Source organism: Silene latifolia, chromosome Y (assembly GCF_048544455.1).
Source record: "Silene latifolia isolate original U9 population chromosome Y, ASM4854445v1, whole genome shotgun sequence".
Taxonomy (NCBI): Eukaryota; Viridiplantae; Streptophyta; class Magnoliopsida; order Caryophyllales; family Caryophyllaceae; genus Silene; species Silene latifolia.
The window spans coordinates 139,166,204-139,238,292 of record NC_133538.1 but is presented as its reverse complement, the minus strand read 5'-3'; the positions used below and the strand labels follow the sequence as shown (position 1 = coordinate 139,238,292).

At 35.5% G+C, this 72,089-nt stretch overlaps 3 protein-coding genes and 1 long non-coding RNA gene across 6 annotated transcripts; 2 read left to right on the top strand and 2 right to left on the bottom strand.

Annotated features, from left to right (window-relative positions):
- Nucleotides 1–16,365: 16,365 nt before the first annotated feature.
- LOC141629044 (uncharacterized) lies at nucleotides 16,366–17,175 on the bottom strand. The gene is made up of 2 exons (XM_074442117.1): nucleotides 17,006–17,175; nucleotides 16,366–16,897 (listed from the first exon to the last, which is right to left on the bottom strand). Exons 1-2 carry the CDS (start codon nucleotides 17,173–17,175, stop codon nucleotides 16,366–16,368), a joined length of 702 nt encoding a protein of 233 aa, XP_074298218.1.
- A 3,631-nt stretch (nucleotides 17,176–20,806) lies between these two features.
- Nucleotides 20,807–21,526, top strand: LOC141629043 (uncharacterized). Its single transcript, XM_074442116.1, has 2 exons — nucleotides 20,807–21,024; nucleotides 21,109–21,526. Exons 1-2 carry the CDS (start codon nucleotides 20,807–20,809, stop codon nucleotides 21,524–21,526), a joined length of 636 nt encoding a protein of 211 aa, XP_074298217.1.
- Nucleotides 21,527–35,704: 14,178 nt separating this feature from the next.
- LOC141634432 (uncharacterized) lies at nucleotides 35,705–37,763 on the bottom strand. The gene is made up of 3 exons (XR_012539154.1): nucleotides 37,645–37,763; nucleotides 37,437–37,546; nucleotides 35,705–35,914 (listed from the first exon to the last, which is right to left on the bottom strand). It is a non-coding gene; the product is annotated as an uncharacterized LOC141634432 (long non-coding RNA).
- Nucleotides 37,764–42,764: 5,001 nt separating this feature from the next.
- Nucleotides 42,765–67,315, top strand: LOC141626767 (uncharacterized). 3 transcript variants are annotated; one of them, XR_012536349.1, is made up of 17 exons: nucleotides 42,765–43,001; nucleotides 44,037–44,164; nucleotides 44,277–44,362; nucleotides 44,451–44,605; nucleotides 45,370–45,434; nucleotides 45,559–45,756; nucleotides 45,841–45,895; nucleotides 46,385–46,624; nucleotides 46,909–47,042; nucleotides 48,353–48,545; nucleotides 48,702–48,761; nucleotides 48,873–49,115; nucleotides 49,315–49,573; nucleotides 49,657–49,862; nucleotides 50,147–50,197; nucleotides 51,527–51,946; nucleotides 66,982–67,315. XR_012536349.1 is itself a non-coding variant. In XM_074440421.1 (16 exons), the coding sequence occupies exons 2-16, from the start codon at nucleotides 44,094–44,096 to the stop codon at nucleotides 51,815–51,817; spliced, it is 2,295 nt and encodes a 764-aa protein (XP_074296522.1). In that variant the 5' UTR covers nucleotides 42,843–43,001; nucleotides 44,037–44,093; the 3' UTR covers nucleotides 51,818–52,092. The 3 variants fall into 3 exon arrangements, 2 of the variants coding, with proteins under 2 accessions (XP_074296522.1, XP_074296521.1); XM_074440421.1 differs by lacking the exon at nucleotides 66,982–67,315 and having other exon boundaries at nucleotides 42,843–43,001; nucleotides 45,853–45,895; nucleotides 51,527–52,092; XM_074440420.1 differs by lacking the exon at nucleotides 66,982–67,315 and having other exon boundaries at nucleotides 42,924–43,001; nucleotides 51,527–52,092.
- Nucleotides 67,316–72,089: the final 4,774 nt, after the last annotated feature.

The following is a 72,089-nucleotide window of genomic DNA, read 5'->3' as shown; positions in this document are numbered from 1 at the left end:
CAAGTTTTTTGGGAACTTGGAACCGTTCAAGTCAACTTTACACCTTTCATCGAAAATCATAAAGCCAATCGACTACGAGTGATTAAAGATAAAGACTTGTACCCTATATCACTCGATTTGAATGACTCTCGTAATCCAATGGTATTTAGACGGATCCACAAACCATAGATCTTGAGTAAGGGGTGAGGGTACGTGTTAGGAAGCCCATAAGGACACCTAACCCCGCCCGTCAATAACGGCCTCTACTAAGTCAAGTGTCGGATTTCAAACAAGGTCATAGCTACTACAATATATGATATGCAAACATCGTTTTCAAAACCCTAACATGTGAAGTTTCTATGTCGATTTAGATGCAACTAAACTAACTTTGTCAAAGTTGTAATTTAGCATGTGGGTTGATTGATCTAACAACATATAAACGAAACAAACAAGGCTTGATGGGAATGGGGGAGCCGTTGGGATCTACCCTATTACAACCCAGGCATTTCATGCCGACGCAACGAGAAATTAAAGATACAACTCGATCTAGAATACAACGCTACACACACGACGCAATATACGGCCATTCGGCCTAGAAAACCGTGCACAAAGGGGTGGCCCACGGCTTACATGACTCACGGCCTTGGGTCACTCCTCGTAATGTGTGCTTTCACTTAATCTTATCGAATCAGACATAGGGTCACACACCAAATCATGCATTAGCATAAACCGGGCCATGTTGCTTTAAACAACATGCGATTTACTACGCTCTTACATGCATTGGGACACAACCATCTAACCAAACAAGACTAAGGTTTTTTGAAAGAGGTTTTGACTCGATAAAAGAAAACTAACTTGAAAATTACAAACAAACTACCAAACACGACTCGATAAATAAAGTAATTACAAGATACAAAATAACGAGATAAAGATGAGAAATAACGAGAAAAAGGACTACAAGGACACGGCCAAACACGGCCTATACGATTTAGCATACCCTAATTCTTAGGTTAGATTCATTAGGTTAGATAGATGATTGCGAAACGGGTTAGGAAACAAGTTAGAAAACAAGTTAGAAACAATGTTGATCGATTGGAAGGATGCCTTGCAAACGCGCATTCTACACGGCCTAAAGGGGTCAAATTAGGTCAAATTCGCTAATTAATTTAACTCATCGAGTGTTAAAAAGGAGGTGCTAATCACGCACTCTTATACTAGCGAGAAATTAGGTGAAAGAGAGAGATGCATTCATTAAGTTACAGAATTGTCGATTGATTTTAAAAGCTATGTCGAAGCACCCTAACATGTCTAATTAGGTTATTTAAATGATCGAATGTCGCCTAAATAAGTCATATGTTAACAATCAGAGGTCATACTAACATGCAAATGGTCCTAGGGTGTGTCGAATTGGCCGAAACAAACAAAGGGTCAAAAACGAGGAGCGAAGTTAGAAGTTCGTTTTATTTATGTCCTACCTTGAACACGAGGATATATAAATGAGACGGGGGTGTACGACCGACTGATGTAGCGGTTTCTTTCCCATCTCAAGTCAACGCGGGTGTTCATGGTGGTACTTTAACTCATACTCGGACTAAACTAGTTTCATAGTTAATAAGAACAATCGATAAACAAAAACGATAAACAAACAAAAACGAACTATAAAAAACAAACATAAAAAAACGAAATAAAAGGGAGAAAGAGGAGGATTTGATGCACCCTCAACCTACATGTATCGTTGACACCGTCTTGGATCGTAATCGATGGTAGATTTTATCTCGAGAGGCCGTCGTCGACGAAGGAACAAAGCAACAACACGTTTTTTTGCAAATCTGGACAGCAACTTTCAAACAGCGATTTCTCTCTCGTTTCACGGTGAAAATTCGATTTAAAAGATGTTTTGAAAACTAGAAAGAGAGGAGAACAGAGATCTTAAAGCAACCCCTGCTCGTTTTGAGTTATTGGGCACGAAAAATGAGCACAAACAGAACTGGACAGACAGGAAAAAGCCGCGAAAACAGAGTGTATAACACTCTGTTTTTCGAGGGAATTCGTGTACTCTCAAGGGCAATTTGGCTCGTAAATCTTTGTCTAATGTGTAGATGGATGTTGTATGGTTAATTTGGAACCTAGAAACTCGAGTTTTGATGGAGGTTTGAAGGAGGAACGAATTGTTTTTCGAAGAGGACACACAAACTGTTCCAGTTTGGATGTCGGTTTTGTGGAGGGTTTTTGTGAGGCAATTAGGGTTTGTTTCTGGGGTTTAAAGCTTGTGAGTGACGGTAGGATGTATGTAGAACTTAGAGGAATGAATGTATGGTGAAGGGTGGGTATTTATAAGGAGTTAAAGTAGGTTAAAAGGGAGGAGAAGCAGACGGGCTCGGCTGAGCATAGCTGCTGTCCAGCAGCTTTTGGGGGGTTTTCTAGGGTTCGTATGGGGGGTTTTCTTGGTGGTTAAGGTAAGGTAATATGGGTAGGATATTAGGGTATGGGTTAGGGTTAATGGGTACGGGTTTTTGTGGTGTTTGGAGCGGGTTTTGGGCTCGGGATTGAGCTGCAAAACAGGGGGGGCTGCTTCGTGTTTTTGCGGGCTGGTTGGGGGTGATTTGGGACGAGAATTTGGGCCGTGGATAGGGGGTTCGAACCGGGGTGGATGGGTAGAGGTCTAGGTTGGTTAGTGTACTCGATATTCGTGCCAACTCGTAAAGAAAACGGGCTCAAAAACCGAGCTAAAATCGCGCTCCAAAACGCGTGGTTGAAACGAGTTTTTCTCGATTTTTAAATCGATTTTTCAAATCAATTAACACATTAAAATAAATGATTTTTCAAATCAAATATACTCATAAAATGATTTTTCAAATCAAATATTTATTTTATTTTCAATAAAATAAACTCAAGAAAATAAATTCAAAACAAAATAAAATAAATTGAAATCACCTTAAAAAAGGCTTTAATTTAAATATCATTTAAATTAAAATACTCCGTCGACAATGCTCATTCTACATCGTAAAACGAACCCAAATAATGACAATGACAACTAAATAAATACATGTGTCCTATCATCATCGGGTGTTTGTCGGGTTCTCTATAAATTCCATTATCGACGGATACGGGTATCTACAGAGCCCCCACTTTGACTGAGGCTTGGACAAGGCGAAAGTCAAAGTATACCCCAGTCCCTCTCGACCGAGGATTCTCGGGTCGTTTATAGTCCATTAGACTTGCGTATATAAGCTCGCTTGACCATAAGAAGAGATCATACCTGAAACTTCGTTGGGGATTGACTCTTGCTTCTGTTGTGTCAAATTATCATCGTTGGTCGTCGACCCATAAAATTGCATATATGGTGGATTGAGCCTTATCCTTAGGCGCCTACGTATCCGTTTCGACGGAATCAAACTGCGTCGTAGTTCGGAATCAGCTGCGACACTTGCCCAAACTTTATCATCTGCTGGCGTTTGTCCAAGATTCATCATCCGTTGACACCGCCCAAAGCTTATCATCTCTAGCAGTGCCCAAATGGGACGGGACTTTCCAAGGAGGTTGCCGCCGCTTTCATCATTTGCTTTCGGCTACGGAATTCTTCCATTTCATACTCTTGTATTGAATTGAATTCCGAGTGGATGTCATCCTTTTCATCTTGATAATGGTCTCTCAAGTCAACGGCTTGAGCCCCCATTTGCAATGGCTCTAAAGTCGAAGACTTTAGAGCCCCCGAGTGAAGCATATCCTGCTACATTTGAAACACAAAAACGTACTAGCAATAATCATCACATAAGCACATTTGGATCATCGATCCTAAAATTAGATCATTTGAAAGATTGGGTCATCGACCCGAAAATTGAATTTGAAAATTTTGAATAATTGGGTCATCGACCCGAATTTTGAATTTGACATCACTTGGAATGTTGGGTCATCGACCCGAAATTTGAGTTTGAAAGACTGGGTCATCGACCCGAAATTTGAACATGTTGAAAATTTTGAATAATTGGGCTATCGACCCAAATTTTGAATTTGAAATGAATCACTTGGATGTTGGGTCGTCGACCCAAAATTTGATTTTGAACTTTGAGATTTGAACCTTGACTTGGATCATCTATCCATAATGCGCAAAAAGTTTTTGAAATTTTGAAATTTTGAAATATCTGGCATTTTGAAATCGAACCTTGATGGGTGAGCATGAAATACGACTTAGACACTCTGTATGACTCGTAAACCACGTGGGCGTAGCCCGCTACCGTAAAATAAAAAGGAAAATAAAACCCTAAGTGTGCATGGGTTTTAATTCAATTATTAACTTGTTGGGGGTAGAAATGTAAATAGGCCATTCTGGCGCCCAAAAAACGGCAAATGGGAATCACAAGGCCATCGGACTTGAGACAGAGATATCGTATGGTATGGGCGTGCTCCCAAGGGCACATGGGAATCAAGATCACTTGGCATTGACAAGGTGGATTAAACTCACGGAGCAACAACGTTGGCTTCGCCCAGACACTAAACACAAACTGATTTTATGAGAACAGTTGGACATCACACATCACTCTTGTTGGGAACATTCTGCCACTCTTCTCCTCGCCTCCTTTCTTTTCAGCGAGTATTCATCATTTCTTGCCACCGCCTTCTTTCTTTTCAGCGGGCTTTTACTATTTTTCTTCCACGCCTTCTTTCTTTTCAGCGGGTGTTTCATATTTTCTGTTCCCAACACAAACTCACATCTATATGACTCAGCATCTTTGCCTAAACCGTTAGATAAAGCTCATTCCGAGACTTGACACTACTCATCTGAACCTATATCCTTATCCTAGCCTACATCGAGTGCTAAGACCGACTCAAACAAAGGTGGCTTCATTTGGACTTGGTTAAGACCCGTAAGAAACCGACAAGATGACAACTTGGTTGATGAGTGGATTGAATCCCTTATCCTGAAGGACTGCCTACGTATTCGCATGGAGCGAAATCAAATCCGACGTAGTTCGATCATGGTGCATAAACTTGGCATATTGATTGTGTGTACACACTCGAAGGTTTCACCTAAGGTATCATGTCGTATCCCATTCTAGCCTGTAAGGTACCGTTAAATCCCGTGTCTAGGGTTGGTACAAAAGGTTGTGGTTCTTTGGGATGTGGAGTTTGGCAACAAAAGGCTTGAATAGTGGACCGTCATTCTGAAGGTTTATTTTCTGGTGCTAAGGCCAATGGGTTATGGCTTACATCGTGGTTGGAAAGGTGTCTCGGGTTTGATGAAACCCGAGTGCAAATGGGTTGGAAAACAATGTGGGTTCAAATTTCCATATCTGGACCCTAAAGGCTGGGTGTAACAGCACAAGCGGAATGATTCTCAAAATTCCTGACTATCCCCTTGTAACTGTCTCAGGGAGGACTTAGAGGGTAAAGAGGTCACTACTTACGCTTTGGGCTTCGCCCATTGAACTTCAACTATGGGTACTTGACTTGACTTCTGGCTTCCGTAACTTCGACATTCAACCAAAAGCGTTCTGCAATGACTTCAACATCTTTTTTCTTTTTTTTTTTCTTTCATCTTTTTTCATTTTTCTTTTTTCTTTCTTCATTTTTTTCATTTTTCCAATTTTTGAAAATGATCTTCTATTCATTCTCTTAGTCACAAATGGATACACCTTGAAAACATGGCTTCGCCAACTAATTTGGGTAGGAACTAACAATTCCTAGTTAGAACGGGTTGATATCCTCTCTCTTCGAGATGGGATGATTTTGTTGGGGAAAAGGCTTGCCTTCCATCATCGATAGGGGAAACAAGGAGCTAGTCCGGGTTTGTCATAGAGTCATCTAAAAGCTTGTCACAAACATTGGTTCAGATGGAGGTTTTCTACCACCAGACATGGAATAGGTAAAGGAATCAAACACGGGATCCTAGTGTACCTTACATTTTGAAACGGGACATATTTCTATTCCCGGGATGCCTTTGAGTGTGTTGTGCATTTCATCATGCTTTCAGAATGATTGAGGATTGAAAACAAGACAAATTTGGAAACGAAACTGCAACTTTTATTAGAAAGGCAATTGCTTAACAGACTTAAAGGAACGATTCCTAGGACACACCCTAGGTCATCGCGGGACAAACGACTCAACTTCAAGAAAAGAAAGTCCTAGACTCGACTCGACTAAGAAAAGAAAACAGATCCCGACTCATAATTTTTCAAATCTGGTCTTGAGCTTTCCCTTGTTCAGCTGTCAGCTTAGATGCTCGGCTCTGGTCCTTGATCCCTTTGATGGTCTGCCTCCATCCCGAGGTAGTCCTTTGAGGATCTACGCCAGTGATGAAGGTTGGTGAATCGAATTGTCTTTTATTAACTTCGTTAATGAGAGGAGTACATTCTAGAGCAAGACTCCCGACTTGAATTTCATTCTTCGGGTTTGGCAAGAATTCAAAGCAATCCACAAATATTTTCCCGATAAACACCCCTTTCAAGTGACATGGGCGGATAAGATGGGAATAATCGACATTGACTTCGACAGAAACAAAGTTGGAGTGATCGCCAAATGGATTGGTGATGTTATTAGGTTTAACAGTTGGGATCGGGAGTGTTCCATTCTCGATCATATCTTGGATTTCGTGCTTCAGTCGATAGCACCTTTCAAGATCATGGCCTTTCCCTTGATGAAAGGCACATGAGGCATTTGGTTTATACCATTTACCTTGTTGATCAGCGGGAGGGTCCGGAGTTGGACCAATAGGCTTCAGCTTTCCTTGGGCTATGAGCCTTTGGAGAGCGTATGTATAAGTGCATCCAATATCGGTGAATGCCCTCGGAGCTTGGCACTGCGGCTTCTTCGATTGCCCTTCTAAGAGATTGATGGCTTCATCAATATGGGTCGTTGCTGGGGCCTTCGCCTTAGACGATGAGGCCCCTTGGTACCCTTTCGGCTTTTCACCGCCTCTTATGACATCATCTTCTACCTTAATCCCGATTCTTATCAATTCTTTGAAAGAGCCAAAATTCTGGTATTTCCGAGCATTGCGGTAAATAGGTCGTAGATTCTTTACGAACTTATCTACCATTTCAACTTCGTCAGGCTTCTTGGCTAATTTCACGCTTTCAGGGCGCCATCTTGCAAGGAATTCAGTAAAGCCTTCTTTGTCTTTCTGTGTCATCACCTCCAATGTTCTTATGTTAGTTTGAATCTCGACATTATCAGCATAGTGCTTGCAGAACTCCACCGTAATATCTTCGAAAGTGGGGAAGTTCTTAAGGTCAAGATTGTAGAACCACGCCTTCGGGTGTTCATCCAGAGATTGAGCGAAAATTTCGAGAGAGCATGTCAAAGAGGTACTCCCTTCAATGCTAAGTACCCCTTATAGGCCTTAACATGGTGGACTGGATCTTCTGTGCCCTTAAACTTTGGGATATCAGTGAGTACCATGTTTGTGGGCAACTTATCCTGAACTGGGGCATAGGCCCTAGCATTTTCGTAGTGGATGTTCTTCCCCTGGGAGAGTTTCAAACGGTCTTCGATGAACTTGAACCGTTTCTCCAGATCAGTCAGAGGTGGAGGGGAATCTTCACCCAGCTTAGATTCGATTGCATCCATTCAGGTCATCATGAGGTTCACGGCCTCAGTGAGCTTGTTAACAGCATCTTCCTAGAAGAGCGTCCCCACCATCAAGAACCACGCGAGGTGAAGTGGAAGTGAGCAATGTGCAGCTTCCTAGCATAGTGGGACGTCGCCCCCCACGCATCACAAAGAAACGCTGGGACGGCCCGGGAAAATCCTTAAGGGTTTATGCATGAATCGTAGCACTATGAGTAATGTTTTACTTTCCAACACTTTCTTTTCAAGTTTCACCTCGGAGGAAAAGACCCTAGAAACAAAGTGTAACTAGTCCTCTTTTCCCAAATGAGTCGCCAAATGTGGACAAGGCCCTCGGGAACTGCGTCCGCGGGATCCACACTAGGCATAATCGACTCGAGGTTCTTTCGAATCGAATTAAGACAAAGTAGAGTCGCCACCAAGTTTTTTGGGAACTTGGAACCGTTCAAGTCAACTTTACACCTTTCATCGAAAAGCATAAAGCCAATCGACTATGAGTGATTAAAGATAAAGACTTGTACCCTATATCACTCGATTTGAATGACTCTCGTAATCCAATGGTATTTAGACGGATCCACAAACCATAGATCTTGAGTAAGGGGTGAGGGTACGTGTTAGGAAGCCCATAAGGACACCTAACCCCGCCCGTCAATAACGGCCTCTACTAAGTCAAGTGTCGGATTTCAAACAAGGTCATAGCTACTACGATATATGATATGCAAACATCGTTTTCAAAACCCTAACATGTGAAGTTTCTATGTCGATTTAGATGCAACTAAACTAACTTTGTCAAAGTTGTAATTTAGCATGTGGGTTGATTGATCTAACAACATATAAACGAAACAAACAAGGCTTGATGGGAATGGGGGAGCCGTTGGGATCTACCCTATTACAACCAAGGCATTTCATGCCGACGCAACGAGAAATTAAAGATACAACTCGATCTAGAATACAACGCTACACACACGACGCAATATACGGCCATTCGGCCTAGAAAACCGTGCACAAAGGGGTGGCCCACGGCTTACATGACTCACGGCCTTGGGTCACTCCTCGTAATGTGTGCTTTTACTTAATCTTATCGAATCAGACATAGGGTCACACACCAAAGCATGCATTAGCATAAACCGGGCCATGTTGCTTTAAACAACATGCGATTTACTACGCTCTTACATGCAATGGGACACAACCATCTAACGAAACAAGACTAAGGTTTTTTGAAAGAGGTTTTGACTCGATAAAAGAAAACTAACTTGAAAATTACAAACAAACTACCAAACACGACTTGATAAATAAAGTAATTACAAGATACAAAATAACGAGATAAAGATGAGAAATAACGAGAAAAGGGACTACAAGGACACGGCCAAACACGGCCTATACGATTTAGCATACTCTAGTTCTTAGGTTAGATTCATTAGGTTAGATAGATGATTGCGAAACGGGTTAGGAAACAAGTTAGAAAACAAGTTAGAAACAATGTTGATCGATTGGAAGGATGCCTTGCAAACGCGCATTCTACACGGCCTAAAGGGGTCAAATTAGGTCAAATTCGCTAATTAATTTAACTCATCGAGTGTTAATAAGGAGGTGCTAATCACGCACTCTTATACTAGCGAGAAATTAGGTGAAAGAGAGAGATGCATTCATTAAGTTACAGAATTGTCGATTGATTTTAAAAGCTATGTCGAAGCACCCTAACATGTCTAATTAGGTTATTTAAATGATCGAATGTCGCCTAAATAAGTCATATGTTAACAATCAGAGGTCATACTAACATGCAAATGGTCCTAGGGTGTGTCGAATTGGCCGAAACAAACAAAGGGTCAAAAACGAGGAGCGAAGTTAGAAGTTCGTTTTATTTATGTCCTACCTTGAACACGAGGGTATGTAAATGAGACGGGGGTGTACGACCGACTGATATAGCGGTTTCTTTCCCATCTCAAGTCAACGCGGGTGTTCATGGTGGTACTTTAACTCATACTCGGACTAAACTAGTTTCATAGTTAATAAGAACAATCGATAAACAAAAACGATAAACAAACAAAAACGAACTATAAAAAACAAACATAAAAAAACGAAATAAATAGGAGAAAGAGGAGGATTTGATGCACCCTCAACCTATATGTATCGTTGACACCGTCTTGGGTCGTAATCGATGGTAGATTTTATCTCGAGAGGCCGTTGTCGACGAAGGAACAAAGCAACAACACGTTTTTTTGCAAATCTGGACAGCAACTTTTAAAAAGCGATTTTTCTCTCGTTTCACGGTGAAAATTCGATTTAAAAGATGTTTTGAAAACTAGAAAGAGAGGAGAACAGAGATCTTAAAGCAACCCCTGCTCGTTTTGAGTTATTGGGCACGAAAAACGAGCACAAACAGAACTAGACAGACAGAAAAAAGGCGCGAAAACATAGTGTATAACACTCTGTTTTTCGAGGGAATTCGTGTACTCTCAAGGGCAATTTGGCTCGTAAATCTTTGTCTAATGTGTAGATGGATGTTGTATGGTTAATTTGGAACAAGAAACTCGAGTTTTGATGGAGGTTTGAAGGAGGAACGAATTGTTTTTCGAAGAGGACACACAAACTGTTCCAGTTAGGATGTCGGTTTTGTGGAGGGTTTTTGAGAGGCAATTAGGGTTTGTTTCTGGGGTTTAAAGCTTGTGAGTGACGGTAGGATGTATGTAGAACTTAGAGGAATGAATGTATGGTGAAGGGTGGGTATTTATAAGGAGTTAAAGTAGGTTAAAAGGGAGGAGAGGCAGACGGGCTCGGCTGAGCATAGCTGTTGTCCAGCAGCTTTTGGGGGGTTTTCTAGGGTTCGTATGGGGGGTTTTCTTGGTGGTTAAGGTAAGGTAATATGGGTAGGATATTAGGGTATGGGTTAGGGTTAATGGGTACGGGTTTTGGTGGTGTTTGGAGCGGGTTTTGGGCTCGGGATTGAGCCGCAAAACAGGGGGCGTGTGTTTTTGCGGGCTGGTTGGGGGTGATTTGGGACGAGAATTTGGGCCGTGGATAGGGGGTTCGAACCGGGGTGGATGGGTAGAGGTCTAGGTTGGTTAGTGTACTCGATATTCGTGCCAACTCGTAAAGAAAACGGGCTCAAAAACCGAGCTAAAATCGCGCTCCAAAACGCGTGGTTGAAACGAGTTTTTCTCGATTTTTAAATCGATTTTTCAAATCAATTAACACATTAAAATAAATGATTTTTCAAATCAAATATACTCATAAAATGATTTTTCAAATCAAATATTTATTTTATTTTCAATAAAATAAACTCAAGAAAATAAATTCAAAACAAAATAAAATAAATTGAAATCACCTTAAAAAAGGCTTTAATTTAAATATCATTTAAATTAAAATACTCCGTCGACAATGCTCATTCTACATCGTAAAACGAACCCAAATAATGACAATGACAACTAAATAAATACATGTGTCCTATTATCATCGGGTGTTTGTCGGGTTCTCTATAAATTCCAATATCGACGGATACGGGTATCTACAATGAGTATGTGGATTTTTAATATGTTAAAAATACATTACAATTTCACATGTCAAGTAACATGTCACATATGTCACAATTGACAAAATAAAATGGACCTCCCATTTTATATATGTGCCGAAAAGAGGAGGGAGTATAAGGTTTATATTGTGTTTTTATTTTAATTGAAAACATGATGATTAAACCTATTATCTAGCCATGCATACCTATTATTTCTTGGGTAGAAAAATAAGCTCATGCATTGGCCCCTTTCTTCCCCTCCCCACCGGTTTTTCAAGCTAGAAATGCCAATGGTTTTTCCATCATTATTCACTACTTCAACTTATATTTTCTAGTGTAAGAAAATATTATTCTCTCTACAATTGTGAAAACTTAGAGAAATAAAAAAAAACCTCACAAATCATTCCTCTCTTGGCCGAAAAACACAAGAGAACAAAATTTTGTTTTTGTGTCAAATTTTAAGTAAGACTAATATCATTACTAGTTCATAATAATATTAGTTATTAAAAGTATTCCTTGGGTATATGCTTTTGGGAGAGGTTCTAATTTGAACCTTGTTCATGCATTATTGGAAAGCTCAAGAACTAACAAGAAGGAAATCTTGTTGGTGCCCAAAAATCTGAAACCTCAATGTAAGAAGTGACGGTTTCTTCTCTATTTTGTTTTATGTTTGCATGCATAAGATCTTATATTTATTTTATGACTAAATAAATTAATTCATATATGAATATCTAATCTAATTTGATTATTGAATCCTAACAATATTCTACAACTTTCTCAAACAATTCTGATATTATTCTACCCATATATAACACCTATGGTTAGCATGATTTAAAATTCAATTTGAGCGTAAAGATTTATTTATATTCGCTACATCCAAGACAAATATTTTTTCTTATTGTAGAGTTAACGATAATTTTTTGTTCTGTTCTTCATGATTTTGGAGTATATATGTACCTTGTGTTACAATGCCTAATTGTTAATATTTATTCTGTACCAATAGCTATAAAGGAACTTGAGATCAACTCTTAACAATAGGTAACATTGGCAGAAAAAAAAAAAACAAGAACTAATTAATTAGATATGAGGAAAGTCAGGAGATTATGAAAAATCTCATATTTAGGCTTTGTTTCAAAGAAATAAGATTTTGACCAAAATTTCATTTATCTTAATTTTTTTTTTTTTTGGTATACTTGATAGATAAATTATTTGCCAAAATAAGAGTAGCAGTGAGAAATAAGTTACTTGTGTTTTTTATTCCTCCAATTTAAAATATTAAATATAAAGAACTTATTATGTACTTTTGGAGTATCATTTTACCAAAAAAAAAACAACTATTTTTCGTTAGTTTGCCAAACATTTTTTACTTAATCAATTAAATTATCATTCTTTAATTTTCAGTTACCTTTTAAGCTATTTTTTTAGGTTTAAGTTAACTTATCAGTTAGTATGATTAATGAAATTTAAGATATAGTATAAGAATAATGTTTATGTTATTAATATAACATATAATTAGTTACATTGTGTATTTTGAGTATCACCTACTTATATTGGGATAATTTTATTAAAATATTAAGAAATCCACTTTTATTAGGATAGTTGAAAAGCCCGTGCGATGCACGGAACTCCCATTAGGATCATCTGTATAAATATATTCTATAGTTGATAAAAGAAGTTCAATAATGTTTAAATCATTGATAAACAAAAGTTCATGGTTGGTGTAGTTGATCATCAATGAACTATTAGTGCTTTTAGCATAGAAGTTTTGTCATTTAGTAGTTATAATTTCAGTTGTGAAACAACAAGTAACATAGTAAGAGTATGTAATTAGTTTTCCCGTTATTGTTATAGGTATTACTGGTTTTAGTTAAATATAATAGTTATCTCCATAAACATAGTACAACTCACTTAATGAGTCGCCCTTAATAATTGAGACACACCTTAATGAGTTATCAAATACTTCCTCTATTCAACTCCAATCTACCATATTTCTATTTCCATCCATTCAACTCCAATCTACCACTTTCCTAAAAAAGCAAAACAAATGACAATTCTATCCTAATTGCTTTATCTTATTTACAGAAAATGCCACTGGTTGGCCCACACTTAATTACACTCAAATCCTTCCCTTTTTCTAATCTGGTCCAATTAACAACCATAACCCAATCCACACTCACTAATCCTTCCCTCCAAATTTTACTAACCCAACCCACATATACCCCTTAAATCGTTCAAAAAAAAAATACCCAAACCAACCCACCTCATTCATTCCTCCATCAGCCCAACTACTCCTTCATAACTCTCTAGAATCTTCATTACTCCCTCATTCAATCCCCAGAAACCCTAAAGCCATCCTCTCTTTCTATCTCCCTTATTCTACCTCCTTCAATCCCTCAGAAACCCTAGATCTCCCTCATTCCGTTTTCATTTCTCTTCTTTAATCTCCCTCATTTCCTAATTTTTCTTCAACTATCTCCCTAATTAACATCGTGAAACCTCCTCATCCAAACTGTGGTAATGATTGTATATATTGTGTCTTTTATCGTTATCGTGTTGGGTTAGTAGACGATGAAGGCGATGATGATTTTGATGAATCTGCTCCTGAATCGCCTCCTCCAACCTATATCATTCCTTATTCGCTAGATCCTGATGATTTGGGGACTGTAGTTGAAGAGACGGAGTTCGATGATGGTAGTGTTTGCATGCCAAAGTCCCCTGAGAACGTCGCTCCTTCAAAGTTTCCTGAAACGCCTGAGAAAACCACTTTAATCGAAGTGGGTGGTGGATCTGGTGAGTCTGAGAGTCCTTGCACAAAGTATGCAAATCGGTATTTGAAGAGGATGGCTGATAGGCATCCTATAAACGTTGCTCCTTCAAAGTCGCCTAAAACGCCTGAGAAAACGGCTTTAATCGAAGTGGGTGGTGGATCTGGTGAGTCTGAGAGTCCTTGCACAAAGTATGTAAATCGGTATTTGAAGAGGATGGGTGATAGGCATCCTAAAAACACCTGATTTTATTTAAGCAGTAATTACTTCAAGGTTTTGGTATATTTCCTCACCCCTTCACTTTTTGTGTATTTTTATTTTATTTATTCGTATATTACTGCTGGGTTAACTGCTGTTAGGAGAATTTTTGTATGATTTTTTGTATGATTTTTTGTATGCTTTTTTGTATGCTTTTTTCTATGAATTTTTCTGATAATGATTTTTGTATGCTGTTAACTGCTGTTAGGAGAATTTTTGTATGCTTTTTCTATGAATATTACTGCTGGGTTAACTGCTTTGGTTTGTCTGATAATGATTTGGTTTCTCTGATAATTTTTCTGATAATGATTCAATGCTCTGGTTTTTCTATGACCCTTTTCGTCTGTCTGAAACTGAAATGAAGAACTTGAACTGAAACTGAACTGTTTGGTCTGTCTGGTTTGTCTGCACTGCTAATGAAACTGAACTGTTAATGTTTGCCTGAACTTTTATGGTCTGTCTGAAACTGAAATGAAAAACTTGAACTGAAAAACTTGAATAAAAAATGAATGAAACTAAACTTAAAGTTTTTCAGCAATTAAAATTGTTTGGTCTGTCTGGTAATTAAAATTGAACTTTTAATGAAACTGACCTGTTAATGTTTGCCTAAATTGTTATCCTCTGAACTTTTATGGTCTGTCTGAAACTGAAATGAAAAACTTGAACTAAAAAACTTGAATAAAACTTGAAAAACTGAAATGAAAAACTGCTGTCTGGTTTGTCTGCACTGTTAATGAAACTGAACTGTCTGGTTTGTCTGCACTGTTAATGAGACTTGAACTTAAAAACTTGAATGAAACTGAACTGGTTTAGTTTGTCTGCTCAATGATGAAAATCCTTAATGGTTTGAGAGCTTTTAGGTTATTGCTAGAGTTAAATGTTAAGTGGCCACTATGTTTAAGTAAACAAGCCACCACATGGTCTACCAATGAATGAGTGTGTGTGCCTTTCCATTTCAAATACAGTTATTGATTCTCTATGATGACTATTCCTTAATGGTTTGAGAGCTAAGTTTCTTGTTGCCTTAATCAATTCTGTTTTGTATAGAAAGCATGGTCTATCTTCATTGTGTGTGTGTGTAGGAGGCTTTTTTACTTTACAAAACTCAATGATGAGGCCATTTAGAGCCTGAGAGTTTTGTGCTCAATGATGATGCTTTGAGAGCAAGTGCTTGTATGGTGTAGTTGAATGGAGGAAGTATATGTATAGGTATCTGGCCATTAAATTAAAGTATTTAAGCCACCACATGGTATACAAATGAATGGGTGTGTGTGTTCATCTATTTCAATTACAGTTTGAGAACTCTGTGATGACTGTTCCATAATGGTTTGAGAGCTTTATTTATTGTTGCCTTTCTCATTACTGTGTTTGTTTGATGATCATGGTCTACCTTCATTATTTAATGCATGTAGGAGGCTTGAATACTTGACACAACTCAGTGATGAGGCCACACTATGCCTGAGAGTTGATGGTCTATCTTCATTGCATTTTCCTGATTTGTGTTGCTAATGTTTCAATTGAACATTAAACTGAACTTGAAATTGCATTCTGAACTGAACTTCAAATTTAACATTGCATTTGTCATTTCATTTCAAACAAAACATTACATTCAAAAGTAAATTGAAGTTTAATGTTCATATGAAACATCAGTTTCAAATGAACATTAAACTAAACATTACATATCTTCAATTGACAATGCATACCACTCTATAATCCTAAAAACTTAACCTTCAACATTGCACCCTAGTGCCTCTATTAGGTTTTCAAGTCCTTCTGTCTTCCCTAATGACTACATATATTCAATGCATTCTCTTACCAACTCTTCATTGACTACTAAATTCCTTGGTAACATTCTAATAGCAGCTAGATGACCCTTCCCCATGTGTGGGAGTGCAAAATCATTATGCCCCTTACGCATCATAATTTCAATCATGACTGCTTGTAATGATAAGAATATGTTGTTGAGTTTGGTAGGACTGTAATCTACGAATGCTTGCATAACTTCATTAACTAGTTCATCAACTGTTTTGTATGCACTAGATGATTACAATGACTTAATGCCTTGAAATATCCAAGATCATTACAGTTTAAATCTGGAGAGTTTGGGGGTTGGAAAACTAATTCAATGTGAAAACCATCTGAGTTTGCAGCAGCCATAAAGTCAGGGTCGTTATTCTTGATATGTGGCCTTGCATTGTCTTGTTGAATGTAAATATGCTTGCTTAAACAGTCTGGCCACACACTCTTAATTGTTGGTATAACTTGATTAATTAGATAATCTTTGACAACCTATTTTGTGATTGAGTCAATGGGCTTAGTTTCCATTGTCCCCCTTGGCCTGTTTATGCTGTTCCTTGCTGCTGGTACTTCATGTTTAAATGGAAACATGCCAATTTTACCATCAAATATTAACTCCCCATCTGCTCCATATATTGGCCTACTAACTGCACACATGAACATGACCTTTGTAAGAAACCTTTTTGACTGGCAGCTCCTATATGGAGGCTCCTCCCCTTCCACAATATACACCTTTTCATTGTCTGAGGTTATGAAAAACCACTTCTCATCCATGTGGATAGTGTTTCTCATCTCATAAAATATTATTTCAGTGAATGGGATTGAATTTAGATCAAGAAATTCTTGCACTTGTGCTCTAACCACCAATGACTTTAGTGAATGCAGTAGCCTTTGTTCTTTGTGTAAGTCACTGAGTTTGGGATGTAATGGACTTGAATGATGCTTAAGTAAACCTTCATTAACCCATGATTGGACTGTTCCAACTGAAACTCCACAGTTTTTAGAAACCCTCTCTATGGTGTTTCTTTAAGAACTGTGCAGTGACTTGATATGCTCAATGTCTGGTAGTATCCTTTTCCTATTTTTATTGCCTATTCTTCCACTTTTGACATCAAGTTTATCTCCTACTAACCTGGGTTTTTTTGCAAGTTTCCACATGTTTGAGATGCTTTTATCACTCAACCCAAACTTTTCTGCTGCCTCTCTGATAGCACCAAATGGCTGCTTCCCATCATTACTTTTTTGAAGAAGGTAGATGGCAACTTCAGCCCTCAAATCCTCCGTCATACACTTGTGCACCATGGCTGTGAAGATGTAGTTTTCTGAAGATGGTTGTGTAATTTGTAGAACTAAAGCCGTGTAATTTTTTTTATAACTTCAGCACTGTTTTTTTTTTTTTGGATTCTTGTAATTTATGGACTTGTAAAGTTTATTTTTGTTTCTTTGTTATTGAATGAGCAGCTTAAGTAAGTTGAGAACCAACATGGAATGTGTTATCCAGCTAATTTGAGCTGACATTTTTTGGGGGGAAAATTAAGTCCCACTTGTTTTGGTGGGGTTTTTAAAGTATTGAAATATTTGGTGAAATTTTTGGTGGGAAATTTAGAGCCTAATTAGTGAACTAAAGCAGATTACTTTATGGACAAATTTTTCTTTCATCCCATTTCACATTGTACTTTTAACATTTCTTTATAAATTCCTTAAAACTTATGCAAAGTGTACTATGGTAGTTTGGAGTTGAATGGAGGAAGTAAGTAGCATTTTAGTCGTATTTTACCCTGCATTTATACCTAATCCCGACTCGATTTTGTGTGCTTATATGATTAAATAGCTCATTTAATTAACTAATTTATAATAATTAGTCGTATTAGTTATATTTATTAATTAGTCGGATCTTCATACAATATTAATATTATTATTATTTTATTAATATAATGTGTAGGTGAGACAAAATAATGAGACGGAAGCACGAGCCAAGTTGAGTTGAAACGGGATTGAGACGGGTCAAAGAGCTAGCATGTGAATCAAATGCAAAACCAAAGCAATGGTCAAAGCCGACCATTTGACTTTACCAAAGTCAAACCCAGTTCCCTGGGTCTCATTCATCAACAACAATCATCCTTTATCTTCATCATTTTCACTCACCTACCACCATCCTCCATTAATCAACCTTCATCATCAATCCAACAATTCACCATCACCATTAATCAACCTCGCATCACCAGACCTACACTAATCCCAAACCATTGCACCTGTACACGAACAACCATCGTCCTCTACGACAAACCGCAAATTCAGGCATTCACCAATTCGTCACCATTGATACATACCATCATCATCATTCGTCTACATCATCAACCCAACTTCCATAATTCACATTCTCATCACCATTATCAAAGGTTGACCATTACGCCAACCACCATTTCACCATTAATCATCATCCCCTGCTTCTCCTCTGAATCCAAACCTCCACAATAACAACAAGCAGCAGCAGCAGCTCCACCTGCATCACCATTTTTGCCCACCTTCAACAACAATGGCAGCAACCGCCTCCATCTTTATCAATTTGCGTCATCATCGTCAATTCACCATAATTCATTTCACCATCTCCACCATCGACATTCACCCACTTCACCACCATTATTCATCGTCGCCACAACAAGCAGCCATCAACCGCCAGTCACGACTCCCCTGCTCATCACATTCATCACCAGCACCATTTTTCGCACTGCAATCAATCAATCGAATTAAAGACAAGAATGAAGAAACGCAAGAAGATGAGTCGGGTTCAAGGTTGACCCACTCAAATCAACAAAACCCGAGCTGATTTGAAGTTTAGGGTCCTGTGCCGGTTCACCGGCAGCCGACTCAACCCACTGGTAGCACACACACCCATTTTTCCTCCTTTTTTGTGAAGGTCTCGCTACCGGCATAAGCACCTAGCCGACACACCGCACGCAGCTCCTTTCAACATCTCGCATCGCTCTTGCTTTTCTCTCTGGGTGCCCGGCAATCGATCGACCCGTGAACACACACCCCACTTGATTTCTGCTCTTTCTCAATGGCGTCGCTACCGGTGACACGGTCGGCGGCCGGTGGACCGGCAAAGAACCCCTGATCGTCCTTTTTCCTTATTTTGTCCTTTTTTGTCTACTTTTTGTTCAAGTTTTTGGGGAATGCGAGGATTAATTTTGGCTGGGGAGTGTATTATTATTATTATTATTATTATTATTATTATTATTATTATTATTATTATTATTATTATTATATTAGTGGTATTAGTGGAATTATTAGTAAAGTGGTATGAAAAGACCACATTAGAATAGAATTAGGGACTTACACCACCTTAGAATTAGACTACTAATTAGACTAGCTTAGATTATTCTCTCTGAATATTGTAAAACCCTCATATTTCCTCTCTGATTTTCCATTCAATAAAAAAGTTGTTATCTTTCTTTAATTATTAGTTTAATTCTTCTTTTGTTCATTCAAGTTCTTCTCTTTTCATTAGTTTACAATTAGTAATTTTGGGTTGTATTTGGAGAATTGAAGAATCCTTCCATATTTCAATCCAAGTTCCTTTCTTTGCTATTCAGCTGGTATAATTTCTCTTCCTAATTTCATTTGTTTACATTTGATTTTCTTTCAAGTTTTATCTTAATTGTTTATGTTAGAATTCCTACCTTTGTTGTTAGATTGTTGTTATTTTCTCTCTTGTTCATCTTTTCTCTACTCACCATTGTTGTTTACAAGATTGAATCTTTGAATTGCTCATGTTAAAGATTGAGTCTTTGAGTTTATTGAGTTAAAGTTTGTGCCTTTAGTTTAATCTTCATTGTCTCTTGAATTAAATTATCTTTCCTTATAATTTAAGTTGGATTGTTGCATGATTAGTAATAGAATTTGTACTTCCGTCATGATTATGCATAAAGATACCATCTTTGTTGTTTCTATTGCTCTTAGCACCATGATTAGTGAGTAGTCTTCTACTAGGGCTCGGTTTGACCCGACATGAGTAATTTCACTAATTGATTCCCATAAAGGCTAATTGTTTGGAGAAGTTGGTGAGGGTAGTTTAGAGGAATTTCATGGTTTAAGGATCGATTTTGGGTAGTGTCGACTTGTAACCCTTGTCCACCAACGAGAGTTGGTTAGGTTGTAAATTGGATACCCGGAATTTGATCTTGTCACCAACCAAGGTTGAGACCGAAAGGGAGAACCGAGGGAGGGTGCCTCTAGACTAGCGTTTGAAATCGACCCTCGAGAGAGGGAGTGGGATGACCCGGAATACGATGGGGGCTTAATGACCTTGACCAAGTCCTTGACCATCTTGGGAATGTGCACGTTTTCGGGGTTGTTGGGTGTTGAGTCAAGGATTCCGACCTTCGAACCCGAGAGGGGGTTGGTGGGTAGTGCTAGTGTCCTACTTCGAACCCGAGAGGGGGGTCTTAGACGAATTAGAGCCATCTCCTCCTTACTCGTTTACCTAAGTGATTAGCCTTGGGAATCAATATGTGGAGTTATGAATTGTTGTGAGAGAACCGAGTTCTAGGCCTTTTAATCATTTGATTTACAACTTTATTCCTCTCTTACTCATTTATCATCTTTTGTTAATTTGCATTCTATTTTATTTAGTTTAGTTGTTTAGTTTAAAACCTCATCCAAATATTGTCAACTTAGCTAAACAAAGATCTAAAACGATTAATACTCTCCCTAGTTCCTCGTGGGATCGACCCTCAATAGTGTGCTACTTACAATCTTCATCATCTTCATCTCACCTATCATGAAGGAATTACAATTCCTTCATGGTATCAGAGCAAGGTTGTTCTAATCTTGTTTCTGTTCGTTTTTTTAGTTCTTCCGCTGCTCAATATACAATAAAATCTTCTATTCTTTTTTATAGTCAATCAAGATTTCATTCACATAAATCATCATGCCTGCAAACGAATCAGTCAATACCATTAGTATTGATGACCCACACTACATTCATCCGTCAGATATTCCTGGTGTTAAACTGGTAGGAAATGTGTTTGAAGGTTCTGGTTATGGGAATTGGCGAAGATCCATGCTCATAGCATTATCAGCAAAGAACAAAACTGGGTTTATTGACGGTACAATTCCAAAGCCAGCAGCAACATCTGCAACTGCTAAGTATTGGCAACGCTGCAACGATATAGTGTTTTCTTGGATTCTCAACTCACTTTCTTCATAAATAAGTGACTCAATTCTTTACAGCAGTACAGCTGAAGTGGCATGGAAGGAATTGGAAGAAAGGTTTGGCCAGTCAAATGGTGCTCAGCTCTATGGTGTTCAAAAGAAGCTAAATGACTTTGCTCAAGGAAATGACAACATTGCAACCTATTTCACGAAGATCAAATCTGTATGGGATGAAATAGAAGGCATGGGAATGAATCCCAGATGTTCGTGCAGCTGTAACTGTGGAGCAACAGAAAAGCAACAGAAATTTGAAGAAGACAAGAGGGTGGTACAGTTCTTGATGGGTCTAAATAACTCATATACTGCCATAAGAGGCACGATATTGATTCAGAATCCGCTTCCTAAGATAGCAATGGTTTACAACATATTGCTTCAAGAAGAAAGACAAGAGAGTTACATAATTCATCCCAAATTCAAGTTGAAGCTGCAGCAATGATGGCAAAGAACATGAGCTACAAGAACAACTCATCTAATAGAGGTTTTCAAGGGAATTCACAATATTATAATAACAAGCCACAGAATGCAAACTTCAAACAAGCATTCAAGGGCAACAATCAGAATTATTCTCAGAATCAAGGAAATGGCAACTATTCTCAGAATCAGGGAAATAATAATTCTTTTGATGGTGCTTCTAACAATTTTAAAGGGAAGAATCAGTTTCAGTCTTTTAGGGAAAAACCTGCTATAAATTTCTGCAACTACTGCAAGAAGGGTGGACACAATGTGGACAACTGACGGCATCTTCAGAACAGGAATAGAGGTTTTGCAGGAAATGTGTTCTTTGATCAAGAATCTAATCAGGGTAATCAAGCTGCTGGATCTGGTGGTATGCAATTTCTCAATAATCAGACTGGCATGATTAATGGTGGTATACAGTATGGGAATCATGGAGAAGCTTCTACTTCTAATGTTAATGATGAGGTTGCTATTGCTTCTGCAAATTTTGCAGGTAATACCCTTATCACTACTAAGTTTAATGTCTATTTCAATTCTTGGATCTTGGATACTGGAGCCAGTGATCATTTTTGTGCAAATAAAGCTCTATTTTCTGAGTTCCATGATATTGACAAGCCATATTCTGTTTCCTTACCAAATGGTCATGTAGTCAAAATAGGCATTATAGGTATTGTGCGTTTATCTGATGTTTTCTGCTTGCGTGATGTGTTATATGTTCCTTCTTTTAGGTTTAATTTGTTGTCAATTAGCAAACTAGCCAAACAACTAGGATCTGTAGTGAGTTTTACTCCTACACTTTGTTATGTGCAGGACTCTTCCAAGAAGATATTGGTCCTTGGTAAAAATTTTAATGATCTTTACCTGCTTCACCCAGAAATTGAAAAGAAGAAAGCTATGAGTGCTGTCAATAATAAAAATTGTATTTCAATTCTACATCAAGTTGTATAGATACAAATTGTATTTCCCATTCTGCAAATTCTGTTGTTTCTAGTCAAGTTTGGCATAAAAGATTAGGACATTTACCATTTTATAAACTGAAAAATATGGGCATTTGTACTTCTGATTCCAGTAAAGATAATGAATTGCTTTCCTGTTATATTTGTGCACAAGCAAGGCAACACAGGTTGTCTTTTCCTATTAGTACTAGCATATCTTTTCATCCTTTTGAGCTCATACACATTGATTTATGGGGTCCTTATCATATATCCACATATAATGGTTACAAGTATTTTTTGACTATTGTTGATGACTTTACCAGATGCACCTGGACTCATCTACTGACTTCCAAAAGTAATGCATTTCCATTTATTAAAACTTTCTTACAGATGGTAAATACACAGTTTGATAAGAAGGTTAAGATTATTAGATCAGATAATGCATTTGAATTAGGTACTAGTGGAACCACTGCTGCTTTTCTTCGAGATAATGGTATTATACATCAGACTTCATGCTTTCACACACCTCAACAAAATGGCATAGTAGAGAGAAAACACAAACATCTTTTGGAAACCACTAGAGCTTTAAAATTTCAGTCTAAATTGCCGGATAAGTATTGGGGTGAGTGTGTGCTTACAGATACTTTTATTATCAATAAAATTCCATCTAAAATTCTTAACAATTTATCACCTTATCAGTTGTTGTTTGGCAAAGCTTCTGATTTGTTGCACATAAAAGCTTATGGCTGTTTAGTTTATGCATCTACTCCAAAGCCTGGGAGAGACAAGTTATCTCCTAGAGCCTCTGCTTGTGTTTTTCTAGGTTATCCTTTTGGAAAGAAGGCTTACAAATTTCTTGATTTGGCCACAAAGTCTATCATAGTCTCTAGGGATGTTGTTTTTCATGAAAATATTTTCCCATATGTTGATAATAAAGTTCATCACTTTATTCATATTGTTGCTAGTGATCAAGTTGGTACTGCTCCAATTGATATTGTTACCCCTAATACGTCTGCAACTGTTGACACTTTAAATGTCACTGCCAGTACCAACCATGAAGGAATTGTAATTCCTTCATGATAGGTGAGATGAAGATGATGAAGATTGTAAGTATGAGTATGAGTTGTATAGAAAGATAAGCAGAGAGAACTTAGAGAAAGTAATAAGTTGTATTTTAATCTGATGAATGTTACAAGTGATCATCTATCTTTATATATGAGAAGATAAACCAACTTACAACTAATTGTAACAAACTTTTGACAGCTGTAACAACCTTAACTGTGGTTGTTATTTAACCAATTCTGACAAACTAAACTAACTATGCTTATCTCCAACATCCCCCCTCAAGTTGGAGGATGGCTTAGACATGCCCAACTTGTGCTGCAATGCAAAATATTGAGGACCATTCAAGGATTTGGTAAAAAGATCTGTTGGCTGCTGTAATGTAGGTATGTAGGATAAACTAATTAGTCCTTCCATTAGTTTTTCCCTGACAAAATGGCAATCGAGATCGATATGCTTTGTGCGCTCATGGAATACGGGGTTTTTGGCTATGTGGATTGCAGCCTGACTGTCACTTTTAACAGGTATTGGAATAATGTCAGGTACACCAATCTCAGCTAATAGTCTACTGAGCCAGGCAAGTTCTACAGTGATTCTTCTTAAGGATCTATATTATGCCTCAGCAGACGACAAGGAAATGGTTTGTTGCTTCTTGGATTTCCAGGAAATAAGGCTTCCTACTAGAAAAATTACAAAACCACTCACTGACTTCCTGGTGTTGGGACAGGCTGCCCAGTCAGCATCGCAGAACCCTTCTAAATGGAATTGTGCATCATTATTCAGTAAAATACCAAGGGCTGGATCCTTGGAGATGTATCTTAGGACATGTATAGCTGCATCCCAGTGTTGTGTTCTTGGGAATGCCATGTATTGACTGAGTAGCTGGACAGAAAAGGCAATATCAGGCCTTGTGTTGGTGAGGAAATTTAACTTTCCCACAAGCTTTCTATAGGCCGCAGGATTATCCATTAAGTTTGTTGACTCTGAATGTAATTTCATTGTATTATCCAGAGGACATGTAACAGACCTAGCATCAGCTTGGCCAAACTCTGTAATTAATTCTTTGGCAAATTTCCTTTGTGTAATGACCATGCCATTTGGCATGTTAATAAATTCCAAACCCAAGAAATAACTTAGACTACCCAAGTCTTTTATTCTGAATGTTGAGTCTAAGAATTGCTTAAGTGCTTGTATTTCTGTTGTATTGTCCCCAACCAAAAGAATATCATCAACATAAACAGCTAAGTATACCACCTTGCCATTTGTTTTCTTAATGAACAATGAGTAATCATTCAAGGATTGCCTATATCCTATAGATTTCAGAGCTGCACATAGCTTAGCATTCCATTGTCTGGATGCTTGTTTTAATCCATAGAGAGATTTTTGTAATTTGCAAACCATATTAGTCCCTTGCACATCCAGTCCAGGAGGAATCTTCATATATACTTCCTCATCAAGCTCTCCATGTAGGAAAGCATTATTGACATCGAGTTGTGTCATTTGCCATCCTTGCTTGACAGCAACAGCAACTAAACTCTTTATAGTTGTCATTTTCACAACAGGTGAAAATGTCTCAGTATAGTCTATTCCTTCTCTTTGTGTATAGCCTTTGACCACTAGTCGAGGTTTATAACGTTTAATGCTTCCATCAGACCGATGTTTGATTTTGAAAACCCATTTACACGAGATGGACTTCTTGCCAGGGGCAGAGGAACCACATCCCAAGTATTATTCATAGTAAGCGCTGTAAATTCAGCTTGTATAGCCGCTTGCCATTCAGGAAACTGAGAAGCTTCCTCATAATTGCTTGGTTCTTTTAATGGACCAGAGAAACTTATGCTAGAAACAGGATTAGTGGCAACAGAAACAAATGAAAAAGATTGACTATCACACAAAGATGTGAGTGTATGACTGCAAACTTCAGGTATAATACCAGTACAACTTTTATTTGTTAAAGGACATTCATAATTTTGCAAATATGAGGGTGGCCTAGATAGCCTAGTTGATTGTCTAACAGGAGCTTTATTTTTGAGTGAATTAACGGTCAAACTTTTCAAAGTTTGACCTCCAAAAAAACAAATTAGGAGTTTTGTGTGGATTGGAGGGAGTAGGACGATATTAGGATACTACTCTTAAACTGGATTAGTTTTAGATTAATTCTATTAAAATTATAACTCATTTTTATTTATTTGAAATGTTATCTATTAACAAAATCAAGTCTCATTATCTGACATTTTTATTCTACTCTTTATTTATAATAACAAAATGAACAAATTTTCAGAAAAGAGTTTCAATTTTAAGAAAATGGCTTCAAATTACTAAATATATATGTACAATCGTTTCACTTCTTAACCAATATATATGAGTTTGACCTAATTTATTACACTAAGGAGTACTTTACAATTCAACAAAACCCATATGGAATATCTCATAGTTAACCATTAACAAAAAAAAAAGACTATTTCCACTTTGCTGCCCTGAGATTTGGCCTAATTTCACTTTAGTGCCCTGACGTTTGCATAATTCCACTTTGGTGCCTTGAGGTTTGACTACTTCCCACTTTAGTGGCCTATACATAACATTTTTTGTATTTTATGCTTCCTCCATTCATCTTTTATCTTCCCACTTATCTAATATATGTGAGGAATATTTTATTGAAATAGGAATATAAAAGATGAATGAAGGGAGTACTAAAAAAATATTTTGAACATAAAGCCATTTTTTTTTTTGCAATATTTTGTTGATTATACTATTTTGTATGCAGTTTAATATCCAATTTTGCACTTTATTTTACTTAAAATGTAATTAAGATAAACGTTGACTATTAAAGGTTTTAGTTCAACAAAATGAAATTTTATTCAAAACTTAGGTTACCAAAATGGGAAGTAGTCGAAACCTCAAGACACCAAAGTGCAATTATGCAAAACTCAGGGCATCAAAGTGGAAATAACCCAAACCTCAGAGACCAAAATGGAAATTTTCCAAAAAAAAAAAAATCATGAAAAACTATTATAAAAACTATTGCACTTTTAAATATACAATCAGTACATGACAAAGTAATAAGTCTAATAACCAGTCATACGCAAACCGCTGTAAATAATTAAGTGAATAAAAACATATAGATGATGAATTGGAATTTAGAAAGTAAAAATGGATGTAACCGCATAATTTTTGTATATTTGGCAGTTCAATACATGGTTAACGTCTATTATGGATTTGATATAAATTTGAAACCAGTTTGAAGAAAAAATTCGGTGATATAATAATAGAGTATAAATAATTCTCACAATTTTTCTAAATATTTATCGTACACTGATTTATTCATAGTTAGCTGGTTCTTGGATTATTAGTCCCACATAAAATCGTAATTATTGACTTTGTTCATTTGTATTTAATTTTTTGGCTCATTTGACAAAATCAATACGATACTCATTTAATATTTTTAAAATGGTAGCTCAAATTTTTTTAATCTTATGTGAATATTAATGGTAATCTAATCATACACATTTGATAGGTTATAGAAAGTCAGAGTTAAAACTATTTCATGCCATTGTTGAAGAAGTTGTTTATTTCTAATATTGTCACTGTAAACATTTTTCTCTGCCAAATGTTAAGTAAATGTTAATCTTTACTTCTATTTCCTATTATGACATCTTACTTTTTCCTGAAATATTTTTTTAAAAATAAAAATTAGTTTTTTTCCTAAGGTTTTTGTAAGACAATTACGGGTTTGGTTATAATGAACAACTCGAATCTTTTGTAAATCTTTTAAATATTCAAAAAAAAAAAATTAAATAAAATTATCTTTGTTACTACACGAGTTTCACTAAGTAGTTAAAATCGAACAACTTAAAATTTTGACAATATTTAATATTTGTAAGAAATTAGGATCTCTTTTTTTTTATCACAAAGATTAATTGTATGTTTATAAAATATACAATTTGCACATTTTTATACGTTTATTATATGACTAGTTGAAAAGCCCATGCGATGCACGAGGCTCTCATTAGGATCATCTGTATAAATATATTCTATAGTTGATAAAAGAGGTTCAATTATGTTTAAATCATTGATAAACAAAAGTTCGTGGTTGGTGTAGCCGTTTAGTTGATCATCAATGAACTATTAGTGCTTCGAGCATAGAAGTTTTGTCATTTAGTAGTTATCATTTTCGTTGTGAAACATCAAGTAACATGGTAAAAGTATGTAATTAGTTTTTTCATTATTGTTATAGGTATCACTGGTTTTAATTAAATACAATAGTTATCTCCATAAACATAGTACAGCTCACCAAATGAACCGCTCTTAATAACTGAGACAGCCCTTTATGAATTTTGCAAATTATTTTAATCTATAACAACTACGTAAAACTAAATGGTGTTACGTAAAGCAACAAGTATCATAATTATAAATATTTAGTGTGTTTAGAGAAAATGTTAGATCTCCTATAGCATAAGTTTACCTTGACTATCTACAATTAAGAAAGTGTTTTGCTCTTTATATACTTCTCGTAAAATCAAATCCATACTGAATTCCAATAAATTTAATAGTCTCTAAACAACAGTACACAAATATATGTGATTCTATTACATAGAATGCATAAGGCTCTCATTAGGATCATCCTTAACAATATGCATGTTGAATGTTCTAAGAATTCAAACGTTGGTTTACATTGCCATGGTTTGGTAGTAGAAGTCAACTAAGTTGATAAAAAAAAAGTCCAACTATGTTGAAATCGGAACACAAAAAACTTTAGGGTTGATTTAGTTGATTGTTGATGGATCATCAGTCCCTTTAACATAAAAGCTACTTTTTTTGGTATTAATTATAACAGTTGTATAGCATCCGAAGAGACATCAGTTGAATTATGTAATTAATTATTTTTATTGTTGTACGCACCACCGATTTTAGTTAATTTAAAGCGTCATTTCCCAAAAATGTGGTTTAATTCTATAAAATGAACACGTGATAACTGAGACTGGTTTTATAAGATTCACAAATTAGATTAACTTACAATATTCCATTTTGTAAGTATGCGATAGTGTAAATGTTGAATGGTGCTACGCAAAACAACGTGTATCTCAATTATATATGTAGCCTGTTTGGTGGATTTTTGTTAGATCTCTAAACAATAAAAATTTGTTTTTGACTATCTACCATTAAGACTGGTTGTTCCCTATGAACTTCATAAGAAATATATAAAATACGAAATCTATTTTTTTAGATGTGAGATATATTTTTGAGTGAATTAACGGTCAAAATTTTCAAAGTATGACCTCCAAAAAAATAAATCAGGAGTTTTGTGTGGATTGGAGAGAGTAGGATATTAGGATACTACTCTTAAACTCGATTATTTTTAGATTAATTCTATTAAAATTATAACCCATTTTTGTTTATTTGAAATGAAATATATTAACAAAATTAAGTCTCATTATCTTACATTTTTATTTACTGTTCACAAATTCTCATTTATGATGGACATATCCGTTGCAAGCTTGAGACATGTCAAGTACTACTCATATGAGTAGATAAGACAAAAGCAGAATGCCTAGGGAGTATCAATCTGTTTTGTCTTATCTACCCACATGAGTAGTACTTGATCCGTCGCAAACTTGTGACGGATCGATATACCCGTCACAAGGAAGACTTGGTGTCTACTCTTTATTTATAATAACAAAATGAACAAATTTTTAAAAAAGAGTTTCAATTTTAAGAAATGGCTTCAAATTACTAAATATATATGTACAATCGTTTCACTTCTTAACCCATATATATGAGTTTGACCTAATTTATTACGCTAAGGAGTACTTTATATTCAACTAAACCCATATGGGATACTATACCTCATAGTTAACCATTAAAAAAAAGGACTATTTCCACTTTGCTGCCCTGGAGTTTAGCCTAATTTCACTTTAGTCCCCTCAGGTTTGCATAATTTCACTTTGGTGCCTTGAGGTTTTGACTACTTCCCACTTTAGTGACCTATACATAACAATCTTAGTATTTTATACTCTCTCCATTCATCTTTTATCTTCTCACTTATCTAATATATGTGGGGAGTATTTTATTGAAATGGAATGGAGGGAGTACTAAAAAAATATTTTGAATATAAAGGCATTTTTTTTTTTGCAATATTATGTTGATTATACTATTTTGTAATTTGTATGCAGTTTAATATCCAATTTTGCACTTTATTTTACTGAAAATGTAATTTAGATAAAGGTTGACTATTATATGTTTGAGGTCACCAAAATGAAATTTTATTCAAAACTCAGGTTACCAAAGTGGGAAGTTGTGACACCCTTAAATAACGCGATAATTAAACACGCAAAATCTACAGAAAAACTGGTAGGATATGTTTGTAATTGGTTCAACTAGACAAAACCTGTAATTTTTAAAACTTTTCCTAAACCATTCACAAACATCTCCAAATTTAAGAGTGCCAATACCTGCAAGAGCTAATAAACTAATTTACATAACCACGCTAAAGACACGGGAATATAATGATACAAACCAAAATAGAAAAGGGAGACATATGTCCCTTCAAAATATATACAAAACCAAAAGTTAAAAGGTTTACTACTAAAAATAGCCAAACTAGGTCCAAGGTTCCTTATGCTCACTAGCTCGTCTGTGACCCCACCTAAATCTTCAACCTGTCAATCGCATTTTATACAAACACGAAAGCCACAATTCAGTGGGGAGTAACTTCGAGTCCTCCCAGCCACGAAACGTCATATTTAATATAACATGTAATAAAACATGTAAACAACATGATAAACAATTTAATTATCAAGTATTCCAACCTATGACCCCCTAACTGACCGAAATAAACTATCATGTGAAACATATAACAAATAGTAATCCAAACTTTATCAATTGTAACCGGCTTACATCTCACCTATTACAATTCATAAAATCACCATACAAGAAAGAGCAATATATCAAAGACAGGCATAAGTTCTTAGTGCCGTCAATAGTCACTCTGTAACTCGAGTCTATACCACGAGGTAGGGAAGGTAATCGAACCGGTATCTTGGCTCAGCGGTTAATATTAATAAAACATGGCCAAAACACAACACAACCCTAGCCTAAAATCTGCGCAGACCTAGACATGCGGATACACACCACCGCACCCAAGACCCACAATTTTTCTAAAACAAAGTGAGTACCCTAAGGAGTCCACCAAAGGGTTGGCTAGTACTTAAGCTGACCACTTACTATCAAAATAAGTAACGAGGTCATGCCCCAACTTGGATATAAACCCACTAGTCAGGAACACAAAGGCTATTAAGCAGTGAACATATACTCGTCTGAGACTATAAAGACCTATCTATGACAAACACAACAACCTGCAAGAAAGTATTTAATACCAATACCATTTCTAGCAATATTAACAATATTAAAGGCTTCAGGGAATCTAGGGCCATTTCTACAATATAAGACACTATTAAATTCAACCAACTATACATGTGAACTTAAAAACTTGATAAATGGCCTAAAACAAGAAAAAGGCCGATTATCCAATTCATATAAAATTTCATCCAACCGAATTTTTACCCGCAACCCCACCTGCGCAGTGCATGGTTAAATTGCGGTGACCAATCACTCAATTAATCGACATCGAATCGGTCAAAGGGACTAAGGCTCGAGTTTTCAAGACAATCATCAAAACATTACAATTATCGCTATAAAATTCATTTTGAGCCTAATCATTACAATTTCATTTTATAATCTACCCTAACATGTGCAACTACCAATATAAACATAATTTTTACCATTAACATAATTGTTACTACTAATATGATTCATTTCCTAAGTGTACTCATATGTATCTTATACTAACTATAACATTAATGAACCTAAAACGATGAACAAAGCATGAAAAATCGCGAAACAAGCAACGGGCTGACCCGGGCCAGCCGTGGGCCTGCCGTGGGCCTGCCGGGTCAGTTGCCGCCACCCCTACAACTCCATTTTTCCGTTTTTGTTTAGTTTAACACCGTCTGAAACATAATTAATCGTTCCTAATACTAACATGTTATCTTAAACTAACAAAAGACATGCATGCAACCCATTTTAAACATGTGAAAATTTACTACTCAACCAAAAATCACAAAAACATACAAAAACCAAAGAATGTGACGATTATTCGTCGAGTAACTCGAAATATGTTACCTTAAGCTAGAAAATGAGCAATTAGCACCTTAAAAACCAAACCCTAACAAGAAACTAGCCGCTATCTTCGACAATATACGAGTCCCCAAACTCGTCCTCCAATTCTTCACCTAAATAAACAATAAAAACACAATAAATAAGTATAAATACCGAAATTTGCCAAAATTCGTCTTAAAACAACTTCAAGAAAACTGAAATTAAAACATACTAGGTTGTAGATCTCGACGAGAGGATTCCGGAAATATAAATTATGCGAAAATCCGACTAAAAACGAGTGAGTTATGGCGAAAATAGCTTAGAAAAGCTTAGATTTTGCATAAAAATGGTGTTTCTTTAATTAGAAAACTTTAGAATGTAAAAGGAAGGTGTAGTTGGCAGAAAAATCAGAAAGAAAGGAGAATAGGGAGGGGGTGCCGCGGGAAAGGAAAAAGAAGGGAGCGGGATGACGGGATTTTACGAGTCGGTTTTGGCTCGTTTCGATAATAATTAGAACCGCTTGTCAATTGCAAATTCCGACAAGACCAAAGTTCTTAAACACGAGATTACAAGAAAATTGAATACTCATACGACCCATTTCCAAAATCGTTTACCCAATTTTCAAAAGAGTTGTCATTTTTCCCGATATGCCCTTATTTCGAAATAAAAAGTTTTTACACGGTTTAAACTATTTTTAAACATTTCGAAACTATCAAAATAAATACTTTACTTCAAAATATAATAAAATTATATTTCTTTGAATTATTATTACTTCAAATACGTTAATATCAAATTTTACTTGATTAATAAATTACTTTCGCAAAGTAATAACGGTTTAAAATTACGGGGTGTTACAATCACCCCTCCTATTAAAAAGTTTCGTCCTCGAAACTTAGAAGGAGAAATTATAGTAAACAACATCTTAATAATATCATCATAAGAAAATATAGGTATCTTTTCAATGAAACGGTGATACTCTTGTTGATCGACAGAACATCCACATTCCATATCAAGGATAAGGTAAAAAGGCAAATCATTTGTATAAATCAAAAACCAAAATACCTTCAAAACATTAATGAAGAGTTTTCAAGAATGAATCGAAACTAGTAGCTTGAAATATTTAGAAATTCCTCGAAGTGAAAAGTAACTTAGACATCATAGGAGCAGGTATGCAAAAAGGATTCAAGCTTAACTAATCAAAAGAGCTATGATGAAGTAAGGAAGAGAGGTATGATCGATAACGTTCATGATCAAGGAAGAAGGGAAATTAGACAACAAGGAAACGCCAGACACTTTTATCACAAACAACAACATCACTCATAACCACATCACTCCCAAGGGTTTCCTCAATCGCTTATGTTACCTGATCCTAATCTAATCCCTGAAACAAGGTATTCCACTATATGTATGATCTCATCGTTCCAAATCCTCAAACATCCAGAAACAACTTCCACAAGCCTAGGGTCAAGGCTTCCAACAAAGCTATATTCGTATCCAACGAGTGTCAACTATGGGTTCCTCAAAACAAATAAACCTTTAATCAAGAATTCCAATACCAAGCTATAAACTCCAAGAGAAAGTTCCTCAAATAGTTCACCAGATTCTCATTTCAAAACAAGGTGGTAACATACCAACCCCAAAATCTGAAAAATCAATAGGATCTCAAGTTTCTCTATCCTTTTACTTACTAAGGATTCCCAAAAGCGGAACTACACTAAGCTACAACACCATCACATCATCACAAGTACTCAATGCGACCTCAAGGTCTATAAAACTATAGGATTAACAAATTCTTCTCAATACTAAGTCTCTCTCAACTCAAGAACTCTCAAGAGCCAACTAATATCAAATCACATCACCAATCCATTATGGTCTTCAACATCTCAAGGAATATTCTTTCAAATTTGACATCCTAAACTTACTTACCATCAAATTCCCAAAGAACAAGGTCTTAATTGTAACAACACTTTATCACCTCAGAGTTCCTAAAACCATAAATGAAACTATGTTCTTTAACCTAACAATTGGTGTCAACCAAACCATTACCCTTTCTAGTTATTAAAACCAGTGCTAAAACTTCCCAATAATGTAGCTTACTCTCACTCTCATACCATAGCTCAAGTAGTAATCACTATCACTCACATTTGACACACAAAATCCACCAATCCAACGTACTCACTTTATCAAGGATCTATATGTATAAGAACCATCAAGCATGTCTCATCACACTATCTAAGTCTTTCCAATATCAAATCCTCTCAAAACCAGGAAAGGGTCAAACACAACAATCCCTTCAAAGGTCATGATGTCCAACCAAGGCCAACATTTCTCAAAAGAAATAGTATTATAAAAAGGCGTTAAGGAAGGATAAGCAAGGAACAAATGACATGTTAGGAAATAAGGAGTCGGACCGTAAAGATAACGGTTGACAAAAATAAGAGGTATTCGAGTTAAGAAGATATCTAGGCAAGAAGAAGATACATAAACTTTGGCATAAAAAACAGGGTTCAACAAACGTTAAAGAGAAGGGAAGGAGAACAGAAGCGGCATAATGAAAGGGTTACCGCTTACCAAACACTCATCAAAGCCTATGATCGATATGATAAGGTTACATCACTAAGGTGCTCAACAAAGCCTCAAAAGTCTACCAAATCATAGGACTAACAAGGACTCCACAATGGTAGGTATTCCTCAACTCAATTGGTTCTAAGAGCCAAAATCAATTCACCACACAAATTCATTTGTTACCATCCATGTCCCAAAGTATCTCCTTTACCATTCTCATCATCGAACTTCACTTACTATGTCATCCCCAAGTACCATGGCTTGTTTACTCCCTCATCTCACGACTTAATACTTCTAGTCTCCGATACCATAAATTAGAATCACATCTTTGAACTTACGAACTACATTGAACAACATTCCACCAAAATTCCCAAATTCAGATATGATTAAAAAGGTCAACCACGTGTTCTCAAATTTCGAAAGGTCAACAAGGGCTACTCTATACTAGTTTTGGTCAACTCAAAAGGTTTAACAAACTAACTAATTCCAAAGTACGATACCAATCCATTAAGCAACGTCAATGTCCTATTGTATTCCTTTCAAGGTCTACAAGGATTAGGGCTAACTATCATTCCTTAAATTTTCCACAAGAAACATCAAGACTCTCAAATGAAGTAGCTCAGGTTCATTCCATCTTATGTACTAAGGTAGTACCCATGCTCAATCATCTATAACAAACAAGCTCTCAATAGTCATAAATCCCAAGGTGTTTCTCAACTCACTAGGCTCCCATATCAAGCACAACTAACAAGACTAACCAAAGGATCCCAAGTTATATTCTCCTATACAACTCAAACCTTAAACAATCAATTTCTCAACTCGTTCACGCCCTCCAAAGTTACATTCTCTTAAAACCGGGTTCTCTTGAACAAGGGGACTATCCTGCGGAATAAAAGGAAGGTGTCCACATGGACTTTTTTTATAGGAAGAAAACGAACTGAGGATGAATCAGGAGAAAGAATTGAAGAGTAGTTACCAAGGCGAGAGAAGAGGAATTTGAAAGATGAATAAACAACGAGATGGGAAGGTTAAGGTAAGATACACTGAATACTGAAAGAAATATCGAGAAAGTGGAAGCATTCTTCATTTGGCATAACCAATATTTAACGGCACCAAAATTAATAACTAACAATCAACAAACCTAACAATTAGCAATCACAAACAGACTAGCACATAAAATCCTAACTCTACCCATCCTACCCATCTCTCAAGTTTATTATTTAAAGGTCAAGTGATTTTAGGTGGGGTGCACAAACGTGCGTCGGGAGCAAATATGCTCTGATACCAACTGTGACACCCTTAAATAACGCGATAATTAAACACGCAAAATCTACAGAAAAACTGGTAGGATATGTTTGTAATTGGTTCAACTAGATAAAACCTGTAATTTTTAAAACTTTTCCTAAACCATTCACAAACATCTCCAAATTTAAGAGTGCCAATACCTGCAAGAGCTAATAAACTAATTTACATAACCACGCTAAAGACACGGGAATATAATGATACAAACCAAAATAGAAAAGGGAGACATATGTCCCTTCAAAATATATACAAAACCAAAAGTTAAAAGGTTTACTACTAAAAATAGCCAAACTAGGTCCAAGGTTCCTTATGCTCACTAGCTCGTCTGTGACCCCACCTAAATCTTCAACCTGTCAATCGCATTTTATACAAACACGAAAGCCACAATTCAGTGGGGAGTAACTTCGAGTCCTCCCAGCCACGAAACGTCATATTTAATATAACATGTAATAAAACATGTAAACAACATGATAAACAATTTAATTATCAAGTATTCCAACCTATGACCCCCTAACTGACCGAAATAAACTATCATGTGAAACATATAACAAATAGTAATCCAAACTTTATCAATTGTAACCGGCTTACATCTCACCTATTACAATTCATAAAATCACCATACAAGAAAGGGCAATATATCAAAGACAGGCATAAGTTCTTAGTACCGTCAATAGTCACTCAGAATCGAGTCTATACCACGAGGTAGGGAAGGTAATCGAACCGGTATCTTGGCTCAGCGGTTAATATTAATAAAACATGGCCAAGACACAACACAACCCTAGCCTAAAATCTGCGCAGACCTAGACATGCGGATACACACCACCGCACCCAAGACCCACAATTTTTCTAAAACAAAGTGAGTACCCTAAGGAGTCCACCAAAGGGTTGGCTAGTACTTAAGTTGACCACTTACTATCAAAATAAGTAACGAGGTCATGCCCCAACTTGGATATAAATCCACTAGTCAGGAACACAAAGGCTATTAAGCAGTGAACATATACTCGTCAGAGACTATAAAGACCTATCTATGACAAACACAACAACCTGCAAGAAAGTATTTAATACCAATACCATTTCTAGCAATATTAACAATATTAAAGGCTTCAGGGAATCTAGGGCCATTTCTACAATATAAGACACTATTAAATTCAACCAACTATACATGTGAACTTAAAAACTTGATAAATGGCTTAAAACAAGAAAAAGGCCGATTATCCAATTCATATAAAATTTCATCCAACCGAATTTTTACCCGCAACCCCAGCCCTGCGACAGATACGGGTTAAATTGCGGCTGACCAATCACTCAATTAATCGACATCGAATCGATCAAAGGGACTAAGGCTCGGTTTTTCGACAATCATCAAAACATTACAATTATCGCTATAAAATTCATTTTGAGCCTAATCATTACAATTTCATTTTATAATCTACCCTAACATGTGCAACTACCAATATAAACATAATTTTTACCATTAACATAATTTTTACTACTAATATGATTCATTTCCTAAGTGTACTCATATGTATCTTATACTAACTATAACATTAATGAACCTAAAACGATGAACAAAGCATGAAAAACCGCGAAACAAGCAACGGGCTGACCCGGGCCAGCCGTGGGCCTACCGTGGGCCTGCCGGGCCTGCTGCCGCCACCCCTACACCTCCATTTTTCCGTTTTTGTTCAGTTTAACACCGTCTGAAACATAATTAATCGTTCCTAATACTAACATGTTATCTTAAACTAACAAAAGACATGCATGCAACCCATTTTAAACATGTGAAAATTTACTACTCAACCAAAAATCACAAAAACATACAAAAACCAAAGAATGTGACGATTATTCGTCGAGTAACTCGAAATATGTTACCTTAAGCTAGAAAATGAGCAATTAGCACCTTAAAAACCAAACCCTAACAAGCAACTAGCCGCTATCTTCGACAATATACGAGTCCCCAAACTCGTCCTCCAATTCTTCACCTAAATAAACAATAAAAACACAATAAATAAGTATAAATACCGAAATTTGCCAAAATTCGTCTTAAAACAACTTCAAGAAAACTGAAATTAAAACATACTAGGTTGTAGATCTCGACGAGAGGATTCCGGAAATATAAATTATGCGAAAATCCGACTAAAAACGAGTGAGTTATGGCGAAAATAGCTTAGAAAAGCTTAGATTTTGCATAAAAATGGTGTTTCTTTAATTAGAAGACTTTAGAATGTAAAAGGAAAGTGTAGTTGGCAGAAAAATCAGAAAGAAAGGAGAATAGGGAGGGGGTGCCGCGGGAAAGGAAAAAGAAGGGAGCGGGATGACGGGATTTTACGAGTCGGTTTTGGCTTGTTTCGATAATAATTAACCGCCACAACAATTGCAAATTCGACAAGACCAAAGTTCTTAAACACGAGATTACAAGAAAATTGAATACTCATACGACCCATTTCCAAAATCGTTTACCCAATTTTCAAAAGAGTTGTCATTTTTCCCCGATATGCCCTTATTTCGAAATAACAAGTTTTTACACGGTTTAAACTATTTTTAAACATTTCGAAACTATCAAAATAAATACTTTACTTCAAAATATAATAAAATTATATTTCTTTGAATTATTATTACTTCAAATACGTTAATATCAAATTTTACTTGATTAATAAATTACTTTCGCAAAGTAATAACGGTTTAAAATTACGGGGTGTTACAGAAGTAGTCGAAACCTCAGGACACCAAAGTAGAATTATGCAAACCTCATGACACTAAAGTAGAATTAACCTGAAACTCAGGGACCAAAATGGAAATTTTCCAAAAATAAAATAAAATTAAAAGCTACAATAAAAACAATTGTACTTTTAAATATACAATCAGTACATTACAAAGTAATAAATCTATAACCAGCAATACGCAAACCGCGGTAAATAATTAAGTGAATAAAAACACATAGATGAATTGGAATTTAGAAAGTAAAAATTGATGTAATCGCATAATTTTGTAGATTTGGCAATTCAATACAGTTTTAACGTCTATAATGGATTTGATATGAATTTGAAGTCAGTTTGAAGAAAAAATTCGGTGATATAATAGTAGATTATATATAATTCTCACAATTTTTCTATATATTTATCGTACACTGATTTATTCATAGTTAGCTGGTTCTTGGATTATTAGTCCCGCATAAAATCATGATTCTTGACTATGTTCATTTGTATTTAATTTGTTGGCTCATTTGACAAAATCGATATGAGACTTATTTAGTATTTATAAATGGTAGTTCAAATTTTTTTAATCTGATGTGAATATTATTAGTAATTTAATCATACACATTTGATACGATATAGTAAATCAGTGTTAAAACTATTTCATGCCATCGTTGAAGTTGTTTATTTCTACTATTGTCATTGTAGAAATTTTTCTCTGCCAAATGTTAAGTAAATGTTAATCTTTACTTCTTTTTTCCTTTTGACATGTTACTTTTTCCTGAAATATTTTTTTAAAAATAAAAATAAGTTTTGTCCTAAGGTTTTCGTAAGACAATTACGGGTTTGGTTATAATTAACAACTCGTGTAAGTTTTAATTATTCAAAAAAGTTTTTAAATAAAATTATCTTTGTTACTACACGAGTTTTTCTAAGTAGTTAAAATCGAACAAATTAGATTTTTGACAATAATTTTATTTGTAAGAAATTAGGATCCTTTTTTTTTCTCACAAAGATTAATTGTATGTTTATAAAATATACAATTTTAACACTTTTATACGTTTATTATATGATTTTTTTTGCTTTATAAATGTTTCTAAAATAAATATTCTTTATAGAGTTATTTTTCTATTATTATTTTAGTAAAGAATAATTAATAAATTATTAGATCCACTTCTATTAAATTATTAGATTTACTTCTATTAGGATTACTTTCTCATAAATTATCAAATCTACTTTAATTATGATAGTTTTCTCATAAATTATTAATAAGAAAAATCTAGATTCTACACTTATATATATATATATATATATATATATATAGAATCAGGTTCAACTAAGTCCTTCTAATTTAGATGAGTCCATAAGTCCTCATCTAAACCCTTAAATGATACATAATTGACGGCTGAGATTAAAAAAAAAAAAAACATATAACACAACCAACCACATGCATTAATTTTCCCCAATTTCCAATATCGTTTCATTTCCCATTAATCTGTCATTCATTCTCAATATTTCAATTACTCCACTCTTTTTCATTCCATCTCCATACAATCTCTCTCTTAATTGACAAATTCTCCATCTTAAACCTCTCTTTTCTACCCAGATTTACAACAAAATACAACAAATCATCAAAATCTAACATCCTACTAGCACCATAACGACTACCGACTAGCACCAGAGTTGATATTTAATTTCAATTTTTCCGACATCGCCGCAGGTATAATTAGTTTATTGATATTTTATTTCGATTTTTCTAGATCTAGCATTTAGAACTGAAACATGAAAAAAATTAATGCTGATTTATGATATAATAAAGGGTTGAGATTTCATTTCCGCGTATTAGCCATGGTATTCAGTTTCGCTAATTTGTTATGTTCTATTAATCAATTTAGTTAAATAATTTTAATTCAGTTGGTAATAGTTTTTATAGTCAAGCTCTGCTAAATTCCTAGATGTGCTGACTTGGGAGTGTTAAATTACATTTTTGGTACTGCTATGACAATGTCGATGATGATTGCACCATTAATTTTCTTTTCACCTTACATTGTATGAGTGTTAGTCTAATAGTATACTTTATTAGTCTAATGATGTATTTGTATTATTTTAATGGTGTATTTGGTTCAAATTGTTGGTTGAGCAGGTGGTTGCCGGAAAAGACATTGGTTTTTCGTCACAGGCGAAAGGCAGTACCGAAAAGGGAAGGACCGACGGAAGGGAAAGGCGTCCGGTGAAGTTTAGTGGATACACAAAAACAAGACCACAAATTTTTAACTTAGTATTGTGTAATTTTAAATTAACATGGTGTAACTTTAAATTAGCATTGTGTAATTTTAATTTTTATTTTTGTAACTTTGTTTAAAAGCGTTTAACTTTAAATTAGTATCCTTTAACTTTAGGGGGCGTTTGGTTGGGGGGAATAAGGAAAGGGAAAGAGAATAAAAATGGTTAATTCCTTTTGTTGTTGTTTGTTTCTGTTAAAAGAAAGCGGTAACCCATACCCCCTTACCCCCAAAAACCATTCTCATCCTTACCCCCCCCCTGCAGTTCTACAAACCCCATAATCCCTTCTTCCTCCTACTCCCTATTTCCACCACTCCCACCAACACCCACCACACCCTCTCACACCGTCAACCACTGCCACCTACACCCTACACCCACCACACCGACACAACCACCACCAGGGACGCCGACACAACCACCACCAACGCCGCCGCCTGTCCACGGTACCTCATATCCTCAACCACTAAACACCACACCAACACCTTCAGTAACTCTCCCACCCCACCAACCACCACCAACACCTTCCTCGGCCACACCATTGCAACCGTCCGACGCCAGCCACACCAGATCTGGTGTTTTAAGGGGTGGGGGATGGGTTTTCGAAGGGTTGTGGTGGATTTTTTTAGAATGAATAAGGTGTTTGGGGTCGGGATTGTGGTGTTTGTTGAGGGCATAAGGCGTGGTGATTAGGTTCGCCGTGGGGTACCGTGAGGAAGATCGTCGGCGCCGCTACTTGTGGTGGTGTCGGTGTAGATAATGGTGGCAGGTGGTGGGTAATGGTGGAGGAGGTGGTGGATGTTGGCTTTTAATTCCCTTTTCCTCTAATTGTCAACCAAACACCCAAGTATAATATGGGTGATCCCATTCATTTCCCTCTCTTACCCTTTCTTGATTTCATTCTCTTACCCTTTCCCGTACCAAACGCCCCCTTAATGTTTAAAGGTTGTAATTTTAATGTTTAAAGTGTGTAACTTTAAACTACTATTGTGTAATTTTAATGTTTAAAGTGTGTAACTTTAATCTTTTAAGTGTGAAACTTTAAATTAGTATTGTGTAATTTTAATGTTAAAAGTGTGTAACTTTAATTTTAAAAGTGTGTAACTTTAAATTAGTCTTGTATAACTTTAATGTTAAAAATTTGTAACTTTAATGTTAAAAGTGTGTAACTTTAAATTAGTCTTGTGTAACTTTAATGTTTAAAGTATGTAATTTTAAATGTATAATGTGTAACTTTAGTGTTTAAAATGTGTAACTTTAATCAGAAATTGTGTAATTTTAATTAGAAATAGTGCAACTTTAATCATATATGATGTAACTTTAATTAGAAATAGTGTAACTTTAAGTAAATATGGTGTAACTTTAATAAAAAAATAGTGTAATTTTAAGTAGATATGTTGTAACTTTAATCAAATATTGTTTAACTTGAATTAGATATGATGTAACTTTAATCTAATATGGTGTAAATTCAAGTAAAGATGGTATAATTTCAAGTAGATATGTTGTAATTTAATCAATATAATGTTATTTTAAGTAAATATGGATTAACTTTAATCTAATATAGTGCAACTTTAAATAAATATAATAACTTCAATTGATAATGTGTAAATTCAAGAATATGAGCAAATTAATTAATTAACTTCAAGTAGATATAATGTAAATGCAAATTAATTAATTAACTTCAAGTAGATATAGTGTAAATTGGGTGTAACTTCAAGCGGTTATTTCGTAACTTCAAGCGAATATGGTGTAACTTCCAATTTATCGAGCATTAATGAAATTTTCGAAAGAGCAATGGTATACTAAAATACTACCATTGCGACGGGCTCGAAAAAATAATAAAGTTAGGCTTTTGTTTCGCCTTAATCGGAGTCCGAATGAAGATTTACGAAACTTTTTAAGAAACCGCTTCTATTTTACGCGGGAATAAAATTTCAGATCTTAAAACCATTATTTTTATATTTGAATTGAAAATGGTATAATAAAATGAGTTAATGTGAGAGAGAATGTAATTAATGGATGAATTGGGAATTGAATGTATGAAAAAAAGAAATTAATTTAGCATTAATTACTAGTAGGTGAGTGTGATTTTGCTTTAAATCTAGACCATCAATCTTATAAGATCTAATGGCTTAGAATAGGACTTAGAGACTTAGTTTTTTAGCTGGACTCATTTGAACTTGACTCTATATATATATATATATATATATGTATCGATTGATTGATTGATTCCATGTATCAAAAAAAAAAAAATTAATTTACATTCCAATTCCCAAATTAATCAAACTGACACCAAAGAAAACTTGGGTGACACAACAAAGTGAAGAAAAAATCCTGGCCGCGCCTCCCAAAGCTCTCGACAACTCCATAGAGCTGAGGACAACAAAACATTCCGACGCTTGAGGATTGTCACAATTCGCCGTCGATTTTTGCCGACGGATCTAATTTCCGACGGCACAACAATGTAACACTGCATATTTCGTTTCTTTTGTTTTCAAGCTTTGATCATCATCTTCTTTTTTTTCTATGTTTTTTTTCGCCTTAGCAATTTATCATGTCCCGTGATTAGGTTTTGTTGTTATTTAGCGGCGATTTTTTCTGCACTTTCGGCTTTGAGGAGATCGATGAACAAGTGAAATTAATCTACGCACTCTTTCGTCTCACATTTTACACCTTTGTGATCATTTTTTTTTGTTTTCTATAATTTGTAGAGTGCAATTTTGCTACTTTGGTGTATCTGTGACGTTGATCGTTTCGACATTGTGTGCGGTGTGCTATGTTTATTTGAAACCGTCTTAAGATAAGACGCTTCTTTTTCCATGCTGCGAGTATTATTTAATGAGAGCCATATATAATGACTACGAGTATATAGTAAGCTTAAGACGGTTTTAAGCAAAACTAGCTCTACGAGATGCATGGCTATCTTAAATCAATCCAATTTATGTAATTTCATGAACATGATGAGGATATTGGATTCCGGACTTGCGAATACTCAGCTGCTTAATTAAGACACAAGAGTAAAGGTCGAGAATCGATCATTACTGTACCATAACAAGGTGGCATGGATAACGGTGCGATGGTTATTTATTGGTAAATCAGTTCTATTGGTTTTGTGGGTGATATATTGGGCTAAGATTGGCCTTACAGGTCAAAACCATCCATACGCGTCAGATATCGGCTATAACAGCCAATTATCGACAAAAATCCTTCAATGTATCCCCCAATACTTCTAACCATGGCCATAAGAGTACATCCCAGTGTTTTTGTAATAAGCTCTAGGCAGTTTCCCATTTTTCGTTGAACTGGCTGTGTTGATTGCTATACCTCAAACGGGATAAGCTATTGTTCTAAATGTGCATTATTCAATTCACGCTTGTCTGTTTTTAAAAATGGTTATTAAGGCAGTTGGTTTTGGAAAGGAGGATGCAAGTGAGTGTAAATGGTCTCTTGGAAATAGGTTATGCTTTGTCATCTCAAATGGTCGTTTGATTTTACTCAGAGAAACTTAACCTTCAAGAGATTGGCCAATGCGGAGCTTAGAATATTTAATCTGGCTATGTTGGATACGTACCATGAGATTGCTGTTTACATTCACCGGTTTCACAATCTTGATCTTTTCCAGCAAGGGTTAGCTTCTCCTTCTACTGTACTTTCTTGCATGGTGTATTAACTTGTATATTGGTTCTGTTGAAAATAATATGCACTGGTAGTAATTTGAGCGTGCATTTCTGTGGTATAGGTGGTACCAAATTAAAATTACTATGAACTGGGAAGATGGAGACGACCTCATTGTTGGGATCCCATCAAAAGTTGTACAATATGAAGGTAGTTTTCTCAATATGACTTTTTCTTTCTGTCAGTGTTAATATGCAGTTGATAAGTGATCACTATGGTACTCTGTGGTGTGCTGCAGCTCCTAATTCAGGTTCTTCTGATGGTTATGGATTTTGGAGGATTAACGATGTAGACAACAGTTTTGCAACTCAACCCTTTAAGATCAGATATGCAAGGCAGGATGTTCCATTATCTGTCATGATTGCTTTTAACGTATCCCTTTCCAACCATGAGGTACCTTAAGATATTTAAGATAGATTTGTACATGTTTTTTAGTGCTCTTCTGTTAATGCCCATTAAGTCGGTTGGCTAAAGATGTTACTGTATAGATGATGCCTTATCAAATTAATGCAACTGTATTTTCTTCTGTGACTTTGAAATAATTGGCTGCGTTTTGCTATTAACTGAAGTGATGATCCAGCGTATGCTTATTGGGAAGTGGGCGTCGTCCAATAAATCCCATTTTATTAAACATACAAAGTTGTGTTTAGGCAGCCTCCTACTCTTAAAATAATCTTATATAGGAATCGATGAAGCGTGTGGCAATGCTGCGGCCTGCCCAAGAGTTAGGATGCCGGTCACTTTTGTTTGCAAATATAAAATGAGAATATAAGCATAGTTTCAGAGTTCCTTCTCTTCCACATGGACAATGACTTGGTCTCTGGGGGATATCATTCAAATGGTGCTGCACAGAAGTATCTTGTCAGAAAATTGCATGATCTAAAGTTAGATGGTATTAAAATTTTAAAATGATAAAACTGCAAAAATGTTATTTTGTGATGATAGCTTAGATTCATGGATGCCACAAGATGATTAGAATACATGAAAACATATTTTTTTATTTTAAGGTATACTGTATTTTGTTGCCTCCCTGTATATTTCATTTTTGTGATGGTGTTTTTCAGAAGATTCAGAAATTATTGCATATTTAAATTTGCTTCTAGTTATGTCTTTTTTTTTTTTTTTTTTTTTTTTTTTTTTTTTTTTCATTTGTGTAGGTTCCCTCCACGTCTGGTGTTATCATCAAATTTGAACTCCTGTATGCTTCTTTATCAGAGCAAGGGTAAGTTGGCAGAAATTCTTTTCTCTACATATATGTCCTGATAATTACATAATATTCTAGGAGCTCTTTTGTGCGTTGTACCTTCCAAATTCTGGATGATTAATGTGTCACATGTCATGAGCAGGCCTGGATTGCAAGCTTTCTTAAGCACTTCTCCTGCTGCGGCTATTCACGAATTCCGTGTACCACCAAAAGCTCTTCTGGGAATACATTCTTATTGCCCTATACTTTTTGACGCCTTCCATTCTGTGCTTGTAGATGCAAGTATACATATTAGCATCCTGAAGTCAGTTGCACAAAATATCTCAAAGAAGGTACCCAGGTCTGTTTCTATTTTCGACTGTTTCCATCTTTTCTCGGACAATCAGCTGCACCTGGCTCTAAATGGCGGATTGATTTTCTAAAGCATATCTTGCAGAGGTGAAGATGTCGACGGAAGATTTGTTGGCAAATCCAATAAGGTATATTTTCTTCTTTATTTTTCCACTCATAATCTAAGTATCTAAGTCTAACAGTAAATTCTATTATGCCACATACTTTGGTCTAATTCTTCTCTTTTCTTTCCCCCCTAAAATGAGGCACACAGCCACACACATATTGGGCGTTTTCTGTTGGTTTCTTTAAGGGTGTGCGCATCGTATTGAAAAAATATTTTGATGCGTGACAAATGCTTCTTCGCCACCCTTTAGTTTATTACGAGGTCTACAGATTGGCAATAAATGCTCTTGTTGCACACGAGTTAGAATTTAGAACTGTTTGTGGGTATCAGACTGATCTTGTTTAATACCTGCTTATGATGGATTTGGCCTATTTTTATTGAGCATTTGTCGTGTGATCTGCTTACTGTTGGCTCTGTTGAAAATTCTGATAATGTGCATCTTCTGGATTCCATATGGTATTAATATTGCTTGATTTGGCTTTGTAACTACGGTTTTAATTCTACTGGTTAGGGTTCAGATAAAGTGGAAAAAGAGGTTTTGCTTGTTAAAGCATTGTTAGCGGCGCGGGACATTCTCTTGGAAGAGGCACAAAAGCTCAGTAGAGCAATCGATCAAAGTATTGACCTCACTGATTTCATTTCTCAGCTGGATGACTCCAAGTTGTTTGGTTCCCTATTTCCAGCCAATGTGTCTTCGACCACAAGTAAAGGTCAAAGACCAAAGTTGACTGAATTCCATAATAGTAATGAGGTTCTCCTTCTACCTATCTAATCCTATGTCCCAAATAATTGGAAACTTGGAATCAATAGCAAAATGATATGTGTTTTTTTCTTATTGACTGGACTTCCTTTGAAGTTTCTGACTGAATCTTATAAATGGCAAAGTTTTTGACTGAATCTTATAATGGCAATCTTTTAGTGTGAATTTATTAAAGTATTAGTCCTGCACCTAGTCAATTAAGAAATTAGGATTCATTATGCTTACTGATTAGTTTTTACGCCTAAGTCTGTAAGTGATTTTACAATGTTAAACAGAAGGCAAAAATATTTCTGGACTTTCGGAGTAATGGCGTGCTGATGTCCTTATCTAAGGATAATTTACTTTGGTCTGCACACATAATTGGGGATCAAATTCATTTTCTTTGGACTGTGTTTCTGAAGTTTCACAGGTTTGTTCCGTTATCTTTGTTTAAAAGATAGGGCTTTACTTTTGTTTCCGTTAGAGTTTAGACAACTTTTCTAAACAGCATCTCTTTGTTAATAGTTAACGACTTCCATTTTTCTTTCACATACCTTATCTTTGTCTTGATGGCTTTGTTAACTTGGCAATCAAGATTTGTTGTCTGAGAGAAAGTTTTGCTTTGTTGTGATATGTTTCCCTTATAGTTGTGAAGTATAGTTTGCAAATTCCCCCTTTTGCTCTAATTATGTCTTACCCAGCACTTACAGAGAGCATGTTTTTGCCCTATTTCCTTACAAAGTTGAAAGTTTGGGGCCAGTTCTCCGCTACTAAGTAATTTATACTTCCTAGGTCCCATTGGATTGTTAGTGTTTCCTTTTTCTTGGTGAGTTCTAGCCTCTAGGCATGTAGAGGAACAGATTTACCCCTCGTTTCCTGAGACAAAGTCCATGTGCTACAGGGACTCCACATTAACACACAGTAACATACCTGATCTCCACTGATTCTTTCTTCACTTGAAAAAACAATCTTATGTAAGTGGCAATATAAACAAAATTGAAATGGAGAAGATGTCTCACAAGTCATAACCATATTTTCTAAATAATCATCATTTTCTGTTAGAAGCATCTGACATTTACAGCCTCTTTTAGTTGATCATTATTCCACTACTCCATTTAGGGTACTACTACTCTAATTGAAGATGGAAAGGGCACCAAAAGCTCCAGGATATGCAAATATATTTCGACTTAGCTAGACGTGGGGGTGTAAAGTATAAAAATAAAATAAAATAGAAAGAATGAAAAACTTTTGCGCTATGCCTTACTGATAGGATGAGCCATCACTGACTCTGTAATGAAGATGCCAAAGTGCCGAACCATTTAAAAATCTAATTCCTCTGTATTAGCTTGCTAGGAAGTTATGGTGTCAGGTCAGACAACCGAACTGTGAAAGGCAATTATAACTTTTCTGGGGGACGATTTTCAGGTTATTGTATGCCTTATATGATGTATGAGTGCTCCTTTCTATACTTGAGTAATTCAGTCCATCAAGGGTACTTTGTAATTTGTAAATGATTCATTTAGCAAGCCAACATTATATATCAAATGAGAAAGATAATATATAGAACTGTTAATGCATTTTAAAGCAGACTGTTCTCGTTAACTATGGGTTTTGCTTCTAAATTACGTTGAAGACATCTCGAGTATTATGCAACTGTGCTAGATGTATATCTTGTAAGATACACTAATTTAATTTATTTTTTTATTGTTTCCCTCATTAATTTTTACTATTTGATTCCAGGGCTAATAAAACCAAAATTACCGAGTATTTGCGGGAGTCATGGGCCAAAGATAGAAAAACAGAATGGTCGATATGGATGGTGCATTCTAAAGTTGATATGCCTCACCATTACATCAGTAGGAAAGGTGATGACATTTTGCACCATGGTGGGTTGCGGGGGAAAGTGTCAGTATTAAGGAAGATCATTGATGATGTAAGTAACTCAGAACCCAGATGAGCGTTTTCAATTTTTGAATTGTCTCATTGCATGAAATGCTTCTTTTCTTCATTACATTATCCAGCCTCTGTTTCTATCTGTGCTGTATAGTTTCCTATGTAGTAGATAACACCATTTCATTGTTCTTTGCAGCCCCCTCAAGCTGCAGCTGCTCGTGCTGAGCAACATCGTCGAAGTATTGCGCAAATGATGGTGAGTGCCTCCTTACTGCCTCTGGAAAAGTCTTTTTCTAAAGCAAAAAAATGTACTTAAGGTTGCAATGCTTGAAACAAACTGGAGTTAATAATTTACATTGGATTTCAGATCAACAGTCGTTCAATTGAAGACTTACAGATGTTTGGCGATCCTTTGCATGTTCCTGTTCTCATTGTAGAGCGGGTTATTAATGCGCCAAAGCGTTCTTACAGTGGCAATTCATACTTTTGTCATGCTGATCAGAAGGCCTCATCTAAAGTCATCACCGATTTCAAAACAACTAGCAAGATGTCTGGTACTGACCAGCAATCCCGTGTTTTGAAGATTGTTGTCTTTGTGCACGGGTTTCAGGTATGTTCTTAGAACGGAATGAATCATCTTTCCTTTTGGTCTTCTCTTTTGGGAGGAAGGATTGCAGTTGATTTTGTATGGCTGGTAGTAGATGTTTGGTATTAATTTTGCAAACTCTATGCTCTTGATGTTCCCATTAATTGTTAGTACAAACAAATTCAGTGTTCTGTTTGCATACGATTGATTCATGGACGTGCAGGGACATCATTTGGATCTCCGACTTGTTCGTAACCAGTGGCTTTTAATAGATCCAAAGGTTGAGTTTCTGATGTCCGAAGCAAACGAGGATAAAACATTTGGTGACTTCAGAGAAATGGGACACCGGTTAGCAAAGGAAGTTGTGTCGTTCGTTAAGAAGAAAATGGAGAAATTTTTGAGATCTGGAGGCTTGAGAACTATTAAGCTTAGTTTTGTTGGGCATTCAATTGGAAATGTGATTATAAGAACATCATTGGCTGGTATAAACTTCTATGTTGATTTCATGAGTTTTCATCTTCAGACGCGTACTGTAAAATCCTAATGATCAGTTTTAGTTTTCCAGATAGCATTATGGAGCCATACCTCAGATTCCTGCACACCTATGTCTCTGTATCTGGTCCTCATTTAGGATATCTTTACAGTTCGAACCCTCTGTTTAATTCTGGGCTATGGCTTTTGAGGAAACTCAAAAACACACAATGCATTAATCAGCTTACTTTAACTGATGAGTCGGAACTGCGAAACACCTTCATATTCAAGCTTTGTCAGGTATAGTTTCTCTTAATCTTTACAAGATAGGGTACCCAAAAGAAAGTCTGAAAATAAACTTGTTGACAGTTGCTCTTGAAAGGAGTAAACTGGCTATTAAAAAAGAAACTTTTTTATGGCCTTGCTTAGTTTTCATTGCCTGCCATTTTGCATTGTTAATCATTCCGGATCTTGTTTTGGATCACTGAAGTTTACCTTACAGTTTAGTTTAAATAACCCAGTTTTCGAGTTTAGCTAAAAAAAGATTCTTGTTTAATTTGACGGTTTTTCCTCTCCTGTTCCAGCAAAAGACATTGGAGAGTTTCAGGAATATTATTCTGCTGTCTTCGCCCCAGGTGTTTACTCTTATTTCTCCGATTTAATATTTGTTGGAAGGTGGTGTCTTTTCACTCTTTGAATGTCTGCTCTGCGCGTTAGGCTGCAAGTCTGTAGTTTTTTTGGGACTGGTGTCTTTTCACTCTTTCAGTCCTCAGCGTTATACAAATCCTGTGTGTGTGTAAATACTGGTACATAATATGTAGAATTTCTAAGGGGGAATGTAATTGAGAGAAAAAGGAGAAGTCATCGGGATAAACTTGCTCAATTAATTACATAAACAGTTGGCTTTTATATAGGCTTACAATAACAAACTAGCCTAAGTAGGAGGTACGAGTTATCCCACATTTCACATCACTTGCTTGACCAATTATTCCACTAATTCTAATGCTATTTATTAGGAATCACTCTAGCCATTAACTAACAACATTTGACTAGTATTATGGAATATTTTGGATCATAATAATCCAACAAAATAATATCAATTACATCGATTCAACCATACGATTATGTGATAGGGATACACGTTACGTGCGACTCATTCGGCGAATGCTGGGTCTGAGAAAATTTGTAAACCCTTTTAAACTTTGGGCCACCATCTCACAGAACCCCAACAAATGGGAGATGTGATCAAAGATGTTTGAACCTTTCTTTTGTGGTGGAATGGCATACACAATGAACAAATTTGATTGAGTTGATAAGTGCAAGTGACATGCATGTAGGTAAAAGTGTTCCATACTGTTTGTGCTTCTTATACCATGTAGTAGTTCTTGGCTGATGCAAATTTTGTAGCAAGAAGGGTTACGTGCTTTGTCTATAATTGCCAAGCCTCGCCAACTGAGTGGAGGAAGATAGTTAAATTGGGAGATGGGAGTATTTTTCAGCATACAATGAGGTTCCTTGAGGCATTGGATAACTCTCGTATGATTTGCCTTGATAGTCAGAATTCTATTCTCTCCTAAAAGTATACGTAAACCCCTTAATGAGTTACCCTTCTCATGGATAGTTACATTGTACAGACTACGTTCTTAAGATGGTGTGTGGATGTACATCATCCAAGCCAAACATCTCCCATCCTTTTATTAAATTTGACTTCGTCTCCAATTTTGTTTCATTTTGCATTATCTTTGAGTATGTAGCCTAATTTGTTGAGCAAATTCAGCATTTATAATATGCTACTCAGTATTGGGTTTCAGAAAATATGTTTTTAGTCACCAAAAACGCGAAATGTGTTTGTCTTAATTTTTAAGCATCCTTTGATTCCTTTCTGATGTATTAGTCTCATAACTAGCAGTCTTTCCAGGACTGTAATGTACCATGTCATTGCCATTAACTAGTAGTCTTGTCAGGATGGTTATGTACCCTATCATTCAGCAAGAATTGAATTGTGCCCTGGATCTTCAACCGACTTCTCAAAAAAGGGGGAGATATTCGTGGAGATGTTGAACAATTGTTTAGACCAGATAAGGTCTCCTTCTATCGACCACCGGGTTTTCATGCGTTGTGATGTTAATTTTAACATGTCTTCTCATGGCAAGAATTTGGATACATTCATAGGGCGAGCTGCCCATATTGAGTTTCTGGAGACTGATATTTTTGCCAAACTCATAATGTGGTCATTTCCAGAATTTTTCCAGTAATGATTTTGAAAGAGTTTCTAGCAGAAGATTAGAACTCCATATTGTCAGGCTGCTGTTGAATTAATTTGAGACGGAGGAATGTTCCTCTTGAGCATGAGAATACATCCGGACACATGTATCACGTTTCAGGTTAGCTAGTTTCCTAATCTGTTTTTTCTCTCTTTCCATTAATCAGATTTGCATTTAGGTTTATAGACAGGATATTGCTTTAATTAGAGCTTAGAGGATTGAACACAGTTGATGAATTCACATAGATAATCAATATGGTTTCTGAGTATTTCATTCTGCTTCTATTCAGTTCTGTATCTGGAAAACGAGGCACATTTTTCCCTCTGTATCATTCAGTCATTGCACGGTGCAATCACTGGAGATAACATAAACACTGGTCGGACGATTTGTGAGGAATAGACTTGATTTTTGCATCCAATTATTATTTCATCCGATCTCTCACATTATACATGCACAGAAACCTGGGCGTCATGGGTTTAATGTCTATCACCCCCATGTTTGACGTCCCACATTACCTCCTCCACATTCAGGGCTTACCGAATGAAAAATAAAGCGACATTGATAGTTTTAGAAGGAGTTAGATCTGGTGAAAACTTTTCTTAATGCTCTGACGCTGAAGGACTTAGCCTTGGTTAGAATGGCATTACTACGACTACTACTACTACTTTTGACCAAACTAAGGTAGTCTTCTTCCGTTTTCTCCAGCTTTAAGTTGTCTTCAGGATTCCAAACCGAGCATCCTTTCTCTTGTTCTTGATGGTTGAAAGCACGCCATTCTTGTTGCATATTCCCCACACTGTTACCTTCTGTTGTGCGTAATCCACATTAACTGAGTATATCCCTGTTATATCATGGACCATATATAGTTAGTGTCGCATCAAAATGCTTATCAATAACTACAAATAAAATTCTGGAAAAGACTGTTGTTTAGAAGACAAGATGGCCGGGAACTTGGGAAATCATATGGTAAAAACACTGGCAAACCGTAAAAGGTCACTATGCCACTAATAGGGAGTTATTAAGATAAAATACCTCTTAGATTACTCAAGGTCTTCTTCACTTTCCTCTCACATCCATAAGAATACAAAGGAACCTTCAACTCCACATACTGAGGTTCCACAGTCTTGCAAGCTGGGACAATTTGTAGATCTGCCATTATACAATCTTATAGCTACAATCGGAAGATAATTAAGATGTTTTTTGTAGGATTATCGAGTTGTTACCTGGATACTAGCTGTCATGGTTGACGATGGCTATATATAGAGATATAGGATTAAGGCAATGTATGAACTTTACGTAATCTAATCTAATCCTAATTATAAAAAGTTGAAAGCTTAAATTAAAGTCTGTTATACTTTGTTATGTTATGTCATCATGTCGTTAACTAGCTTTTCTTATGCCTGTTGTCTGTGTTTTACAAGGAGCTTTAGGCGGAAAGATGACTTTATGATAGATTCCATGCTTTGATTAGTGGTGGTATTGCATGAATTCTGAGTCAGATGTGTTGTTTTTATAGCAAAATTTTACGTACCTAAGGACTTCTTTTGTTGCATGGCATTTGATTATACTCTTTAGAGGCTTAGCTCGGCTACCATGAATGTGGGTTACTTTGCCTTTATCTTGGTCAGCAAGTTTCGTTTTAACTAGACTAGATTAATTTTTTTCATTCGGGGAATCTGGTATTTTCTGTGTTCCATTTGCTTAGACGGTTTTAAAATATGCGAGGAAAATTTGGTAATGTTTGCGACAAAACTAATTACGTCAGTTTGCTACGAAGTACTTATTAGCTAAAATTATGCTGAGGTAAGAACAAACTGAATAGCAGGAGTATTATAGTTGATTAAGAAGAGTGATGAACTAAATTTGGTACACATCTTTTCTGTGTATAGATATTTTTTTTTGGGTGTAAAGGTGTTACGAGGGGAAGTTTTGTAGCTGATGAGACTTGAACTCGAGGCCTTGAGGCTAACTTCATTCTCATACAGAATATGGGTCGCATGACCCAAGCAAGTCTTGGATGTAGTCTTGGAATAAAGTATACTAGTTTTCTTGCCCGTGCGTTGCACGGATATTAAAATAATGTGTGAATATAAATTTCACAATAAAATGGAATATAGACATATAGTACATCGTTCATGTCTAAGACTTTATATATGCCGCATGACCAACAAATTATTCCCGTTAACATAATATTGACTTAAGAATAAAAGAGTGTTTTTTTAGAAAAATAACACCAATATGAAGTTTATATATATGATACTTGGACTAATAGTTTTTAGAATTTGTTCATTAATACCTGTTTGTTTTTCAATTGGTCAAGGAAAACAATAATATCTACTCTGCATAATCAACTCAATGATGAAACAAATCTCTTTCTTTCGAATAACAATCATAATTTAATCATTGTTGGATAAATTATAATTATGTAAAAAGATTTAGAGGTAATTAGAATGTTATATCTCCCGGTCAAACTATAGAAGTACGTTTGAATGTGAACCAAATTCCGACACAATACTACATGGTAGAGCTGCTTATGAACCCTCCCCCACCCCCTGTCTATAGCAATAGTCTTGGCCCCCATCTTCTCATTTGAAACAAAATCTTTCACGCAGCGCAGACCCCTATTTTTCTTCCCTATTCACACACATGATCTAAAACAATCTCATCCCTTGAAAGATCGATCCTTGTCTCCAAAACTTTTCTCAAATTTATCCAACCAAGTGAAAAACTAAACCCTACTTTTAGAAAAATCCACCATCCAATGGAAACTAACCATTGCTCTCGACAATGTTGTTTTTTTAGGAAAATAAAACCAATATGAAGTTTATATATATGATACTTGAGACTCAGAGTTTTTAGATTTTGTTCATTAATACCTGTTTGTTTTTCAATTGGTCAAGCAAAACAATAATATCTACTTTGCATAATCAACTCAATGATGCAACAAATCTCCTTCTTTAGAAAAACAATCATAATTTAATCATTGTTGGGTCAAATGGTAGTTACGTAAAAACATTTACAGGTAGTTAAATGTTATATCTCCCGGTCAAACTATAGACGTACCTTTGAATGTGAACCAAATTCCAACGCAATACTACATGGTTGGGGCAGCTTATGACACCCCCTATAACAATAGTCTTGCACCCCCATCTTCTCATTTGAAACAAAATCTTTCACGCAGACCCTTATTTTTCTTCCTTATTCACACACATGATCTAAAACAATCTCATCCCTTGAAAGATCGATCCTTGTCTTCGAAACTTCTCTTAAATTTATCAAACCAAGTGAAAAACTAAACCCCTACTTCTAGAAAAATCTACAATCCAATGAAAACTAATCCTTGCTCTCGACAATGTTGTTAGAATTAAGATCTTACTTTAATTTGGATTGATGGGGTCAAGATTAAGTTTATCAGTATGATGTTTTGAGGTTTCTTGTTATTATTCATGTTACCTATATGTTTTAATTCAAGCGATATTTTGCTGATAAATAACATTATTTATTATCACTATCCTCGTTAAACTCATCACCCTGCACAAATGCACCCTCCTCCACCCCACTAATTTACCCGCAAAATAAAACATCAGCCAGTGTGATTAGTTCTTACTACTTGAAACAACCTCCAATCCATTACCACTATCACTACCTTTTTGTCACGTTTTACATCTAAGAAGTCATAAATCACATTCACCTCCATGAAACACCAATCTTTACTCTAGATGATATGGATCCCCGTCTCCACTTATCGAAGACAATTTATTTCTCCTTCTTCCCCCCCTCTCTCTCTCTCTCTCCCTCTCTCTCTCTCTCTCTCTCTCTTTCTCTCTCTCCCTTCCTAGTCTTTTTCTCGTCTCCTCTCCCACCTCCATTCGAGATACTCAAACAAAGTGTTTGGGTACTATGTTTGTAAACTGAATAAGTTTGAATATTATATATATACACGAACTTTGCTATTTATTTCATTTTGCATAAATAAATCTTACTACCTCCATCTCATTTTTATTGTCCTTTTTTCTTCAAATTTTATTATCTCATATTTATTATCTCCTTTCTAGATCTAGTAAGGAAAAACTTTAGTCAACCAACTCATCGCAATCAATCTCATTCCCACTCAAAACAACCTTTAGCCCACTACTTAATCCCTTCGGTTCACACATAAAACGGTCTAAAATGCAAAGCTTTCATCTCTCTCTTGAAAAATCCATCTAACTAACAAAAAACTAACCGCTACTATCTGAACTTCATCATTTTTACATCCCATAAAGATTAAGTTGAACATGACAAAATAAATGCAGATACTTAGGTTTTGTTTGATAACGACAGATTGAACATTTTTTTTAGCATTTTGAGAGTTTTTACACTATTTAAATAACAAATGTGTTATTTTGAGTGTTGATCATCGACATATTGAAATAGTAGATTGTGGTGTAATTTCATGTTTTACATTATGACCTTTAATTAGTATATTATAAGAAAATAAAAATTGAGTTTTTTTTATCTCTGAGGAAATTAAAGATCAAACTTTATCTTTATCATATTTATAATTAATATTCTTCACTTAAAATATACTCCCTCTTATTCACCATTTTCTTCCCTATTTCCTTATTCGGATTATTCGGGTTTTCTTCCCTATTTCTTTTTTTGGGTTGATTTGTGTGGTCCAAATTAAATTACATGTGGGGTAGTATGTTTTGTGTGGTCCAAAATTAGTTTCTTATTCCTTGTGCAAAAAGGAAAGGGGAAGAATATAGTGAATAGGAGGGAATATAAATTTATGCAAGTTCAAATAAGTTAGCTAAAAGTTATAAATCACAAATTGTACGAAGCAGTATAATCATTTTTTTATTAATATGAAATAAAGGTCATAAACTTCATGAGAATATTAATGCGATAGAGAACTATAGAAGAGTTGGCAAGTACGTGACCCCCTTTTAGGTTGAAATTTTTTCATTTATTTTTATATTTTTGCTAAAGGTGGTTAAAGCATCGTATTATGCATGACGAATATGTCTCACTCTTCCCCAATTCGTATCTCTCTTTAAATTATAGTAATGATGCGCTCAATTTACAAAAAAAAAAAGTTATAGCATCAACAATAATTAGTTTGCTCCATATAATTGAATAGTACCGTTTTTTATGCATGTAAATTTGTCAGAAGAAAAGCATGAGAGAGACAGTCTTCACTATGTTAGGGAAAGACTACTCTTACCCTTTTATGTGTTTTTCATGACTTTTTTTTAATGTTGATCGTTGCTTGAATTGAATCTTAACCTTATACATATTTCTATAATAAGTGTATCTAATTTACCTTCAAGCCTCATTCAAATCTATTTTATTACTCGCGGTACCATTTTTACTTTAAATTGTAAAACAATCGCACAATAAAGTTTTTCAAAACATTTACTCATTTGTTATAATATGATATTTCGATTCGCAAATTAGCAGGAACTTTCTTTATCTTTTAATACTCCTTGAAAAATAGATATCAAACTTTGTACTTATCAATTATTTGTGAATATCTTATTTAAATTTTGATTAATATACTTTTATATAATGACAAATGAATGTAAATAATATAATAATAAATTATCAATAGAAGTTGAAGTGTATTGTGAGGGAAATAACTTTAAAATTAGTAGGAGAAATACATATGACATTTGAAAAATAAATTTTGTATTATGTATAATTAAATATGACATTAGCAATAACAAAAGACGTAGAGGCATATTTCAGCGTTCATTTTACTCTTTACATGAGTAAATTCCATGTAGTACATATTATGCATGCACATTTATCACAACCCAGTTTGGCCTAAGGCCTTTTAGCCTCATAATACCTCATTTTTTTAATCGGAAGTTGTTATAAAATTGGATATTATAAATATATCAAAGGTTTTTTTTCCTTCTAATTTAATAAAAAGTAACCAAATACTACTGAATAATTTTTTAATATTAATAAATTTATTTCATGTTTCTAATATAAATTGTAAAATAATTAATTAATTCTCATTTCTAATAAATCATATTCCTAAATATAATAGCAAAAATTTTAAATAATTAATATCTCCTTATTCTAATAGTATAATTAGGAAAAAAAGCCTTAATAAATTGTTAATTTATTTCCTATTTCTAATAGGAAAATTCTAAAATAATTAATTAATTCTCATTTCTAATAGAAAATTATATTCCTAATTATAATAGAAAAATTGTAAATATTTAATTATCTCCTAATTCTAATACTGATAGTATAATTAGAAAAAAAAAGCCTCCTTTAGTTATATACTAGATTTAATGCCCGTGCGATGCACGGGGGGCCTATTGATAGAGTTTTATGTAATATTTTTTGTTGGAGTTATATGCCTCACCTTTAATTCACTCCTAGAGAGTTAATGTGAGATTGTGATGTTTTATGTTAACTTCATGCAATTGAAGTTTGGAGTTAAGGAAAACTTATGCAACGGATGCTAAAATATGCATTTGATGGAGTAATGAAGAGTATGTGTAACATATGGTGAAGTAACGCAAATGAAGACAATTGATGGAATTGCTACAAACGCATTTGCTCATTTATTTTTAATACACTATAAATACATGCTCAATCCTCCGCAAAATAATCACACAACAAAACTACAACATAATACATTCTTCTCTTCCTCCTTTATTACTACTCTCCATAATCATTTTGGGTGTTAATATTTAACACCTCTTGAGAGTTTATTACCTTGGCTATTTCAATAGTCTTTGAGGAAATTATCCTTGTACTCCCACATCATTATAGTGAAATACTTGGCTCTCTCGCCGGTGGTTTTTTACCTCTATTTCAAAGAGGGTTTTTCCACCTAAAAATCTTGGTGTTATTTTATTGTCTTTTATTATTTCTCTTAATCTTTGGTTGAATTTATTCGCTTCCGTACTCTGTACCCCAACAAATTGGCATCAGAGCCATATTATTTTCAACTGAGATTTTTCCATAATGCCGACAAAATTTGACATAGAGAAATTTGACGGTAAAATTAGTTTCGCCATTTGGAGAGTTCAAATGCGAGCTGTTCTTATACAAAATGGTTTAAAGAAAGCTTTAGATGGTAAGTCGAAGAAACCATCCACTATGACAGATGAACAATGGGATGAAATGGATGAGAAGGCGTTGTCCGTGATTCAACTTTGTTTATCACGTGAAGTTTTACGTGAGGTCATTAAAGAGACGTCCGCTGCTAGCATGTGGACTAAATTGGAATCTCTATACATGACCAAGAGTCTAGCAAATAAGCTTCGACTCAAGGAACGTTTATTCACTCTCCGCATGTCAGAAGGTACTCCCGTAAAAACACACTTAGATGAGTTTAATTCTATCATAATAGATTTGGAGAACCTTGATGTTAAAATCGATGATGAAGATAAAGTCATCCTACTCATTGTCTCATTACCACCCTCATTTAAACACTTTAAAGAAATTATGTTATACGGTAATAATATTACATTATCCTTTGAAGATGTCAAGTCTCACCTCCTATCAAAAGAAAAATTTGATACTTTAAATTAATTACGAACAATCGGGTGAAGGTTTGGTTGTTAGAGGGAGAACATTTGAAAGAGGTAGTAGTAGTAAGAGTAAGGCCAGGTCAAAATCAAGAGGTAAAAAATCCAAATTTTGCCGATATTGCAAGAAAAAAGGACATGAAATCTCCGAGTGTACTAATCAAAAAAAAGCAAGAAAGAGATGATAAGGGTAAAGGTAAACAACCCGAACACCATGCTCAAGCTAGTGTTGTTGAGTCCGAGTCGATGGGGATGTTTTAGTTGTCTTTCGATATAGAACAAAGGTCTAGAAATGAGTGGATACTTGACTCATTGTACTTTCCACATGACTCCTAATAAAGATTGGTTTACTACTTATAAATCAATTAATGGTGGTCTTGTTTTGATGGGCAACGATGCACAATGCAAAGTTGTTGGTGAAGGTACAATAAAAATTAAAACACATGATGGTGTTACTAGAACCTTGACTAGTGTCGACATGTCCTCGACTTGAAGCGGAATCTCATTTCCTTAGGCACCCTAGAATCACTTGGGTGTAAGTATTCAAAGTCAAGGTGGAGTTTTAAAAGTGTCCAAAGGTGCTCTTGTATTAATGAAGGCAAATCGATCTCGGTAGCTTGTATGTACTGCGGGGTTCTCTTTTATTGTGCATGCATGGCTTGTCTCATCTAGCAATGACACCAAATTGTGGCATATGAGATTGGGCCACATGAGTGAAAAAGGAATACATTTCCTTAACAAGAAAGGATTACTCGGAAAGCATTGTACCTAAGCAAGGTTGATTTCTGCGAACATTGCATTTTTGGCAAGCAGAAAAAAGTTAGCTTTTCAAAGGGTATTCATAGAACCAAGGGTACTTTGGATTATATCCATTCTGATCTTTGGGGTCCTTCAAAAGTTCCTTCAAAAGGAGGTTGTCATTATATGATGACCATTATTGATGATTTTTCCAGAAAACTCTGGGTCTATTTTCTCAAATACAAGAATGAGGCGTTTCCCACATTCAAAGAGTGGAAAACTTTGATCGAAAACCAGACTGGAAAGAAAGTAAAAAGATTAAGAACTGACAATGGTCTTGAGTTACTGTTCAAATGAATTCAACATTTTCTTCCAGAAGGAAGGTGTTGCAGGACATCGTACCATTCCAGGGACTCCACAACAAAATGGAGTAGCAGAACGTATGAACAGAACTATTATGGAGAGAGTTCGTTGTATGCTCTCTCATTCTCGCTTGGAAAAAGACTTTTGGGTCAAGACGGCGTCTGACATGTTACTTGATAAACCGCTCCCCAAATAGGTCTCTTGATTGCAACATTCCGGAAGAAGTTTGGTCGAGTAACCACGTTGATTATTCTAATCTTAAAATATTTGGTTGCTCTGCATATTCTCATGTGAACGAGGGAAAATTGGAGCCTCGTGCTAAAAAGTGCATTTTCTTGAGTTATGGCTTAGGGGTTAAAGGTTATCGTTTATATGACCCCGAGTCTCGGAAAACCTTTCATAGCAGAAATGTAACTTTTAATGAAAATGCTATGTTATCTTCTGGAAAAGAAGTTGTTTCTTTTTATCCTGGTACAGATGATCAAGAGAATACTAGAGAGAAGGTGGAGTTTGATGTCAAAGTCTCAAAGTCAGAGGAGGATGTCTCTACTTCCTCTACTCTGCCAAATTCCAACGAACAAACCGAGATCGTTGAACAAAGAAGTCCACAACAACCACGCCAACCACAAAGACGAGGTTTACCAGATCCATGGTCCTTGGCTCAAAATCTTCCTGAACAGAGGCCAAGAAAATTGAATCCAAAATATACTGACCAAAGCGCAAATATTGCTTATGCTTTGGCCGCTGCACAAGAGATGAATGACTGCAATGAACCTAGAAATTATTCTGAGGCTATTTCCGATGCAGATTCTTCAAAATGGGTTGCAGCGATGCAAGAAGAAATTGAGAGTCTTCACAAGAATGAAACTTGGGATCGGTGAAGTTACTGCGGGTAAGAGAGCTATTAGTTGTAAGTGGATATTTAAGAGAAAAGAAGGCATCCCTGGTGTTGAAAGTGCAAGATATAAAGCAAGATTCGTTGTGCGAGGATTTAATCAACATGAAGGCATTGATTTCAATGAGGTATTTTCTCCTGTTGTTCGTCACACCTCAATTCGTGTATTACTTGCTCTAGTTGCTTTGCATGATTTGGAGTTAGAGCGATTAGATGTGAAAACTGCATTTCTTCACGGTAATCTCGAAGAAGAAATTTATATCCATCAACCAGAGGGTTTCATAGTTCCCGAGAAAGAGGACTATGTTTGTCGTCTAAAAAGATCTCTTTATGGTTTGAAACAGTCTCCGAGACAATGGTATAAAAGGTTTGATTCTTTTATGGTTGGACATGGCTACTCAAGGAGCATTATGATAATTGTGTTTATTTTCGAAGACATCGACGGGTCGTTTATATACTTATTGCTTTATGTCGACGACATGCTAATTGCTTTGCAAAAGATAAGTCACTTGTTAGCAAGCTAAAGGCCCAAATGAGCGATGAATTTGATATGAAGGACTTAGGTCCTAAGAAAGAAGATTCTTGGTATGGAGATTAACAGGGATCGTCGAAAGCGAAAATTAATACTATCACGAAAGAGATATATTACGAAAATGCTCGACGGTTCAATATGCAAGATAGTAAACCCGTCAATACTCCTCTTGCCGCTCATTTTAAATTGTCATCGAAGTGTCCACGGACGGATCATGACAAAAGACGAATGTCACATGTCCCATATTCAAATGCCGTTGGGAGTCTTATGTATGCCATGGTGTGCACTCGGCCCGATCGGCTTATCTTTGTTAGTGTGGTTAGCAGATTTATGCACAATCCAGGCAAAGAACATTGGGAAGCCGTTAAATGGATTCTTCGCTATCTGAAGGGTTCTTCTGATATTGGTTTGGTATTTGATAAGCAAAGAGCTGATCCCGGAGGTGTAGTTGGTTATGTTGATGCTGACTACGGTGGTGATTTAGATCGAAGAAGGTCACTCTCATCCTATATATTTACACTTTCTGGCTCTGCTATTAGTTGGTATTCTTCATTACAAGCCATTGCGGCTTTATCAACAACTGAAGCAGAATATATTGCTGCAACTGAAGGTATGAAAGAGGCGATATGGCTTCGAGGTTTGGTGAGCGAGCTTGGTTTAAAACAAGATATTCTTGTAGTATTTTGTGATAGTCAAAGTGCAGTCCACTTGACCAGAAATAGCAAGCATCACTCAAAAACCAAGCACATTGATATCAAGCACCATTTTATCCGAGATATTGTTGATGTAGGAAATTTAACCGTTGAAAAGGTTCATACAACTGAGAATCCTGCAGATATGTTAACCAAACCACTCACAACAGCTAAGTTTGATCATTGCTTATACTTAGCTGGTATTATTCACACTTAAAAAGGATTCATTGGCGAGAGAGATTATTTCAGTGGGAAGGCGAGTCAAGGTGGAGATTGTTGGAGTTATATGCCTCACCTTTAATTCACTCCTAGAGAGTTAATGTGAGATTGTGATGTTTTATGTTAACTTCATGCAATTGAAGTTTGGAGTTAAGGAAAACTTATGCAACGGATGCTAAAATATGCATTTGATGGAGTAATGAAGAGTATGTGTAACATATGGTGAAGTAACGCAAATGAAGACAATTGATGGAATTGCTACAAACGCATTTGCTCATTTATTTTTAATACACTATAAATACATGCTCAATCCTCCGCAAAATAATCACACAACAAAACTACAACATAATACATTCTTCTCTTCCTCCTTTATTACTACTCTCCATAATCATTTTGGGTGTTAATATTTAACACCTCTTGAGAGTTTATTACCTTGGCTATTTCAATAGTCTTTGAGGAAATTATCCTTGTACTCCCACATCATTATAGTGAAATACTTGGCTCTCTCGCCGGTGGTTTTTTACCTCTATTTCAAAGAGGGTTTTTCCACCTAAAAATCTTGGTGTTATTTTATTGTCTTTTATTATTTCTCTTAATCTTTGGTTGAATTTATTCGCTTCCGTACTCTGTACCCCAACAATTTTTAATTATATTAAAAATGTTACTCCGTATTTATTAGATCTAACTTTGAGAATGACTTGTTAGTTGTTACTATAACAACAAAATGTATGTAGCTTAATTCATTCGAATTCTGTGTAGATAATTGATCTTAATTTGTTAAGAATTGTTTGGTAAACACTTCTACTCGAACAATACAAATCTTAAGTGAAGATCTTTACAACAACAAATTAAATATAATTTTTTTATATATTTCATTATGGATTATAAATTCTGAAAAGTTTTCTATATTAGTTTGATATTGTTCTATATTAATGAAAGTGACGGTTTAAAATTACGATAAAACGTGATGAGAAATTAAATTGTTTATCACACGTTATAATAACGTCATTATTGTAATATGACTTTTTTAAGTTCATATTTTACTTAATCAACGTAATTAATGTGCATTAAGATATCTTTTCTTCGTCTAAAAACTCTAAATACATTAGATCTGTCTCGTGTTCTAGTTTTATATGGTAGGTATATACAAATTCTTGGGAAGAAGTTTGTAAATAATTTTATGAAAACGGTCTTACAAAAGAATAAATGATACATGCAATAATCCCTGTTTGGCCTTTGATTTTATCATAGTTACATTAATTTATCAATTGGAATAATGGCTTACTCATCCATAATCCTAGGAAACTCTCTAATGCTCCCCTCAACCCATCAATATTTGAATCCCAATACCATGCTCTATCTCACCGACCCTCCTCCATGATAAAGTCCTTATTCTTCTGCAGATCCTATGTTGTTTATCCTACAAATAGCTTATAGGAGAGATTAAAGAGCCCCATTGTCAAGATTAAACAGCAAGTCTTGCTGATGGCAGACATATTTGGTCTTCAGCTGAAGACGGGCAAAATGTCACCCATTTAAGATGAAAATGTAACCATTTTAAGGTAAATAATTTTTAAAGCTATAATAGTTTGTCATTAAAATGGTAACATTTTGTAGTTAAAATGGCGACATTTGGCCCGTCTTCAGCTGAAGACCAAATATGGCTGCCATCAATGAGAATTTGTGAAGATTAAATAGTATGATTTGATGCATGTCAAGATTAAATAGTCTCAACCGTTTGTGTTTTTTGAACAATAGTTCAAACTGTCATAAAATAGTGAAATATCTTTGATTGATACAATACACGTTTATCTTTACCCTTAATCATTTTATGATAATAGTCTGACTAATAAGGTAAGTTTATGTATATGATCTTCGTAGCACAATTTATTGTTAACCTTCATTATATATTAAATTAACGGGTATTGTGATTAGTGAAATATAATCATGTCTCACTTGAAAAGACGAACAAAGTAAAAATATCCCGAACCAAACTGTGTGTGAATGATCAAATTACTCATCAAGTTCACCCTTAAAATAGAAAGGACAACAATAATTGACCGAGACATCTCAAAATGGAATTGAACAACAAATGACCTAATACATAGGGAGTAAGAGAAGAGGAACATTTCGATTAGGGAATAGTAATATGCAAGATGTAATATAATCACACATATATAGAGAGGAGAGCTCAAATATTAGTCACGATGAAGAATTGAGGTATTCTACTCCAATTAAGATTCAAATCTTATTTTATATTATCTTTTAACTAATTATATTAATACGTTAATAATCTCATTTTATTTTATATTATCTTTCCACTAATTATATTAATACGTTAATAATCAAAATAGGTCGCTAAAGGTTGACTCTCTAATTACAAAGATAAGGAGGGGTAAGATATAACTATTACTCCAGAATTTCCCTACTATCTATCACTGATACTCTAATTTACAATTACGTGTAATGTAGTTAGAATGCCAAGCCCTACTATTTATGAGAGAATCGTTGAAGTGTCTTTATTCAAGGCGGTAGAAAAGAAGAACGGGGTCTTAGACACCCGACCAAAATTTGCGGTCTTTGGAAGGCTTAGCTTAAGGTTCCTTTCTTTCTCCTTAGATAAACTTTGTAAAATTTATATTCATATATATTCCTAATCTTTGGCAAATATATCTTGAATAGTTATTCTACATGAGTAAAAAATAATAAAATAATAATTGCAATAAAAACAACGTAAAATTATTACGCAGCTGCAAAAAACATCTGCTTTGTGAATTTATCGAAATGCTACGAAATACGAATAACATTAGTTTGTGAGATCTAAGGTAGAAGCATCAAGCATGCATGGATTCTTGATTAATGGATTTTCGAATAGAGAGATACTTAAAACTAAGCGTAAATAAGAGACGATCATATAATTCAGATTGTTCTCGAATTTAAACAATAAAATCCAAATATAAAAAGTAAAATAAAATCAAGAGTATACATTGTGTCATGGCAAGTGATGTTTAACAATCTTTATATTATACCCCGTATTAAGTTATATATAAGGATTCATATCACAATGGCTATTCTCAACATGTACACTAACCTTAACCCTTCAAGAAAGCAACCAATTAATACGGAGTATCCTAATTTACTTGGTATCTATACATAACCATGCAGCTAACAAAATAGTATGGACACAAAGTCAATCATCTCAAGCAAAGCTCCCTACAAATAAATAGATGGATGTTAGTAAAAGTAGGATTTACAAATATCGAAGTCACTTGCCTCGTGTCGAAGTCGTATATTCACGGTTTTTCTTCTTCGAACCACTGCCATAGCAAATAAATATACGAAGTGTTAATATCTAACATACAAAATATATTACTGTCAAATAAGAAATACGTAAAAAGTATGTTAAAGAGCTAAATTCTATATAATAAGAAACTAAATTTCATCATTAGAAGCGCAGGTAACAATTACAAATTACAAATAAAAAAAGTGAAAGTTGGAATATTAAGGAGGTGGATAGTTGTTTATATACTAACACAAATTGTTATTGATTTGACTTAGGATTCCAACTTTAGATAAATATTGATGGTATTCTCATAAAATTTTATCAAAAAATATTTTTAATATGTAAAGTAGTCTAGAAAATTTGGACTCTCTGTAATCGCTCGAAAAAAGCTTCCTTTATTAATATAGATAGATATTGATTGATTGTTAATATAGCAAAGGTCTCAGATGGAGTCTTGGGTTTCCAAGATCAGATCCATGTTAAGACCCCTGAACAATAATTTGCAAGGAAAGTGGATACCACATAATTTTGTATAGTGTTTTGATAAGTTTTTGAGAAATAAAGTGGAAACATATGAGAGTCTGAGTTGAGTCTTCAGATAAAACTTAAATATTTTATTGTCGTTAGGACTGATATTGGGTTTCTACGTGTTAAGCTTGTTGACATATATTTACTATTTAGGCGTATAGATGTTAAGCTAGTTGACAGATATGTATGAATAGTATGAATATAAAGTTATAAACCCCTTGTGAGTTGTGATTATGGTTTCTACGTGTTAAGATAATTGACATGTATTTATGTGTATATCTGTTAAGGTACATGTTTGTTAAAGATTATTATTTACATACGGGGTATAAAAATAAAGTAATAGTTGTATACATGTATCTCATTGTAGGCTGTTTGTGGTGGATTTCCTAAATGAAAGAAGAATTGGGTGTTATAGAAAGAAGAATTGGGTGTTATAGAAGCGTTGGAGATGTAGAAAGAATGAGTATACAGAAGAAAATGTTGGCGTAATATTTTCATTCAAGGGTGTATGCATGGGGTCCTAGACTCGTAGGTCGGTTTGTGAATTATACAATGTACTCTGTATTTTTGAAGTCTGTAAAGTCATCCTTAATTTGTATTTTTGACTTACTCGTATAATATAAGATTGATAAAATTGTGTTTATAGATCTGTTTTGAACCGCTTTAGAATTATCTTCTTACATTTCTTTAGTTTTTATGATGAGCTCTAATATCTCCCAACATATTTTGTGTTATATTGCTGATTTTCTTGTTATTTGAACTCAAGTATTAAAGGTAGAGAGACTAAAATGGATTTGCCGTTGCATGGCTTGTTATCGCTTGATTCATCGTTGTTTGATTTCTCAATAGATTTGTCATTATTTGTATTGTTTGCTGTTTTCTTTATAGTTTAAGTAAAAGAGAATGTAATAGAGGAGAAAGAGAGGGGTAAGCATCGAGGATGGATACTTTCTGACAAAAAATCGATGTTACTCGTGGAGGATGTCAATTGTTATAATCATGGTTATCAAAATCCCGATTTTTAACAATGTTGTTTATAGTCAGTATCTGATTACTTGTTAGTAGGTCCTGGACGAGTGGACTCGTAGTGGGTTGGAATTGGATGCAGACGAAACACAAAAGTCAAAAGTAAACGAGGTCGACAAGCCACATGAGATAATGCCACCTCCATCCCAACACCACGTTAAATTTGGGTTCCTTTACACATTTTGGGGTTGTTTGGTTACCCAATCTAAAACACATGAATTGCAATTTATGGGATTTGCAAAATGGGTGAGTTGTTTCATAGCCCCAAATCACATGAATTGAAGTTCCATAGGAACTCCAATTTCTCCATAATGTGGGAAGTTGCTTACTTAGGTCCCCCTAGGTAAGTGGAAATTCCTGTGGAATTCACTTCCCACATCCCAACCAAACAACTTTCTCCCATTTCATGTAATTTATAAAATCATGGGATTTCTTAATTCCTTGGAACTTCAATTCCCAGCGAACCAAACGACCCCTTTGTGTGTGCGTTGACTGGACATTGTTTTCCCTAGTCACACATTTTACAGTTTTGAGGATCCAAACCCATGTGATCTCCCCAAAATACCCCATAATTTCTTTTTTATTTTTCGTCTCATTGTACCAAAGTTGGTTGGTTTGCATAGTAAGCGCTCTCATTCCTTAAAAAGAAAATTGTCTTCAGTACTTTGGTTGTCGATTGGGGTACTTCTAGTCAACACTAAAAAAAAATTATCATCTTATTGTCATATCTTTATGTTAAACGAGAGGAATCTCTTTGAAAATACTTTTCTAATTCTATTTATATTCTCAATTTTGCTGATAATTTCTCATGTGATGTCCATAATCTTTCTATTCATTAGCTTTATAGTTTTGTCCTAACTCCTAATTAACAATCTTCTCTGAAATATAGGGGAAATCAGGGAATAATTGTTTGGTTTTGTATGAAGTATATGCTTATTTTTGTGACGGTTTATTGTTTGTTCTTAATCTTTGTATGATAAATTATGCATGTTGTGAATCTGAGAGAGTACTCAAGAAAAGTTACCAAGGAGAAGTACACTTGAAAAGCCAACAAATCTAGATCTCCTTCAATGTTTCTATTGATGTTACAAATTCGACTTAAGGCTGAATGGTCCATATAATTTAGTCTCAATCTTTTATCAACGTAGGATGTTCAAATTCGACTTAAGGTTGGAAGAACTCAACAAGGATTATACTAACAAATATGATAAGGAGCCCATCAAATGTTTTTATTGATGTACTCATAGAGCAAATTTAATTAGTTGGAGCTCTCTTACTGTTTTAGTAAATTATTATTTACCTTTTTTCAAGAGCAAGATTTTAAACACAGGCAGATGAATGATTGGGATAACACAAGTCCGGTAGTCAGGGGCGGCCAATGAGTTTCCGTGGCCCTGTTCAATATCGAAAAATGTGGCCTCAATGAATAAATAAATTTTAATTTCACGCAAAACCAATCTAAAATTGTTGTCTTATAAAAAATACAATATAGAAAATTATTTTTTGTTCATAAACTACAAAAACAGACAGTAAAATATTCTCCAACGATATTATTTATCAGTCAAATATGACAAATAACAGTCTTCAATCTTCAAAAAGTTTAACCTAAAATAAAAACATTCAACAAGTATTAACAACATCAATCAATTGAAATAACAAATAGACAAACAAATTGAAAGGAAAAAAACTCAACAGAAACCCTAACTAATGAATACAAAAAAAAAAGACTTACCGTAACAATTGAAGACTAGAGATGATCGAAAATTTAATGATTGAAAACTAGAGATGATCAATGATCATAATAAGATATTGTTTTAGCAGATCAAAATTTGAGTGATTGAAAAAATAGAGGTAGTCGATGAATTGATTTGTTTTAATGTGGAAGAGAAAAAAGTAAAGTGTGGTTGTGTTTTCTGTGTTTGTCGTAGAAAAGTAGGAGTTTTTTTTTTTTTTTAAATCAGGTTGGTTTGGGCCCTTTATTCAGTTGGGCCCCGGTGCAATGAGCTGAATTGCTCTATGTTTGGGCCGCCCATGCCGGTAGTAGTAGAGTAAATGCATGATGTATGTTTGATAATTACACAACAAAGCTCTCTATAATCTCATTAAATCACATGGTAATTAACTCTCTAATTACGATGTTGAACTTATAATAACATCTTCAAAAACATGAATTATCATAAGCTCAAATTTTAATGTATAAATTGAGTAAATATGTTAGTAATTTGTATCCTTCAAAGTCTTATTATTAAATTAAGTTAAGTAATGCAACATGCATTGGGATCTTCATCACTGAAGAGCTGAGGAGGTGGAGTTGTATCAATGTAATAGAGAGGCTGGTTGTTGAGTAAATACAAATGTCAGGAGTAGAAGACTTTCCTGTTGAGCCATTGATTGTGCAAGAATTGATATGATGTTTATTATTAATTGATGAATCTGAACTACAAGCATAGTAGTGCATATATACAACTACTTTTCAGTTAGTAACTACTTTCTGGTTAATAACCAGTATACAATAGAAAAGACTACTTTATAGTACAATCTAGCATACTCTATATTTTAGCCAATTGCGTCCTTCTTTCTCACACGCTTTCCTTGTACTTTTGGACAACTCTGAGTTTGACTGATTTGGTCTCTACACTCCCCCTCAGGATGAGAGTGGAGACTTGTGGAAACTCCCATCTTGGACAATAGGTACTCATGTTGAGACACGGGACATGACTTGGTAAAGATGTCAGCCACATGTTCTTTGGTATTGACATATGAGGTAGTGAGAAGCCCTTGTTGTATCTTTTCACGAATGAAGTGACAATCTACCTCAATGTGTTTAGTGCGCTCATGATAGACTGGATTAGCGGCAATGGCTAGGGCTGCCTGGTTATCACATTTGAGCTGAGCAAGGCCAAGGTGTTGCAGTCCTAAATCCTAAAGAAGCTGAAACAACCAGGTGATTCACAAGTAGTTATAGCCATGGCCCTGTATTCAGCTTCAGCTGAAGATCTGGAGACTACAGATTGCTTCTTGGATTTCCATGATATGGGAGATTGGCCCAGAAGAATGCAAAAACCTGTAGTGGACTTGCGACTGAAGGCACAAGAGGCCCAGTCAGAATCACAATAAGCTGTGAGCTTAGCTGCTGGCAAAAAGTACACCCTGTCCTGGAGCAGACCTCAGATATTTCAAGACTCTACGTGCTGTCTGCATATGGTCAGAGGTAGGAGCCTGCAGAAATTGACTCAGTAGTTGGACTGAGAATGCAATATCTGGTCTGGTGATGGTTAAGTAGATGAGCTTTCCCACCAGCTGTCTGTATGCTTCAGGTTGTGGTAAAGGAGTGCCTTTGCCAGGTACTAGTTTAAGAACTGGATTGACTGGTAGCTTTAGAGACTTGGAACTGTCTACATTAAATGTTTTCAGCAGATCCATGGTATACTTCCTCTGAGAGAGAAAGATGCCTGCTGTGCTTCTTTCAACCTCAAGCCCTAGGAAGTACTTTAGTTCTCCTAAATCTTTCATGTGAAAGGAAGAGTTCAGTTGATCTTTGAGAGCCTGAATAGCAGAAGGATCATCTCCTACAATGACCATGCCATGCGCATACACAAGGACAACAGTGGTTTTTCCATGATGTTGTCTTACAAAAAGGGAGTGATCTGCATGAGACTGCCTGAAATTGCATTGTAGCAGGACCTGGGAGAGCTTGGAAAACCATTGCCTAGGGGCCTGTTTGAGTCCATAAAGAGACTTGAGTAACTTGCAAGCTTTGCCTGCTACTTGAGAGTCACACTCCCCCCGTCCCTCTAAGGATACAACACCATCAGAATACCCAGGAGGAAGCTTCATGTACACCTCTTCCTCAAGATCCCCATGTAAAAAGGCATTGGCCACATCCATCTGGCAAGTTGACCAGTCCTTCATAGAGATCACAGCCAGGAGTGCTCGGACTGTGGACATCTTAGCTATAGGGGCAAAGGTTTCCTCATAGTCTAAACCATACCTTTGTCTAAAACCTTGTATAACCAGCCTTGCCTTGTGTTTTTCTATAGAGCCATCAGGTTTATATTTGGTCTTATAAACCCACTTACAGCCTATGACTTTCCTGCCCTTGGGTAGCTCAGTGAGGACCCAGGTATGATTAGTAGCCAGAGCTTGCAATTCTGAGTTCATAGCATCAATCCATTTCTGTTCTTGAACAGCTTCATGGAAATGAGTTGGATCAGGAGAGGAGATGTCAACTGTGGCATTACCTGCAAAGGATTTGACAATGTGCAGCTGAGCCACATTGGCAACTGTGGCTGGTGCCATGACAGGATTATGAACCTCATAATCCTTGGTCCATTCAGGTGCTCTCCTGGTCCTCTAAGGCCTGCAGGTGGGTTCTGGTGCATCTGAAGGGTTTGAGAGTGCAGTGGTGACATCAAGCACATGAGCAGAGTCCTGTGGCTCAGGCATGAC

What these genes read in the sequence shown, in the direction of transcription:
- LOC141629044 (XM_074442117.1), bottom strand. Translation starts at nt 17,175, where the DNA reads ATGGTGCACAAGTGTATGACGGAGGATTTGAGGGCTGAAGTTGCCATC. An exon ending in AAACTTGCAAAAAAACCCAG is followed by an intron (nt 16,898 to 17,005) that starts GTTAGTAGGAGA and finishes CAGTTCTTAAAG; the next exon opens with AAACACCATAGAGAGGGTTT.
- LOC141629043 (XM_074442116.1), top strand. Translation starts at nt 20,807, where the DNA reads ATGCCTGCAAACGAATCAGTCAATACCATTAGTATTGATGACCCACAC. An exon ending in GCAACATCTGCAACTGCTAA is followed by an intron (nt 21,025 to 21,108) that starts GTATTGGCAACG and finishes AATTCTTTACAG; the next exon opens with CAGTACAGCTGAAGTGGCAT.
- LOC141626767 (XM_074440420.1), top strand. Translation starts at nt 44,094, where the DNA reads ATGTTGGATACGTACCATGAGATTGCTGTTTACATTCACCGGTTTCAC. An exon ending in CTTGATCTTTTCCAGCAAGG is followed by an intron (nt 44,165 to 44,276) that starts GTTAGCTTCTCC and finishes TCTGTGGTATAG; the next exon opens with GTGGTACCAAATTAAAATTA. An exon ending in TTGTTGGCAAATCCAATAAG is followed by an intron (nt 45,896 to 46,384) that starts GTATATTTTCTT and finishes TCTACTGGTTAG; the next exon opens with GGTTCAGATAAAGTGGAAAA.